This window comes from Nicotiana tabacum, chromosome 17 (assembly GCF_000715075.1).
Source record: "Nicotiana tabacum cultivar K326 chromosome 17, ASM71507v2, whole genome shotgun sequence".
NCBI classification, from domain to species: domain Eukaryota; kingdom Viridiplantae; phylum Streptophyta; class Magnoliopsida; order Solanales; family Solanaceae; genus Nicotiana; species Nicotiana tabacum.
Genome location: NC_134096.1, coordinates 120,320,622 through 120,392,710, shown reverse-complemented (window position 1 = coordinate 120,392,710; position 72,089 = coordinate 120,320,622). Strand labels below are relative to the sequence as shown.

General features: G+C 37.5%; 3 protein-coding genes, 1 long non-coding RNA gene and 1 pseudogene across 5 annotated transcripts; all 5 read left to right on the top strand.

The window, feature by feature from the left end:
- Positions 1 to 3,033: 3,033 nt before the first annotated feature.
- Positions 3,034 to 4,904, top strand: LOC107774653 (phospholipase A1-IIgamma-like). Its single transcript, XM_016594262.2, has 2 exons — positions 3,034 to 3,728; positions 4,072 to 4,904. Exons 1-2 carry the CDS (start codon positions 3,141 to 3,143, stop codon positions 4,666 to 4,668), a joined length of 1,185 nt encoding a protein of 394 aa, XP_016449748.2. The 5' UTR covers positions 3,034 to 3,140; the 3' UTR covers positions 4,669 to 4,904.
- Positions 4,905 to 33,418: 28,514 nt separating this feature from the next.
- LOC107774657 (phospholipase A1-II 1-like) lies at positions 33,419 to 35,236 on the top strand (annotated as a pseudogene).
- Positions 35,237 to 39,078: 3,842 nt separating this feature from the next.
- On the top strand, positions 39,079 to 41,015 carry LOC107774651 (senescence-specific cysteine protease SAG39). The gene is made up of 2 exons (XM_016594261.2): positions 39,079 to 39,702; positions 40,181 to 41,015. Exons 1-2 carry the CDS (start codon positions 39,264 to 39,266, stop codon positions 40,783 to 40,785), a joined length of 1,044 nt encoding a protein of 347 aa, XP_016449747.1. The 5' UTR covers positions 39,079 to 39,263; the 3' UTR covers positions 40,786 to 41,015.
- A 2,461-nt stretch (positions 41,016 to 43,476) lies between these two features.
- On the top strand, positions 43,477 to 47,904 carry LOC142171627 (uncharacterized). Of its 2 annotated transcripts, none has more exons than XR_012701449.1 (3): positions 43,477 to 43,621; positions 46,629 to 46,716; positions 47,518 to 47,904. It is a non-coding gene; the product is annotated as an uncharacterized LOC142171627 (long non-coding RNA). The 2 variants fall into 2 exon arrangements; XR_012701450.1 differs by lacking the exon at positions 47,518 to 47,904 and adding an exon at positions 46,812 to 47,023.
- Positions 47,905 to 51,362: 3,458 nt separating this feature from the next.
- Positions 51,363 to 56,586, top strand: LOC107774656 (zingipain-2-like). The gene is made up of 2 exons (XM_075235845.1): positions 51,363 to 51,437; positions 55,731 to 56,586. The coding sequence occupies exons 1-2, from the start codon at positions 51,363 to 51,365 to the stop codon at positions 56,430 to 56,432; spliced, it is 777 nt and encodes a 258-aa protein (XP_075091946.1). The 3' UTR covers positions 56,433 to 56,586.
- Positions 56,587 to 72,089: the final 15,503 nt, after the last annotated feature.

Sequence of the window (72,089 nt, the reverse complement as noted above, 5' to 3'; positions counted from 1 at the left end):
TTTAGCAAAAAATAAATTTTTCAGTTAAAGTCTATATTTAGGAGAAAACGGGTTACTCATAACCAAGTTTTACTTCACTTCCACAATAACCTTTTAGAAAAATAACAAAGGTAATAGAGAAAATTATCAAAGAGAAATAAGGAATGAATCAACAATCAATCCCTAAAATCAAGGCTAGAAACTTTGATAAAGCAGAGAATAATGAAATGTATTTCAGTAGTAATCGTAATCGTTTTCTACAAATGAAATTCTTTATCCTGCTAGAAGAGCGTATAATCATAAATGTTTTCACACTTAGTTTGGATTCATTATGGCATTAATTATATTGATTGCCCATTATCATGGATAACCGTAACTGACATATTTATAGGTGTAGATTCCTTATAACTTCTCTGATTTACCTTCTTTATTTACTTCTGGTTCGTGTATCTTCCCCTCTTTTTAACCTTTATTCATTTCGCTCACGCCTTTTCTTTGATAACTGTCAGGTCCGGTTCTTTTCTTTGTACTGTCTTGTGGGTGTTTCTCCTGTACCCTCCTTGTATTCTTAGTTCCACTTGAGTGTGTCACTTATCGCTATATCGTTCTTTCACGTGTCATGTTTCACCAGCTTTCTAATATTCTACGTGTAATGCCTTTTTTTCACCAATATATCAACTAAATGCAGTAGTAACAATTTGAGTGAGGCATTAGCGGCTAGATTTGGATTCCAATGGTGTACTCATAAAGGGTATACCAATTTGGCTTTGGAACTAGACTCGCAGATAGTTACTAAAATGAGTCAAGAGGAGCATACCAACAACTACAAGCTTAAAGGAGTGATTGAAGACATTGCACAAAACATGAACCTGAACCTTGCCAACACAACCATAACTCACTGTTTCCGGGAAGCAAATCAAGTTGTGGACTTCTTGGCAAAGCTGGCAGCTACTTCCGGGAAAGACTCATTCTACTACACTTTTCAGGATCTTCCTAAACATGCTAAGGGTCCTTTTCAACTAGATAAGTGTCAACTTCCAAGCATTAAGACTAGATATGATAAGGCCGATTCCTTTGTAAGTTAAGACGTAGCAGATATGGAGTAGGATCTGATATAATCTACCAACTCTCTTTTTTTCATTCTTGTGTTGTATTTTGAGGTAAGGTCTAACCCCCCTCTGTTATCTTTTGCTTAATACAACTCCTGCCCTATTTATTAATCCCTCAGTTTCAAATTAGATGAGATGTTTTCCTTTTTAGTATGTTTCAAAATAAATGACACATTTCTAAATTTAGAGATAATTCAACTTTAAACTATTTATTTTACCCATTTTACCCTTAATGAAAAGCTTTTATAACCAAACAAATGTCATGGTCCTACAAAACTTTTACCACTTACGTTTTTAAGACCACAAGTTTTAAATATCTTTTTTTTCTTAAATTTTGTGCCGAGTCAAACTAGCTCATCTAAATTAAAACGGATGGGAGTACATGCATTTTCTGAAAAATTTCATGCTTTTAAGTACTTGTACAAAATAAGCAGCGGTGAATGGCCCTTACATTATTGCATGCTCACTTCTTGGATATAGTTTGTGTTAGAGTGTGCGAGAATTGAGTTATGGTTTGGTCCACTATTTCCTTGTATTTCCATCTCGGGCACCTTGTATTAGTAGTAACTATTATGTAATTACAGGTAAATCTCTTGTTCTAATAAGTGAGTAAAAGTTTTATATGATCACATGCTAAGTATTAAAGTGGCATTAGAAATAAGTTTTAAAGTTATATACAAAGTGTTAAAGGGTTTTTTAGTTCTCACAACTTGCTTAACATACTGGGGAAGATCAAGCGTAACCTATTCTGTAGTTAGACAAATAGAATGCATGGATATCAGAAAATCAACTGTCATGTTTTCTAATATAGATGTTACATAAATTGTATCTACGTACTTAGCTACAAATAAAACTTCTGATATGCTTGCTTACATATTTTTTTTTTTTGCATCATTGTATTATCAACCAAAAGTATTTTAGAACAAATTTTAGTTCTAAACAATGTTAAATTATTAAAAAGTGAACTTCAATTTTTTTTATTCGCTTTTTGTTTATATATAGTAAAACTTCCAGATTTACCTTATTACTTAAACTAAAAGTGCACCAATATTGTGATGCAACATAGAGTGAGACCGCGCAACTAACCAAAAGAAAATAATTAGTTTGAACAGTAATTTATCTACAGAAACAATAATTTATCTACCTCCAACAAGTTACTGAAATATGATAGCTAATTATATTAGTATTATATTATTCTTATTATTATTTATAACAGAAAATGACGCGTCCCTTTAAGTAGAGATTTCTAAAATATTACTTGATTACGAGTAAAATATTAGCAAACCCAGCAATAAAATTTGAGACAATATGACGTGTCTACATATAAGCCATATTGCCATCCACGTTGCTTTTTTCTATTTATAAACTTTCCCAATGATACTGCCTCTTGGCATGTCCCTATTTTCTAGGGTACTTTTTGTATTTCCTTTTATCTGGCCTGCTTTAAAAGGTGTGGGCTTAGTGTGTAAGTTGGCACTAGAAATGGGTCTAATAATACACTTATTAATAATTCAGATATTTCTTACCATATCAAAAGCTACTTAACGATCTGCTACATGATTGGAATATGGGATTGTGTTTCCCCATAAAAGTCAAACTATATATGAAATCATCAAGTGCTCATTTTAATAATAAATCAGATTTACCACAGTCAAAAACAATTTGTATAGCAAGTGTGCATTATTTTCAGCTGTAAGTGTGCATGAGTGACTCAAAAAAAGTTAATAATCTTTTACAGCCAGTTGAGGGCATTTGAGAAAGTCCGGTCAGTCGATCAGATGTCTAAATCGACAATGTAATAAAACTTTAGATTAAGAAAACGGAAACAATTGGAATCCGCACGTTGATATATATGCTCATTTTGACGACGTTGAGATGGTGACCTTGTTAACACTAAAAAATCAAAAGCGTGTTTCATGACAATTGACAAACACTAAAAAAGTGAAGTATAAATTGGCATTTCGAGATGGCCAAAATGAAGAGCATATCATAAGAAATTAAGAAGCAACAAAGAGAAAAAATACAGAAAAGGAAAATAGGGGAGATCGAGACATGGCTAGCATGGCTGAGAAATGGGAGCAACTTAGTGGAAAAAATAATTGGGAAGGGCTACTAAATCCCTTGGATCTTGATCTTCGTAAATATCTCATTCAGTATGGGGAATTGGCTCAAGCAACTTATGATACTTTCATTACAGAGGAGAAGTCAAAAAATGCAGGAGCTAGTAGATACTCAATGGAGAATCTTTTTACTAGGGTCGGACTTGATCCATTGAAATATCGCGTAACCAAATTTTTCTATGCTACCTCATCGATTCCACTTCCTGATGGTTTATTTGTAAGATCATTGTCATTGGAAGCATGGAGTAAGGAATCAAATTTTATGGGGTATGTAGCTGTGGCTACTGATGAGGGTAAAGTTGAACTGGGAAGGAGGGATATTGTGATTGCTTGGCGAGGAACTATGGAGAAGTTGGAGTGGGTTAATAACTTTCAATTTGCAGCTGTCCCAGCACCCAAAGTCTTTGGTGATGGAGGTTTGCTTCCTTTGCTCCAACCTTTGGTACATCACGGCTTCTACAATATTTATACAACAAATAATCCACGATCACAGTTTAATCATACTAGTGCCAGGGATCAGGTTCATGTTTACTTAATTGCTTGATAATACTTCCATGTGTTTTTACATGAATATGATAAAGTATTTTTCTTTTTTCAATATCAGACTTTTAATGATTATATTTGTGTTTTAACTACAAGCCTCATTTGACCGTAAATAGTACTAATTCGAAGTAAATGATGAACTTTTCTTTTTATTTATTTTATCTGAAGAGCTTTTATGTTATAGTGATTCACACTTGAAATTTTCTTTGTTTTAATTTTTATCAAAGGGATGGACCTTGAAAACAAAAAGAGAAAAGTATTACGTGCCTTGGTGAAGCTAGCTAAAGAGTCTAACAGCTCATCATTTTTCTTCCTTTTAGGTAATTGAAGAAGTGAAAAGATTGGTTGAGGAATATAAGAATGAAGAGGTTAGTATTACTGTAACTGGCCATAGCCTAGGTGCGTCACTTGCAACCCTAAACGCGGTTGACATAGCTTTCAATGGTATCAACAAAACAAGTGAAGGCAGGGAATTTCCAGTGACAGCTTTTGCATTCGCAAGTCCTAAAGTTGGGGATCTCAAATTTAAGGCAGCATTTGACAAACTGAAAAGTGTCCGTACTTTGAGAATCCATAATCTATGGGATGTTGTTCCGAAGGTACCACCAATTGGCTATATAGACGTGGGCGAGGAACTAATGATTGACACCACAAAATCCCCATATGTAAAGCCTCCTGGAGAAGTTGTTAGCTGGCATTTGTTGGAGCCATACTTGCATGGAATTGCAGGGACTCAAGGTTTAAGAGGTTTTAAACTAGAAGTGGATCGTGATATCTCACTTGTCAACAAGCAGTGGGACATACTAAAAGATGAATATGGAATTCCCGGGCGTTGGTTGGTTGAGAAGAACAAAGGAATGGTTCAACAAAAAGATGGATCTTGGCTTCTCATGGATCGCGAGGAGTATGACTTCTAGAGAGCTTTGGAGTTTAAAACTGGGATTGTTCCCATCAAAATAATGTTTGAATTAATGATAATAATATTAGTAATGCTTGAACAAATGGATTTCATGAGTACGTACCTCATGAAAACACAGGACATCATATACTGAATACTATGTATTATGGTTTCTCTTAATTACCACAGAGGATAAACTTGTATGTCGATCTATTTCTATTTATTGTTTAATAAGAGTTTTAATTTGTGTATCCACTTAACTTGTATGCTAGCTTCAAATTGCATTTTTTTTTAAAATTAAGCCATCACAAAGGCTAGTGCCTTTGGTGTTGGGGGGTTAGGCTTCGAATTACATTTAAAAGACAGATAATGCTCTTAACTTGTATTCCCATATCAGGCAGCTCGTGAAACTTTTTCGCTTAGAAATAGTCACTAAAGAAAGGATTACAGTATTCGTGGTTAAATGAAACAATTCTTATAAACTTTGGTAATTCTATTATTCAATAGATTGTCATCTCCTTCATTTTTGCTCTGTATCGTCGGTTTTAGTGATCGACATTCTAGAAATATATAAACTGAAAAAAACTTGAAAGGGAGGGGATATTAGCGTATTTCCTAACAACCTCAAAAATTGGGATTCGTAATATTAAAAATAAGATAGATTAACTGGTACAACAAGTAAAAATGTCGTGCGATTTCTTATACTTACTATGTAAATAACTTAAACTTTTTTTAATCCCTTTTCTCCCCCACTTGATAAGTCCACTTCAGCCAAAGACCACGGTATCATTAAAAATGAGGCATGCAAGATCCGAAGATCATGCAGATCGGATACAACTATAAATGAATCTTCAAGTTTGTGTTATTGGCCTAAAGAATAGTACATCTGCCAGATGTCCATGTATTTCAAAGAGTTGATTTATTCAATGGCTACTACTCCATCTTTTTTTCAATTTATTTGTCCTACTAACTCTTTAATTCCACCATCTTATATTTCAGGTTTAAGACCATAAGATTCAACAAATATTTTGGTAAAAATTGCACGGGGTGCCTTATTTGGTTGCCCTCATTTAACCTATATCTATATTTTTAAAATTCTTTAACCTATATCCTAATTTTGACAACTTCAGACGCCTCCTCTTCTTCCTCCTGACCTATGCGCTCCTTTCTTCCTCCTCTTCTTTTCTTCTTCTTCTTTTCTCTCTCAAACACATGAGACTTTGTATAAGTATTATTGTTTAGATCTGTAAAGTTTTTATTAAAAATCTTATCAACTACCATATTCTATGTTGAAGGACGAGTAAATAAAACTCCACAAGCTGGTTAAAGTAGATGTGATTTGTGTCTTTCCCTGACCCATCCTTCTTAAACATACAACAACAACTCACTACTACATGTCCTCTCTTCCAAGTTACCTGCCACAAGAATGGCACATGCATGTGAAATTTATTATACACAATAGTTGCTCTCGCGATCCCTTGGAATTAGCTTACCCCTTGCTTTATGATATCATCTGCAGGAAAAACAACAGAAAATGACTGCAGAACTGAAAAATAAAAGATAGAAAAAATAACTTCAGAACATTATCAAAAAAATCAGTTAAAGCTTCAACACAATTTGGCTTAAGTTATATTTTAAAGCCATCTAACTTCAAAGAAAGGCAGAACACAACTTCAGCTCTAAGATTACTGAAGTTTAGCAAATATAAAACAAAAATTTCAGCTCCTAGAATGCTGAAGTTCAGCAAATATAAAATAAAATTTCAGCTCCTAGAATACTGAAGTTTAGCAATTACAAAACAAAACTTCAGCTCCTAGAATGCTGAAGTTCAGCAATTACAAAATAAAACTTCATCTCCTAGAATGTTGAAGTTCAGCAATTACAAAACAAAACTTCAACTCTTAGAATGCTGAAGTTCAGCAATTAAAAAAATAAAACTTCAACTCCTAGAATGCTAAAATCCAGCAATTACAAAACAAAAACTCCAGCCAAAAACATGCTGTAGTTTTATTGAACTGAAGTTTGTCATTGCACTATGAACAGAAATTTGCGTGATTGCCTTTGCAAGTCAGGCCAAACTTCATACAAAAATATCTGAAGTTTTGCTTTGATAAGGTTACACTTCAGGCAAAACATTCTGAAGTTCAAACTTAAGACATAAATTTTTGCTACTTCAGGCCCGTATGTCTGAAGTTACCCGAAAAGTGGGTACGCTTGCAATTTTTTTTGCAAAGCGGGTATAAGTTAAAATGTGACCAAAATCTGGGTATAGATGCAAATCCCCCAATATTTTGATACATTAGACATATTTTTCATTTAAGATTATCAGATTCAAAAATCTTTGTATTTTTTATATTCTATGTCCGGTCAAACTAAAACACATAGTATATTTTCTGAATTTCTAAATGTTGTTGGTTATTATAAACGTTATTCTATTCAAGGATGGACAACCAATGGTTAGACAATTTTGGTGATCGGTGGGTGGACGGTGTAAAAAAGAAATAGACAAGCGAGAAACGAGGTGGGCGGAGGAAATTATATTTTATTGGTGTGTCCGCGCCGTGACACCAAAATAGGTTATCCCTTCTGGTTTAAATTAAATAATATCTTAATTTAATGTTATGCAGATACCACGAAAATAATTTGAGATATCAACTATATAGTGCTTGTTGGAAAATTATCTGAAGTCCGGAATGCTGTGCTGCTAAATCATTGGAAAGAGTAGTTGTCAGACAATTAAAAGTGGTGGCCATTATAATTTGTTATGATTGCTAGGTTCGAAATGATGGTTCAACTTTAACTAAGTGCACGATGTTCTGACCTCGCACTATAATCATTTTGAAATAGTCATTTATAAAACATAATTTATTGACGTTGTATAAATGAATAGAGTTTATTTAATTATATAAATGTAGAAAATCAAACCTTATAATTGAAACATCTCTATACGGTCGAAATCCGGCTCGACTTTTGCATGACAGATCGGGCTCGGAACGCAAGAGGTTGAAGATCGACCCCGAGTCTCATCGAATCAGAACACGAGGCCAGAATGTCCGTCCTCGAGAACATTGAGTCCATAATCCCGGAATCGACCCTGACCCAGAATAAGCTCGAGGAAACATAGCCAGTATAACCAACAAAAGGCCGAAATAACGGAAGGCCGAAATATCCGTAACGGTCGGATATCACGGCGGGAATCTCGGCATGTATCAATAAGGAACCGGCAAATCAGCAAACTAGGAGACTTTTACCTTTTATAGAATTGTTCCTAAAGTAGGACTCCCCTACAATATAAAGGGGGTCTGATTACTTGTGAAACACACTGTAACTCGCATTCAAAAGCAATATATTGTTATTTTTAGTTCTCATTATTCTCTTGTCATTCTGTTCTGATATCAATAAAAGCACTTTTGGTTCGAGGGCGTCTAACCTTCTAAGGCTAAGACAGTTCAACCTGTGTGGTTTGCATTTACTTTCCCATTGTTTATTTCAATTCCAATCTGATTTATCATTTTGTATAAAGTTAGATCACGTATCCTTAAAACCACGTACAAATCTAATTGTTATCCGATTTTGAGGGTAAAAAGTTTCGCGCCCACCGTGGGGCTAAGGATAATAGTGGTTATTTGATACAAATCTCCATAACACACACTACTTTATGCTTGCTCTTTGAAGTGTCTCTGATTGCAGGTTAAAACACAAAATGTCGAACTCTCAATCAGCACCCCTACATGTTGATAACGAGTCCGGTTACTACGGTGAAAATAACAACGTAGCACCCGGTAATGAGGTACCGCCCGCTGATCCCGTCGAAATTCCGGCAGCAGACCCAATTGACGCTAATTTACATGTGGCTATCGACGCAAACTTGCCAACTGACCCCGAGAATAGCGTCTGTGGTGGAGTCCGATCGGCAACTCAAAATATACAAAACATTGAAGAGGGCGGGATCAGTTTGCGGGTGATCTTCGAAATGTTGCAGGCTCAACAAGCGGTGATAGCTCAGTTACAGAACCAAAGCCGTGCACTGAGCAGAGTTGAACCCGATCTACCCCGGAAAGTCACCCGCAGGGATGAACCGATCGCCGAAAGGTCGAATGAACATGAATCGGGGGCTAACCCCGTGATCATAAAGATGCTCGAAGAATTGACAAAACGGATAGAATCGGGGAAGAAGAAAATCGAAACTAATGACAAAAAGATGGAAACCTACAATTCCAAGGTATACTAGATCCCATGAGCACCACCGATATTGAAAGGCCTAGATTCCAAGAAGTTCGTGCAAAGACCTTTTCCTCCGAGCGCGGCTCCGAAGCCGATCCCTAAGAAATTCAGTATGCCCGAGATACCCAAGTATAACGGAATGACCGACCCAAATAAGCATATAACCTCTGTTCTGCTGAAAATATTTGGAGAGACCCTGTCAAAGGGAGCTATGATATAGTATCACAACTTACCTCCTAATTCTATTGACTCATTTGCTATGCTTGTAGATTCTTTCGTGAAAGCAAATGCTGGTGCCATCAAGGTCGAGACCAGGAAGTCGGAACTTTTCAAAGTAAAACAGAAAGATAACGAGATGCTCAGAGAGTTCGTATCCCGATTTTAGATGGAAAGGATGGACCTACCACCGGTTGCTGATGATTGGATTGTTCAAGCTTTCACTCAGGGACTCAATATCCGAAGCTCAGTGGCTTCACAACAGTTAAAACAAAACCTGGCAGAATATCCGGCCGTTACTTGGGCCGATGTGCATAACCGGTATCAATCGAAGATCAGAGTGGAAGATGATCAATTCGAGGCCCTTCGAGGTCTGTTTATCCCTTTAGAAACATCGACAGAGTCAAGAGAGACATCGATCGTGAACCGAGACCAAACATGGATCGGTACCAGCCGTATAATGGAGACCGAAGAAGCAGCTGGTCCGGGCAGAACTCTATGAGAAACAAAAGGAGAAGCGACAGAGTTCATAGCAATCGGGGACTCATGAGCAAAAACAGCTTTGATGGGCCATCGGGCCTAAAGAAGCATCGAGGTTATCGGAATACAACTTTAATATCGATGGTGCCGCCATTATATCAGCTATCGGACGCATTAAGGACACCAAATGGCCTCCACCATTACAATCTGATCCGTCCCAGAGGGATCCTAACTAGATGTATAAATATCATGGCATTCATGGCCACAGAACAGAGGATTGCCGCAATTGAGAGAGGAAGTAGCCCGATTATTCAACAACGAGCATCTTCGAGAATTCCTGAGCGACCGAGCAAAAAATCATTTCAGGAATAGAGATTCTAACAAGCAGGACGAGCAAGAAGAACCTTAACACATCATTAACATAATTATCGGTGGGTCGATGTTCCTTAGGGCCGGTGTTGAAACGCACCAAAGTATCCATCACAAGGGAGAAATGAACTCGAGATTACATACCGGAAGGAACTTTGTCTTTCAACGACGAAGTCGCGAAAGGAATCGTGTAGCCCCACAATGATGCACTGGTAATATCTGTACTCATAAATAAATTCTGAGTTAAACGTGTGTTAATTGACCCAGGTAGCTCCGCCAATATCATCTGATCCAGGGTCGTGGAGCAACTCGGTCTACAAGACCAAATCATGCCTGCAGTCCGAGTTCTAAACGGGTTCAACATGGCGTGTGAAACCATTAAGGGCGAGATAACATTACAAGTAAACACCACCGGGACCATCCAGGAAACTAAATTGTATGTGATCGAATGAGACATGAGGTACAATGCTTTATTCAGAAGGCCATGGATCCACAACATGAGGGCAGTGCCCTCGACACTGCACCAGGAACTGAAATTCCCAACACCTGGCAGAGTCAAAATAGTCTATGGTGAACAAATGACTGCCAAGGAAATGTTTGCAGTCGAGGAGGTGATTCCGGCATCTACAATACCAACATTGAAGGATCCGAACCAGATGGTCAAAAACGGGGCCAAATAGCAATCACTGAAACCAGCCTTGACAGATTCGGACAAACGAGGGGAAGACGATGATGATGATGATTATGGGGTTCCCAGATCTTTTATAGCCCCCGATGATTCCGACGCCACTAAATCAACGGTCGAGGAGCTAGAACAAGTCATATTAAGAGAACACTTGCCCGATCAAAAGGTATATCTGGGCACGGGGTTACGCTACGAGATCAGAAAAAAAACTCATTCAATTTCTTATAACTAATGAAGATTGTTTCGTTTGGTCCCATCTTGATATGACAGGGATCCCACCGGAGATAACCACTCACAAGCTAAGCCTGGACCCGAAATTCCATCTGGTCAAACAGAAGAGGAGGCCCCAGTCCTAGGTCAAACATGCTTTCATCAAGGACGAGGTATCTAAGCTCCTTAAAATAGGGTCCACTCGGGAAGTTAAATACCCATATCGCATAATCGATGCCACGACCAGCCACGAAATTCTCAGTTTTCTTGATGCCTATTCCGGGTACAACCAAATACGGATGGAATCGGGTGATCAGGAAAAAACCTCCTTCATCACAAAGTACGACACATATTGCTATAACGTGATGCCATTTAGATTAAAAAATGCCGGTGCCACTTATCAACGCCTAGTAAACCGGATGTTCGAGGAACAAATAGGAAAATCAATGGAAGTTTACATTGACGACATGTTGGTTAAGTCCCTGCTAGCAGAGGACCATTTAAAACATTTGCAGGAAACCTTCAGCATATTGAAACAATACAATATGAAGTTGAACCCGGAAAAATATGCGTTTGGAGTTGGGTCAGGTAAATTCCTCGGATTCATGGCATCCAACCGGGGAATCTAGATCAACCCCAACAAAATCAAATCCATCGAAGATATCATGGTTGTGGACAACGTGAAGGTCGTGCAAAGACTAACCGGACGCATAGCCGCCCTGGGATGATTCATTTCGAGGTCGTCCGATAAGAGCCACCGATTCTTCGCACTATTGAAGAAGAATAATAACTTCTCATGGACTCCGGAATGTAAACGAGCTTTGGAGGAACTCAAACGGTACTTATCGAGCCAACTACTGCTTCACACATCGAAGGCAGACGAACAACTATACTTGTGCTTGGCAGTTTCGGAGATAGAGGTAAGTGGAGTCCTGGTCCGGGAAGAGGAAGGTACATAATTTCCAATTTACTATGTTAGCAGGGCCCTAGGTGAGACCGAAACTAGGTACCCTCACCTAGAAAAACTGGCGCTCGCTTTGCTAAGCACCTCTAAGAAGCTAAAACTGTACTTCCAGTGTCTCCCCATATGTGTCGTAACTACTTACCCGTTGAGTAAAGTTATGCATAAGCTCGAGCTCTCGGGCCGGTTGGCCAAATGGGCCGTGGATATAAGTGGGTATGATATTGAATATAGAACCCGAACTGCCATTAAGTCTCAAATCTTGGCAGATTTTGTGGCCGACTTTACGCCGACCCTGATACCCGAGGTCGAAAGAGAGTTATTAATTAACTCAGGGACCTATTCGAAAATCTGGACCCTCTTTATGGACGGCGCCTCAAATGCAAAAGGGTCCAGACTTGGCATCGTATTGAAGCCACCAACATGCAACGTAGGTAGACAATTTATTAAGAATGTGAAATTGACTAACAACGAGGCCGAATATGAGGCCATGATTGCAGGCCTTGAATTAGCCAAAAGCTTGGGGGCAGAAGTGATCGAAGCCAAGTGCGACTCCCTCCTTGTGGTAAACCAAGTTAATGGAACATTCGAGGTCAGAGAAGAACGAATGCAAAGATACTTGGACAAGATGTAGGTAACATTACATCGATTCAAAGAATGGACTTTGCAACACGTACCTCGGGATCAAAACAGTGAGGCCGATGCCCTCGCTAACTTAGGGTCATCGGTCGAAGATGATGAGTTCAATACGGGGTCAGTCGTACAACTTATGAGATTGGTGGTGGAAGAAGGCCATGCCGAGATCAACTCGACGAGCCTAACTTGGGATTGGAGAAATAAATATGTAGAATATATTAGGACCGAGAAACTACACTCAGATCCAAAAGAATCAAGGATCGTGCGTACAAAGGCAGCCCAATTTAGCCTGTCCGAGTACGGAACCCTGTTCAGAAGAGCATTCGATGGCCCACTCGCAATATGTCTAGGGCCAGAAGATACAGAGTACGTTCTGAGGGAAATCCACGAAGGTACTTGTGAAAATCATTCGGGCGCCGAATCATTGGTTCAAAAAATAATCAGAGCCAGTTATTACTGGATCGATATGGAAAAAGACGAGAAGGAGTTTGTACGAAAATGTGATGAATGTCAAAGACACGCTATGATGATTCATTAGCCCGGGGAGCTACTGCATTCGGTTTTGTCACCATGGCCATTCATGAAGTGGGGAATGGATATTGTTGGCCCCCTTCCATGGGCTCCCGGTAAGGCTCAATTTATATTATTTATGACTGACTATTTTTGTAAGTGGGTGGAATCCCAGGCATACGAAAAGGTCAGGGAGAAAGAAGTCATTGACTTCATTTGGGATCATGTCATATGCCGATTCGGAATGCCGGCCGAGATCATATGCGACAGCGAGAAATAATTCATCAGCAGCAAGGTAAGCAAATTTCTCGAGGATTATAAGATCAAAAGGATCCTATCAATACCCTACCACCCTAGTGGGAACGGACATGCAGAATCGACAAACAAAACCATACTCCAAAAGCTCAAAAAGAGGTTAACTGACGCCAAAGGAAGATGGAAGGAAATCCTGCTCGAAGTCTTATGGGCATACTGAACGATCTCGAAGTCCAGTACTGGGGCCACCCCATTCTCACTGGTCTATGGCAACGAAGCTCTAATACCGGTCGAAGTCAAAGAACCAAGTCTCATGTGCATATATGCAACCAAGGAATCAAACAACGAGGCTATGAACGCGAGCCTAAATCTACTGGATGAAAGGCGCGAAGCAGCCCTTGTCCGGTTGTCCGCCCAAAAGCATTTTTTTTGAAAGGTATTACAATCGACGGGCCAACCCTCGACACTTCAATGTCGGGGACTTGATACTAAGGAAGGTTACACTAAGCACCCGAAACCCGAACGAAGGGAAGTTGGGTCCGAACTGGGAAGGCCCTTATCAGATTATTGTGATCACCGGTAAAGGATCGTACAAACTTGGAATGATGAACAGTGAGCAACTACCGAACAACTGGAACATAGTTCACTTGAAGCGATACTATTGCTAAGGTACGACCCCATTCATTTCTTTTTATATATCTATTCTGAACTAACACTTGCAGGAAATCATCGAAGAACAATACAATTTTTAGGTCTAAAAGCAATCGTTGCACTCTTTTTCCCTTGAACCGGTTTTGTCCAAAATGGGTTTTCCGATAAGGTTTTTAACGAGGTAACAAGTAAATCGTGCTAACTTAGAATTGAAGGCCGTCTATGAACAAGTGACAAAGATCAAAACAACATTCGAGGCCTCTCTTCGATCAGCCCCGAACACTAGGAGGCATTACCCTCAGATAATAACTTTAGCAAGGAAGGAAACTTTATGATTCAATGGTCTCGGCTCGATTGATAGGATTTACTGTAAGGGTCAAACGGTCACATGAACCGTGCCCGCATAGACTACTCGAGCCCTGGCACAAAACTTTTACACATGTGTAACTATCACGCACAAGACTAAAAGTTTCTACCTTGCGGATAAATATCTTGCCCTTTAAGAATTTCTCTTTTTCTTTTAAGGAATTTCTTACATTCGATCCCCTAAAGGTATCGAGCCCAAGGGCCGCCTTTATCCGGGTTCAAACGATCACTCCCAATTGGAGGCCACCGTCGAAAACAAACTCGGACGACTCGGATTATCGGAGCCCGGGGGCACAAAGCCTATTTGGCGTTGCCCGAATTAAAAGGCTACGACCATTCCGGGATATTGAAACCCGAGTGCACGAAGCTTATTTGGCATTGCCCAAACTCAAAAAAGCTACGGCTAACCCCGTTCAGGGATCGTTATCTAAGGCAAGTCCGAATAACTCGAGGTGACAAGCCCATTGGGTAACACCCGAACTAAAAAGGCTACGACCATACTAAAATGACTCAAAGACGTCCGAGACCCGTTAAAAAAAATAAGGCCTTCAAAATTTCATAACCGGTTCTAAAGGCTACCCTCAACAAACTATAATCTAAACTACTTTGGGAAAAGGTTTTCAGTAATACCGAACCCCCACGATGCCTTAAAACGAAATAATGTTGAAGGCAAGATTTGTTCGAACCTCCGAACGTAACCTAACTATTTCATGCTAAGGCATTTCGATCTTTGCAAATATAAGTAATAAAGAAAATGGAAAATCCAAAAGTTGTTGAAGGGAAAAAGCCTTATATACATATCAAAAATTCTTTTTACAAGGGCCAAACAACCCCGATGCAAATTTTTACAAAGGCCGAACGGCCTCAACAAAAAGTACTAATTACAAAAAGCAAAATGCAAAAAATCTAAAAAGAGCCTAAGAGGCCTAGTCTTCGTCGAGGGCCGCATCATCACTTTTGAGGTCTCCGCCACCCTTAGACTCGCCCGAATCTTCAGACTCCTCATCATCTTTAGGATATGCCAATTTTTTGGCCTTGGCTTCGAGGTCTTTGGCACTGTCAATGTCAGTCGATAAGTCGAAACCCTGAGCATGAATTTCCTCGAGGGTCTCTGATGTCGCGCAAATTCACACCATTGATTGGGATTGTGAAGCGGTCGATGCAATTATAATTACCCAACTTTGAGTCGGGGTCGATTCCTCAGAGAGCTTATATTGGATTAGGTATACACTTAGACTAGGTGTATGACGTGCTTAAAATGCACTTCCATATACTTGGTTGTTTCTTTATACTTCTAAAATTTATGCTATTGTTTGTAAATGTAAAACTATAGAACGATATTTTTTGTGTTGTTGTTTTTCAAGTTTATAAAAAGATCTATCAAGTTTATAAAAAGATCTAGGGATGTGACTTCCACCTAGATGGCTAGCTAATGGGTTGTGGGTTTAGGGACATATTTCGTTGGTCGTGGTATAATATAGCAATCAACACGCGATTACCCACTCGATACCTCTCGGTAGTTAGAGTGGTTTTGCCCAATTTGGCTTTCTTAAGTCCAAATGGGTAATTCACAAAACCGTTGATATATGCTCAATTCGGGTTTTACTATCTCTAGATTCAACTATTTAATTGGGGCTATCAATTTCTTGAGTTCACCCCAATTTCTTGTTAGCCAAGTTTTCCTAGACTTGGTCTCTCTTTCTCAAGTAGAGACCAAGTCAATTAGCCATGAATCAATATTTTCAACCATTAATTCCTAAATTCAAGCAAGAACTAGGCTAAATATCATACACCCAACCTTAAATAAGCCCTAAATCAAACACCCATTAGATACCCACACTAGGGTTGGGTCACAACCCTAGCTAGAGATTTAGCTACTCATAGGTAACAATGAAGAAAATAAGGAAGAAAATAAGATTAAACTCATAATAGATGATAAATGGATGAAAATCCAATGTTAAAATGATAAACTAATACAAAGTTTCCCAAAGCAGTAAAGGAAAAACGGCTATCTACTTTGTGGAGTTCAAAACTTGACCTAAATTTGACAAAAAGATCTATTTATACCCAGCTTAAATTATCGGACAAAATTGCCCCTGCGAAGGTTGTGCGGCCACAGAAATCTATGTGCGGTCTGCACTTTGAAGCTGGCTTGACAGGATGGACTTCTGCGGCCGCACAATTCTGGGGTGCGGCCGCACTTCTTCAGCTTTTTGCGGACCGCACATTTCTGAATGCGGCCGCACTCTTGGACTTGAGCTAGACGTGGGAGATTTCTGTGGACCGCACATTTATGAGTGCGGCCACACTTTTGGATACTGCGATCGCGCAATAATAGTGCGGTCCGCACTTCTTCAGGGACCCAAAACACCATCTCTCTGAACCTCCTCTTCTGCGGCCGCACAATAATTATGCGGTCCGCACTTTGGAAAGGGAATTTGTTAGTGGTTCTTCATAGTCTGCAGTCGCACACAGTATTGTGCGGTCCGCACTTTGCTCTTTTCTGCTTTGTTTTGGTCCTTGTCCAATTTTACTCCTTCTTGAGTTGATTTTCATCTCTTTGGCTCATTTCTCAATATTCATGCAAGAAAGCATATTTCATTAGTTCTTGGGAATACCTTTAAGCATTGTTTAGCTAAAACGAAAGTAAAAGAGTGCAAATAAGTGGTCAAAATTCCTACTTATTAACTCCCCCAATCTTAAGATTTTGCTTGCCCCAAGCAATTAAGGTAATTCCCACCTCCACAAGGAAAGAGCTATTTCAGCTGGCCTAAGTTTAATCAAACACACATCAATTGGGACCAACGATTACCCACACACTCATGAATCATCAACAAGCCTATGTTTTGAATGCTAAAGCACAAATAGCTCTAATGTGATGCTTGAGCATCAAGCGTTGATTTTATTCATCAAGTAAGTTCGCACTTTCATGTAGGTCACTGTGGATCCCAAACTTCTCATCCTATACTCTCTGTAAACTCATCTCACTCAAGAATGAATCACTCAATGCAATGATTCGAGAAAGGTTCGCTCATCACTCTCAAAAGAATGTCACAAGCCTGACTCTAAGTACCATATGCTTGCCCCTCATGTAGATCACCACTAATGTAAGCTTACTCGGCCTGAAATCACGTAGGGCTTTTTCGGCATGTAATGAAGGCTTTTGGACTAAGGAGGGAAATATTGGAATGGATTTGGTTCATCTTTCCTTTAGCACTCCATTTTCTCTTATTGGCTCATACTTTGCCGACTCTTTGAGTTATTTTCTTTTTCCTTAGGGGAACTAGAGAGACTTGACATCACTCTTTCTTGGTCATGCTATTCATAATCTCCTTCTTTGTTTTCTGCATGCTTTGCACTTTTGCTTTCTTTTGAATCTTTTCAACCCTTTCAGATTATTCACTTTCTTTTTGTGTTTTTTTTTTGTTCTTTCTTTCTTTTTCTCTGCCTTTCCTCTTCTTCATTTCTTTTCTCTTTTTGTGCCTTGATACCATCTTCAAACTCCTCGTCTCTCCCCAAACTTATGTTTTCGCCATTTGTTTCTCATGAGTGCTAAAGAAAGCTAGGGTGCCAAGAGAGAGTCACTATAAAACGGGTAAAGGCTTATAACATAGTTATCGAATGAAAAGGGCTTTAGGATCAAAAGGGTTGACTAGGAATAATATCATTGGTGGGCCATGAAAGGTTTCAAAATGGGTCAAGGAGAGCCTACAATCACTTCTCAAACCAAGCTAACTTAGAATTTCACCTAGAAACACATTCGGGGCAAGTTCTAGACCATTCGCACGGGTACTTGGACTTGTAACAAAATACCTCACCTCTCACACAACCGGTTTATTAAAGAGAATAGAGTCGAGGGCCCACAACAACCGTATTAAAGATTGAAAATCACTAATAATTCAACTAAATCACCCGATAATTGCCTAAGTCAACACAAGAGTCACAATGTCACTAACTAGAGCCATTTCTTTCCAAAAACTTATTTTTAACCATAAGCGTGTAGTTAAGTGTGTTGGTACCAAGTGAAGCATACTTGACCCTTATTTATTCATTAATACTACTATTTCTACCTAAACATCAAAAACAGACTCGATCCCTTAAGAAGGTTGTCACGCCATCCATCGTTGGGAAGAGCCACCCGGTTCACACAAAACCCACCTTTGGAAAGAACCGTGGCATTAAGCAAACCAAAGGCTTATTGTTCACTTAAACTTAAAAGAAGCTAACAAATCAAAATTAAGCTATTAAAGTAAATAAGAAGCTATACTATTAAGAAAACAAAATGAAGAAGCTATGAAATAAACTACTGAAAGTAAGGCAAATGAATATACAAACCTAGGGGAATAGAATATACACATCAAAAGAGAGGGAGGAATATATACATAATGAAAGAGAAGATAAAGATAAAATAAAAAGAGTATTAAAGTTATTACAGGCCAATGTCATCAAATGGCATCAAATCAAAACCAAAATAGACCACCCCCTGAATAAAAATAAGCATTGTCCTCAATGCTTAGCAAAACCAGAATAAGGGAGTGTAGAGAGTAAACAAAACTCCCTATGTGGTCTCAGGGTGACTGGAAGCATCACCACCCCGGGCTCCTCCAACTGGATCTCATCATCATCAGGTTGGGGAACAACGGGGATGGTGAACATCTGAAGCACCTCCTCGGCAGTATGGGCAGCAAGGTCTGGCTCGTCAGACTGGCCAGCTGGTGCCTGTGCTGATGGTGTTTCTGGTACTGATGGATCTGTCTCCATCAGTAGGTCAAATGGTAAATCACCAGCAGCTGCAATCTTTGCCACCTCCTTTCTCAATCTCTCCACTGATTTCTTCGAGGCCTGGGATTTCCTCATCTTCTTCGCCTGTTTGCCCAACTCCTCAATAGCTCCCCCATGTGCCACCAGTGTATCCATAATGGTCTTCTGGTTGTCCAAGATCTTCTTCAATGTTTCCTCCACTGACGGAGGAACCTATGGTGCTGCTGGGATGGAAGACTGTGCTGCAACAACACTGGATATATCAGACAGCTTTGAAGTTGTTATCTGCATCCAGTTGTTAAGACTAGCCAATGTTTGGGAGACTCGCAGTGCAGTGAGTGGATATGTGGATGAGGCAGGCACTGGTACTGATGCTGATGGTCTAGAAGATGAAGGTGGTGGCATGTCAGCTATCTCGATGGAAGGACCGACTGCTGTGGAGGGCATAGAAGCTGTAGATAGCTCAGCAGTAGAATCTGTAACCACCACCGATGGCTCGTCAGACTAGCCAACAGTGGCAGTTGCCTTACCCTTGAACTTTGGGTTTCCCGGACCTTGCAAGGAGTACCATGAAAAGGGCTTCTTGGCCCACACTTTTGTATCAAAACTCCTCGGCTCCACCTTTGCATCTGTGAAATATTCTGTGAGGGTGTTGGGATATGGGTAGGAGCTTTCACCTTTTCGGACAACCACTGACATATTGGCCGACATGGTGGCACCCACATTGATTGGGTACCTGGCCATAATAGATGCCACCAAAACTGCTTGGGGGATAGGAAGATTGTTCTCATTCTGGCTTGGGCCTATACGGCTGCACACAAAAGTTTGCCACCCTTTTGCTTCAAAATTGAGGATGGCCCGTGCAATGGGAACCCCCGCTGTGATCCATAGTGGTAGTGGTCCTGGTGCTGCCAACATCTCTGCTAGCCAAGGGCGAGCTGCATTGCCCATAGCAAGCTTCTCCAAGTACTGGATTGCCTCTACCTCCTCGAGCCCCAAGTAAGTGTTTAGAGTGATTTGGTCAAATCTGACTTTCAAGTTCCTCACCTTGGTCACTTTGATACCCTTCTTGATGTATGCCACATTGGCATAGAACTCCCGTACCAAATTCTCCTTGGCATCCATAATACTCTGGGTGAACCACATTTCCCACCCCTTGCGCTCTCTGAACTGTCTAAGCACATTTGGATTGTATCTATCCAAATCCTTCAATAAGAACTGTCGCTAAAGTGTGAGCAATCTCTGGGGCCACTACTCTCTGAACCTTGTGAAGGCCGTCAAACTCACAAATCTATCCTTTCACGCTTCCTTCTTCTTTGACCTCTCTAGGCCGCCCACTCGAGTGTCACCTCCTCTACCCTCATCTAGGACATCGTCACCATCATCTACTACAACTGGTGCAGGAGGAGTAGGTCTAAAGGAGGGCTCTGAACCTTGGCTACCGGCATCGGAACCCTCAGAAGAACTTGCTGTAGTAGAGGGTTCGTTGCACAATTGATATCTCCCAGTGGTTTGTGGTGGTTGGGACTGGGCCTCAGGCTGTACCTATACTGAATGACCCTCGGAGGCTTCCCTAGACGGGGCATATGAACTAGATTCTGAGGGCTCTGTGGCCCTACCTCTCCCAGTAGTCGGCTCTTTGGCGATGGCTTTTGATTGCACTACCAGTGGGTGAGTGCCCTTTCCTCGACCTCGGGAGGGTTCACCTATCCCTTTAGATGCATTGCATATACCTCGTGACCGAACCATTGTCTGCAATACAAGGCAAATAAGTCAGTTAGAGTTCGAAATAGTGTAAATAGTTGCATTACAGTTATAGGAAAACAGTCTACAGAAGAGACAATACGGACCGCACAATTTTGAGTGCGGCCGCAGACTGTCATGTGCGGACTGCACAATTTCAAAGTGCTGTCGAACATCCTGAAGTGCATACTGCACAATTTTGAGTGCGGCCGCACATTCCCAAGTTCAGAACACTGGTACTCTGAAGTTCCAAAGTGCGGTCGCACACATTTTTCCACGGACCGCACAATTTTGTGTGTGGTCCGCACTTTTCATGCAATACATTTGCCCTAATTTAAGATCTGCAGACCGCACAATTTGAATTTAAGCGGCACTGCCTTTAGGTTTTGCAATTTTTGCACAATTTAAATATAGTATATGCAAATAAACATGATTAATAATCTACGTAGTCCCCAACGAACATACATGATATAACCCACATGATTTTAAGCACACATGAATAACATTTGACATTTTAGGCCTACAAATAATTATACTGATCAAGAACAAAAATTAAGAAAAATGGAAAACAATCTAACATGGATTGAACATACCAGTGATGAAGGATGCATGTGAGAATCTAAACTTGATGAAATGAGTATGGAGTGTGAGCTATTTTGTGGTGCATTGTGTTTGCTTAGGTCTTAAGAACTCAGAGTGTGTAAAGTTGTGAATAGTGCTCAGAGGACCTATTTATAGGTTGACCAAGTCGGTCAAAAGTTGAGCTGAGTACGGCCGCACAATTTTGAGTGTGGTCCGCACTTTTTACCTGGACCTTTGCTGAGATTCTGCGGTCCGCACATTTTTGTGTGCGGCTGCAGAATGGCCTATTCTCTACAACTCAAAACTTTAGAGAGTTCACATTTTTGGGTCTCCAGTTGTGTGGCCGCACAAAGAATTGTGCGGCCGTAGACTCCTTTCTGCGGTTGCATTCATTATTGTGCGGTCTGCATAATAAATGTGTGGTCCGCACTTTGTTCAACACTTGGCCAAATCACACTCATTCCTGTAATTCACTTCAAAACCAGTTAGGTCAAAACAAAACCTATCTAACAAAGAAGAAAATGAAAAATGAAAAGAAACATGGGTTGCCTCCCAAGAAGCGCCTGATTTAATGTCGCGGCACGATGCAGATTACCATCAATCACTTGAAATGAATTAACGCCATGGCATGGCCATCATCAACTTTGCCAAGATAATGCTTCACCAGGTGACCATTGACTCTAAACACTTCATCATTTTTATTTTTCAAGTCCAATGCACCGAAGGGTGTCACATGCACAACCTCAAATGGACCACTCCACTTAGACTTCAACTTTCCCGGAAACATTCGTAACCGAGAATTGAACAATAACACAAGATCACCTTCTTTGAACTCCTTGTTCTGGATGTACTTGTCATGGAGGTACTTCATCTTGTCCTTATATAAGGATGAACTTGAATATGCATGGTACCAGAATTCATCAAGCTCATTCAATTTGCCACTCTCAAGTTGGCGGCGACATCCCATTCAAGATTAAGCTTCTTCAATGCCCACATAGCTTTGTGCTCAATTTCCACCGGAAGGTGACAAGCTTTCCCAAACACTAACTGGTACGGAGACATACCAATCGGTATTTTGTAAGCCGTCCTATAAGCCCAAAGAGCATCATCAAGTTTCTTTGACCAATCCGTCCGGTTGACATTCAATGTATTTGACAAAATATTCTCGATCTCCAGGTTGGAGACTTCCACTTGCCCGCTTACTTGAGGATGATAGGGGGTCGACACTTTTTGAGTGACACCATACTTTGTGAGTAAGGTATCAAAAACTTTGTTGCAAAAGTGCGATCCCCCATCACTAATAATGGCCCTTGGAGTATCAAATCTCGTGAAGATGTTCTTTTTCAAAAATGCCACCACACTTCGAGCTTCATTGTTGAGTAAAGCCACGGCTTCAACCCATTTTGACACATAATCCACTGCTACCAAAATGTAAGTGTTCCCACAAGAGCTCATGAACGGACCCATGAAATCAATGCCCCACACATCAAAAATGTCAATCTCCAAGATGGTGCTGAGGGGTATCTCGTTTTTCTTTGAAATTCTACCGACCCTTTGATATTCATCACAATGCTTGACGAGATCGCTAGCGTCCTTGTAAAGAGTAGGCTAATAGAATCCACAACTCAACACTTTTGTCGTCGTTCTAGCTCCCCCATGGTGACCACCATATGGTGAAGAGTGGCAAGCCTCAAGAATTTCCACTTGTTCCTCCTCTGGTACATATCATCGAATCACACCATCGGTACACATCCGGAAGAGATAAGGCTCATCCCAATAATAGTCAAGGCAATCCCGTTTGAGCTTTTTCCTTTGGTTTGAAGAGAACTCATTCGATACAATACCACTCACAAGATAATTGGCTAAGTCGGCGAATCATGGCATCCCGGTCATTGAAATGTCTAGAAGTTGCTCGTCGGGGAAGGAATCATTTATCTCAAGGCCGTCATGTGGCCTCCGCTCCTCCTCCAAATGAGACAAGTGGTCCGCCACTTGGTTTTTACTACCCTTACGGTCTTGAATCTCTAGATCAATCTCTTGCAATATAAGCACCCACCGCATTAACCTTTCCTTTGAATCTTTCTTGCTCATCAAATATCGAAGCGCCGCATGATCAGTGTGGAAAACCACCTTTGTACCAAGTACGGGAGGAACTTTTCCATAGCAAAGACAATAGCAAGGAGCTCTTTTTCGGTCACTGTGTAGTTGACTTAGGCATTATTCATGGTCTTACTAGCATATTAGACCGGATGAAAGATTTTGTTGATACGTTGCCCCAAAACTGCTCCGACCGCCGCATCAGTTGCATCATACATGAGCTCAAAAGCAAGCTCCAATCCGGTGCAGTGATAATAGGAGTAGTAGTCAATTTGAACTTGAGCAATTCGAATGCCTTCATACAATCCTCGTTGAAATGGAACTTGTCATCCTTCTCCAAAAGTTTACACGAGGGATTTACCACCTTAGAAAAGTCCTTGATGAATCGGCGATAGAACCCCGCATAACGCAATAAACTCCTCACTCCCTTCATGAATGTAGGGGGTGGGAGTTTAGAGATCACTTCTATTTTGGCCTTGTTGACAGACGATGCCTTCCTCGACCATGAAGTGACACTTCTCCCAATTCAAAACCAAGTTTGTTTCCTCACATCTTGCCAAGACCTTATCCAAGTTGTTCAAGCAATCATCAAAAGAGTTCCCCGACCACGAAAAAGTCATCCATGAAGACCTCAAGTAAGTCCTCCACTATGTCGGTGAAGATGACCATCATACACCGTTGAAAAGTTATCGGTGCATTTCATAACCCAAATGGCATCCGTGAGAATGTGAAAGTACCATAGGGACAAGTGAAAGTAGTCTTCTCTTGGTCCTCCAGAGCAATAAGAATTTGATTGTAGCCGGAATATCCATCAAGGAAATAATAGAAAGCTCGGCCGACCAACCTATTAAGCATTTGATCAAGAAATGAAAGTGGAAAATGATCTTTCCTTGTGACTTTGTTGATCTTCCGATAGTCCATGCACACTCTCCACCCGGTCACCGTTCTTGTAGGAATCAACTCGTTCTTGTCATTGGTGACCACAGTCATGCCCCCTTTCTTTGGGACACATTGCACCGGAGAGGTCCACGAGCTATCGAAAATGGGGTAAACAACCCCGGCATCCAACCACTTTATAATCTCCTTCTTCACCACCTCTTGAATTGCTTCATTTAGTTTTCTTTGATGTTCAATGGAGGGTTTGGCATCCTCCTCCAAAATAATCTTATGCATGCAAAAGACGGGCTTATACCCCGAATATCCTCCAATGTCCATCCTATAGCTTTCTTCCTCTTTTGGAGCACCTCCAAAGTAGAATCTACCTGCACGTTAGTCAAGCAAGAGGAAAGAATAACCGGTAAAGTAGAACATGGGCCAAAAAACTCATACCTGAGATGTGGAGGCAATGGATTTAACTCCAAAGTAGGAGGCTCCTCGATTGAGAGCTTTGTTGGAGGAGTCTTCCGGTTCTCAAGATCTAAGGACAATTTTCGGGGTTCATAAGTGTGCGACCCCATTCCTTGCAATGCATTTACACATTACACATATCCTTCCTTTTCATCATCATCATCATGATTAAGCAATACGGCTTCCAAAGTATCATCAACATTCATCACGGCACTAGCATCATTGACAATTACTTCGGTTACTAAGTCCACAAACGAACAAACTTCATTGCTATTCGGTTGCCTCATAGATTTGCATACATGGAAAACTACCTTTTCATCGCCCACCCAGAAGGTGAGCTCACCGGCTTCCACATCAACAAGAGCCTTCCCCGTAGCAAGGAAAGGTCTACCCAAGATAATAGGCACCTCATAGTCCACTTTGCAATCAAGAATCACAAAGTCTGTCGGAAGGATGAACTTATCAACACGAACCAACACATCATCAATAATACCCAATGGTCTCTTCATAGTATGATCCGCCATTTGTAGCCTCATAGATGTGGGTCTTGGTTGCCCAATTCCCAAAGTTTTGAACATTGAGTAGGGCATCAAGTTAATACTCACCCCTAGATCACATAGAGCTTTGGCAAAGTCGGTGCTCCCAATAGTGCAAGAGATTGTGAAAGTGCCGGGATCTTCCAATTTTGGAGCCATTGAGTGCACAATAGCACTCACTTGATGTGTCATCTTGATAGTCTCACAATTCATTGATCTTTTCTTTGTCACCAAATCCTTCATGAACTTTGCATAGCCGGGCATTTGTTTCAATGCCTCAACCAATGACACATTAATGGATAAGCTCTTCATCATGTCAATAAACTTCTTGAATTGGTTCTCGCTATTTTTCTTGGCGATCCTTTTAGGGTATGGAGGAGGAGGCCTTGGCATTGGTGCCTTGGCCTTTGGCACTACCGGTTCCAGTATGTCAATCACGTGTTCCCTAGACGGGTTCACTTCTTCTTGAGTCTCCTCCACATTTTCATCAATATCAATTCTCACTTCTTCATTATCTTGAACCACATTGCTTGGAATTTCATCTTCTTGAATCACTACATCATCATCCACAATTCTTCTTTGGTTTGAGGTTGTTTCCTTCCCACCTTTTCCACTCCGTGTGGTTACAGTCATGGCATGTCCCGTGTTGTTCCCACCCTTCGGGTTCACCACCGTGTCACTAGGTAGTGCCCCATTAGGACGAGTGTTTAAAGCTTGTGAGATTTGCCCTAATTTAACCTCCAAATTTTGGATTGAAGTGTTGTGAGAGGCTAGTTGAGCATCAAAGTCGGCATTTTTCTCCATCATCTGTTTGAACATATTTTCAACCTGTCTCATCTTATTATTGGAAGAGCTAGAACCATGGGACGGATAAGGAGGCGGGTTGCTTGGTTATTGATACATTGGGGGCCTTTGAAAGCTCGACCCCCGATTCCCTTGGTTATTAGTCCAAATCCTTGGTTGTTGCCTCCAAAGTATCCTTGATTGTTGCCACCCCAATTGCCTTGGTTGCCTTTATTATTCCAATTGCCCTTATTATTGTTATTGTTCCAATTACCTTGATTGTTGTGACCACCACTCCAATTGCCTTGGTGGTTTTGATTGTTCTAGTTTCCTTAGTTTCCTTGAGAACGCCATTGTTTTTAACTCGGGCCTTGAGAATTGTTTCTTTGCCCTTGGTAGTTATTCACATATTGCACTTCTTCCTCTTGCTCATTGTATGATTCGTCTTGGTCAAACCCACTATCATCTTGCACAAATTGTTCCACACGATTTTGCACCTGTTGACCCTTTTGCCTTCGCTTGTTCACCATCATATTGACACCTTCCATTGCATTTACTTACTTAGGACCTTGAACCTGTTGAAGTTGAGCTTTTGCCAATTGATTTATTGTAGTGGTCAGCTCAGCAATTGCTTGCCCATTATCATGCAATTCTTTGTGTAGGTGAATCATATTTAGATCACCTTGAGGAATATTTGCTCTAATTTGCCATGCCGATGAAGTATCCGCCATTTCATCCAAGATTTCACAAGCTTCGTCATATGGAGTTGTCATGAAATTCCCACCGGCAAGTTGGTTGACCACGCATTGATTGTAGTGTTGATCCCCAGGTAAAAGGTTTGTTGAATCATAGCCTCAGTCATATTATTATTTGGGCACTCTTTTACCATGGTACGGTACCTCTCCCAAATCTCATGCAAAGTCTCATTGGGTTCTTGCTTGAATACTAGAATCTCATCCTGAAGAGTAGCCATATACCCGGGAGAAAAAACTTTGCAATGAATTTTTCCGCCAATTCATCCCCATGTATAGTTGGAATGGTTTGGCAATCTTTCTAACCAATCCAAGGCCTTTCCCCGTAGAGAGAAGGAAAATAGCCTCGACCTTAGAGCATCCTCGGAGACATTGGTCTGTTTACTCCTCCAGTAAGTGTCCACAACTTCTTTCAAGTGTTTGTACACATTTTGATTCGGAGCCACGGTGAAGAATCCCCATTGCTCAAGCAATGTGAGCATAACATTTGTGATTTGAAAGTTGCCTGCCCTAATGCAGGGCGGGATTATAGCACTTGCATACCCTTCATTCGGCAACACCCTGTGTGGAGCCGTTCTTGGTGGATTTGGGGGTGGAATGGGAATGTTGTCTTGAGGCGGCCGACCACGTCTATTTGCTTGAGGTTCAAGAGGAACCTCTTCAAATTGGTCATCTTCTACGTCCATATCCCCCAAAGGCATGTTTCTGAGAGGATCATTGTTAAGAGCCATTTTTGTACCTACAATCGATTCATAACAAGGTTAGTAACCCGGAAGGAAAAGAAGACAAATCACACACAAAACCAAATATATAGCTAAATCCATTTTTAGGTCCCTAGCAACGGCGCCAAAAATTGATGTCGCCCAAATTCATACCACAGATTGGGATTGTGAAGCGGTCGATGCAATTATAATTTCCCAACTTTGAGTCAGGGTCGATTCCTCAGAGAGCTTATATTGGATTAGTTATACACTTAGACTAGGTGTATGATGTGCCTAAAATGCACTTCCACATACTTGGTTGTTTCTTTCTACTTCTAAAATTTATGCTATTGTTAGTAAATGTAAAGCTATAGAACGATATTTTTGGTGTTTTTGTTTTTCAAGTTTATAAAAGATCTAGGGATGTGACTTCCACCTAGGTGGTTACCTAACGGGTTATGGGTTTAGGGACATGTTTAGTTGGTCATGGTATAATATAGCAATCAACACGCGATTACCCACTCGATACCTCTTGGTAGTTAGAGTGGTTTTGCCGAATTTGGCTTTCTCAAGTCCAAATGAGTAATTCACAAAACCGTTGATATATGCTCAATTTGGGTTTTACTATCTCTAGATTTAACTCTTTAATTGGGGCTATCAATTTCTTGAGTTCACCCCAATTTCTTGTTAGCCAAGTTTTCCTAGATTTAGTCTCTCTTTCTAAAGTAGAGACCAAGTCAATTAGGCATGAATCAATGTTTGCAACCATTAATTCCTAAATTCAAGCAAGAACTAGGCTAAATATCATACACCCAACCTTAAACAAGCTCTAAATCAAACACCCATTAGGTACCCACACTAGGGTTGTGTCACAACCCTAGCTAGAGATTTAGCTACTCATAGGCAACAATAAAGAAACTAAGGAAGAAAATAAGATTAAACTCATAATAGATGATAAAGGGATAAAAATCCAATGTTAAAATGATAAACTTATACAAAGTTTTCCAAAGCAGTAAAGGAAAAACGGCTATCTACTTTCTGGAGTTCAAAACTTGACCTAAATTTGACAAAAAAAAAATCTATTTATACCCAGCTGAAATTATCAAACAAAATTGCCCTTGCAGAGGTTGTGCGGCCGCATAATTCTGTGTGCGGTCCGCACTTTGAAGCTGTCTTGACAGGATGGACTTCTGCGGCCGCACAATTCTGGGGTGCGGCCGCACTTCTTCAGATTTTTACGGACTGCATATTTCGGAGTGCTGCCGCACTCTTGGACTTGAGCTAGACATGGGAGATTTCTGCGGACCGCACATTTATGAGTGCGACCGCACTTTTTCATTCTGCGACCGCATAATAATAGTATGGTCCGCACTTCTTCAGGGACCCAAACCACCATCTCTCTAAACCTCGTCTTCTGCGGCCGCACAATAATTGTGCGGTCCGCACTTTGCGAAGGGAATTTATCAGTGGTTCTTCATAGTCTGCGGCCGCACACAGTATTGTGCGGTCCGCACTTTGCTCTTTTCTGCTTTGTTTTGGTCCTTGTCCAATGTTACTCCTTCTTGAGTTGATTTTCATCTCTTTGGCTTATTTTCCAATATTCCTGCAAGAAGGCACATTTTATTAGTTTTCGGGAATACCTTTAAGCATTTTTGAGCTAAAACGAAAGTAAAAGAGTGCAAATAAGTGGTCAAAATCCCTACTTATCAGTATTCAGAAACAAACTTGAGTGCTCAATGATATCCTTTGCTCGAACCTGACCCGCCTCGGCATCGGCCTTTTAAACGGCCACCATCTCGTCGGCATCGACTTTAACTACCTTGGCCTCCGACTTGGCCGTCTCAAGCTCCTTGGCCAGATTTTCTTGATCGAAGACGACCGAACTCAGGTGAGAATGGAGCTCCTTGATTATTTGGCTTGCACAAAGGCCTTTCCTTTATAGCTCGATGCTGGACCTCAGACGAAGCCAATTGTGTCCGGGCAGTCTCCTTTTTCGAGGCCAAGCGGTCCATGTTGCATTTCCATTCTTCGGCCTCGGCCTTTATTGCATCCACTTCTGCCCGGAGCTGTCCGATATGATCAAGCTTCTGTTAGACCTGCGGGTTCGAACCATTAGCCACCATGTCTGACTCATTGTCACTAACTTCAAATTCTCTTCTTACCTGCTCGACCAGGTCGACATGCTCCTTCTGAGCCGCCTCTAACTCAGCCTGGAGTTTCTCGCTGAGAAGTTTGTAAGCATCCCTCTTCTAAGTAAGCCCTCGAGTCTCGGCCTCATGTTGGTTTAACTCTTCTCGATATCGGAGAAAAGTGTCATGGTGAATCACCGAGGCCTACAAACACAAAGAAAAAAGTTACGATTATTTACGACTTAATCTAAGTACATAGTATAAGTCGTCAAGAGGCATCCGAAGTTACCCGATTTAGCGCCTGTTGTGCTTCGTTAAACAGGCAGGGCGTGTCCACCTCATTCATCTTGGCTTGATCCTCTTTGGTCGCCAGGCACCGAAGATAACTGGAAACTCCTACGGGGGCAGAGAGGACCCGGGCATCCTCCGGAATAGACATGATAATCGACCGCTTCTGGTCAGGATTAACACTCGGAGCTGGGAACCAGTTGACTAGTTTCGGACTTGAAGAAGGCCCGTTGGTTCCTGAAGACGGACTCTTCCTTGGCAACGGTAAGTCACCCGAACCGATGACGTCCTCCGAGGTGGTAGAGTCTAAACCATTAAAAAAGTTGTGAACGAAGGTGACTCGGAGAGGTCTATCACTCCAAGTACGTCCTTCAGGGCATTGTCCTCTGCCCTAGAAGCGCCGAATGTGGTTTCTTTTTTGGCCTCCCTAACTTGGGGCAAAACGGCCTCGCCCCTCCCTGGTTCGGAGGCCTCGACCACTACCTCTTCATCGGTCCCCCTGATTTGAGGCAGTTCGATGTCGCCTCGCACGCGGGCCACCAGTTTAGATGCTTCTTCTTCTTCTTCTTCTTCTTCTTCTTCTTCTTCTTCTTCTTTTTCGGACTCTTCCCTCAGCCGATGGAGTGAGTCCGATGGAAGCTCTCGGGTGCAGGTGCTTTCTTTGGATTTACGCAAGATAAGGAGGAAGGAAAGGAGAGTAAAAATGAAACTTTGGGAAAAACAAAACTTTACTTACGTTTTGTGTTTCATTTCTCGGGGAACATCATGTACTCGGCTGGGATCAGGTCCGAGGTCCTCACTCAGACAAATCGGCCTAGCCAACCTCGATCCTAATCTTCATCGATGCTCGAGAATGGGGCTTTGCTAGCCCGACACCCAAGTTTAATCAGTCCCCCCGGAAGAATCGGGGACTTTATAGGCGCATAAGATAGTCAACGGTGAATGAGCATCTGCCAATCTTGCTCACGAAGAACCGGAGAAGAATGACGATCCTCCAGAATGAGAGGTGGATCTGACCGAGGCACACAACGTACCTTTTGCAGAACTGGATGATTACCGGGTCCAACAGGCCGAGCGTAAAGGGATAAGTGTAAGCACTTAAGTATCCCTCGACGTGGGTAGTAATATCTTCATTGGGCCCGGGAACTACCACGTCTTTTCCGACCCAGTTGCAATCCTTTATCTGCAGGGAGAATTTCTTCTATGATCGAGCAGGTGTACCTCGAGACCTTCTTGCACCGACTAGGTACGGGTGAAGGTTTCTCAACCTTAAAATCGGCGGTCACCGAGCACCCGCCAGGAATGAACGTGCTAAGAGGAGGTTCCGCCGATGGTTCCTCACCCGCCAATAGTTCCTCACCGGCCGGCCGCGATGTAGAAGTAGTTTCTTTTTGGGGAACTATTTTTGAAGTTTTCGCCATTTTCTTTTAAAATGAAGGGAAAGAGATGAAAAAAAGGAAGTTAAAGAGATACACTTGATGGTCTGGAATAAAGACAAGCGGAAGTTCTTACAAAGATCTTAAGAAATCAGGATACAAATGCTAGAAAATGTAGAGATTTCTAAGGAACAAGAGTAGAGAAGATTTGAATGTAAAGTTTGAATGAATGAGAAGGAGGTATTTATAATTTCCAAGCAATGGTTCAAAGCCAGGAGTGGCCGACCAGCAACTGACGAGCATTTAATGCCATGAAGACGTGATTGACGAGACGTTTCGTTTATTTTGTCATTTCTGACGCGGAGTACCGAGGTGAGAATCAGAAGCTCATATCGTTTCCCGTCGTTTACTCTTCAAAAAATGAGGGGACTATCTGTATACGGTCAAAATCGGGCTCAACTTTTGCATGACAGATCGGGCTCGAAACGCGAGGGGTTGAAGATCGACCCCGAGTCTCATCGAACCAGAACACGAGGTCAGAATGTCCGTTCTCGAGAACATTGAGTCCATGATCCCGGAATCAACCCCGACTCCGAATAAGCTCGAGGAAACATAGCCGGTATAACCAACAAAAGACCGAAATAACGGAATGACAAAATATTCGTAACCAGTCAGATATCACGGCGGGTATCTCGGCATGTATCAATAAGGAACCGACAAATCAGCAAACCAAGAGATTTTTACCTTTTATAGAATTGTACCTAAAGTAGAACTCCCCTACTATATAAAGGAGTCTGATTACTTGTGAAACACACTGTAACTCGCATTCAAAAGCAATATATTGTTATTTTTAGTTCTCATTATTCTCTTGTCATTCTGTTCTGATATCAATAAAAACACTTTTGGCTTGAGGGCGGCTAACCTTCTAAGGCTAAGACTGTTCAACCTGTGTGGTTTGTATTTATTTTCCATTATTTATTTCAATTTCAATCTAATTTATCATTTTGTATCAAACTAGATCACGTATCTTTAAAACCACGTACAAATCTAATTTTATCCGATTTTGAGGGTAAACAAACATAATAACTAGGACAGAAGATGAGGAGAAAATCTAAAATTAATAAAAAAAAAATTAGAAAAGTTTAGAGCGGATTCACAGATTAAGTGTAAGCTCTAAATTACTGTCGGTCTTGAATAGCAAGTCTGTTAACAAAGACAGATTGGTGCGGAACTAACAACTGTAATTTGCTACTCCTATATATCAAAAGACAGAAAAAACAAGAGACAGCGATGGTAAGCCAAAAAAAGCAGAAGAATTAACTTAAATATCCGGCCAGCCAAGTGTTTAAATTTAAAATAGCAGACAGATGTATATTATATGTATAATTTTTAAATAGCTGAAATATATATATATATAATCGTATATAATTATCATATAATTTATGTACTGATTTTAAAAATTAATATTGAATTTCACCAACTATTTATATAAAGATAAAAAAAAAGTACCCAGAACCTTCTGAAACATGATGGGAAATTGATAAATATGGGGATGGTATTCCCAAGGAAATGATGTACTCCTAGCTTCCTGAACCAATAAATTTGAGTTTTCGCTGGGAACTCTACTTTGGAAAAACCAATAATAATAATATGTTAAATATATAACCCAAAAAAAAAAAGTGGAACACGGCGAGCCCATTAAGACATGCTAATAATGCCATTGACTCTGCAATTAATTCCCATGTGCTTAAATTACTTATTAAGATTTTCAAGTGCCTTTTGCTCTAACAACAATCTTGGAGAACCATGTGAGCGGCAGGCTTGAACATTGATAATTATCAAGTTAATTAAAGTATTTATGTCAAATTATTAGACACGGCTTAACCCAATTCAATAATTTAGGAAATATAAGCATTTCATAACCGGAACACCATAAGATTCCTTGAGTTTTCATGAGTTTATTTTTTCTTGGTCAGAAATATGATAAATTTATAACATGGACGGATCTACACTCATTTTTAATTAATCTTACACAGATCATGATGGTCTTCTTTAGACTAAACTATTGAAAGCACGTTCCAAGAGAAACATTATAAAAAGATGATCTCTTCACTATAAATCAGGAATTCTAATGCGTAATATAGAAACATATCAAGAGAGGAAAGTAGTAAGAGAAAAGAAAAGTAAAAAAAGTAAAGAGAGAGTGTGAGATCAAGAAGCATGACTAGCATAGCTGAAAACTGGGAGCAGCTTAGTGGCAAGGGAAATTGGAAAGGGTTATTAAACCCTCTGGATCTTAATCTTCGAAAATATATCATTCAATATGGAGAATTAGCTCAAGCTACTTACGACACCTTTATTTCAGAAAGAGCATCAAAATATGCGGGAAGTAGCAGGTACTCGAAGGAAAATCTCTTTAAAAGGGTCGGGTTGGATCCAGAAATGTATCACATAACTAAATTTTTTTATGCGACATCATCCTTTCCACTTCCCGAGGCGTTTATGATAAGATCATGGTCAAGGGAAGCATGGAGTAAGGAATCAAATTTTATGGTATTTGTAGCTGTGGCCACAGATAAGGGTAAGGCTGTATTAGGGAGGAGGGACATTGTTATTGCTTGGAGAGGAACAATTAGAACATTGGAATGGGTTAATGATCTTTAGTTTTTACTAATCCCAGCACCCAAAGTTTTTGCTGCTGGGAATTCTATATTGCCTTTGCTTAAACCTTTGGTGCATCAAGGATGGAACAGTGTATATACATCAGACGATCCACGATCACCATTTAATAAGGCCAGTGCTAGAGACCAGGTATGTACATGCATTCTCTTCACTTGTTGGTCGTTCATAGTTTCAGCTAATTAAGTGTTATATTTGACTATTATAATGATGCTACATGATGTAATACCATTGCGCTTTGGCATATTGTGTAAAATAGTAATGAATGACACTAATAATTGATAGTTGCTTTTCCAATTATAAGATTAATAAAAGCTTTTAACAAATACTAGCATATTTAATCGAAGGGAATTTAAGATCAATAGGAGCAACATATATCTTTATTTCCACTTCTCTTGACCAAATATTAAAGTCGGAATAATATCCCTGATCTCTCTTGAAATTTCCTTCTTCTGATCTGTTTTTTTTTTCCAGCATCAAATAATCTATATTATGCTAAATCTTGATTGTAGGTCCTGGAAGAAGTGAAAAGATTGGTCGAGAAGTATAAGAATGAAAAAGTTAGCATAACAGTAACTGGCCACAGCCTAGGTGCAGCACTTGCAACCTTAAATGCAGTTGACATAGTTTACAACGGAATCAACAAAACAAGCAATGGCAAGGAATTCCCAGTGACAGCTTTTGTATTCGCAAGCCCCAACGTTGGGGATTTCAATTTCAGGGCAGCATTTTCCAAACTGAAAAATCTTCATATTTTGAGAATTGATAATCTATTAGATATAGTTCCAAAATATCCACCCATTGGCTATATAGACGTTGGCCAGGTACTAGTAATTGATACTGCCAAATCCGATTACGTGAAGTCTCCAGGAAACATACTCACTTGGCATAATTTGGAGGCGTATATGCATGGAGTTGCAGGCACTCAAGGTGTAGGAATATTACCAGGAGAACTTTTGGGAGAGTTTAAACTAGAAGTGAATCGCGATATCGCTCTTGTTAACAAATCCATGGATGCATTGAAGGAAGAATATGGTGTGCCTGCTAACTGGTGGGTTGAAAAGAATAATGGAATGGTTCAACGGGCAGATAGATCTTGGGTTCTCATGGATCATGAGGACTATGAACTTTGAAAGAGTTTTATGTTCAAATATTATGTTTAATTTGTTTTCGTGTACCATTAAGCTGATTTCTCTTTTATTCTATGTCGTTGGAGGGATATATATTACTACTAATTTGTATTCTCATCAGCATGCATCTATTTTATCCTTTGTCTTCTCTGAATGAATTTGGTTCATTGTTCCCACCGTTATGTTACTACTGATAAGTTACTCTTATCAACCAACAAGTTTCTTCCCCATGGCCAAGAACAAAGAACTCCCTAGTTCCTACGTTAGAACTATTTTCTACCTTTAAGAATAACACTGAGATGTTTTAGGCATAAACAAAGAGCCACAAGACTAAGTTCTGCCTTTGGGACTAGCCTTATGCACGTTTTTATAGTACAGACTGCCCAATTACACTTGGCAGTATCTAAACAAAGCAGTTGACATGCCCCAACAGTTGGGCAAATCTAAACCAATCAAAAAGACATGATATAAAACGTGCCAATCATGGTCACAAAGCAGTTTTCAGCAAAATAACCGCCCAACTGCCTTATGTGCACTGCACACTTGTGCCTGTTTTGCTCAGCTGCGCCCAAGACTCGTACTGTGCCAAGTCTTGGGCCTGCCTTGTCATTCATCCGTCGTGCCAAGCTGCCAACAAGCCTTGCCAACCACTTGGATGCCTTTGTGCACATGTCACTGCCTTACCTTTGCCACGTCATGCCATGGCCTTGGCCTTGGCCTTGTCTTGCCTTGTCCATCTCTTGCCTTGTCATATCTTGGCCCTTGCCTTGACATAGTTTTGCCTTGCCATTGTCATGCCAACTCACACATTCATGTGAAATGCGCCTTGCCTCCGTCAAGATGCATTTGTCAACCCCGCATAGTCCGTCATGCCGAGCTGCCCGTCATGATGTTGTCCCAATATATTAGGTTGTGTGCTAAGACCATCATGAAAATTCTAGTCACAACCCACACATCTGCCGAGGGACCTTGTCAAGGGGCTAACAATAGGGTCCACAATATTACAACTGTTAGCACATACAACTAGACCATGTTTATATTACGGTTCTAATTTGAATTTTCTTGTTTATCGTCTTATCTTAAGGGCGGCATATATATATGATTCATAATCTCCAAGTGGTGACCCCTAAAATAGAGCAAGGAAAAAGAGTTTTCTTTAGAAAGAAAAAGGAGTATTGAAGAATTTCTCTCCACACATACATGTAATTGAATAGTATTATTCTGGATAATGTTTCTTTGGAACTAGTAGTTCCCAATCGCTTCTTGTGTATTTATTTGTAAATTACTATCTATGTACGTGCGATGCACGTAAATATTTAGTTAACTATTTTATATAAGAAATAAATAAATTATGTATATATATATATATATATATATATATATATATATATATATATATATATATATTTTTTTTTTTTTTATAAAAATATCTTAGTAAAAATATGTTGGAGTCTCTTAAAGTGCAAAATCCAGTTCTAGAAGCTAGTGTAAGGTCTAGTAGTAAGAGTATACCACGAGATATGTGGATTAGGCGCATGTAACATATTAGTATTTTGTCGTAGAAAAAAGTTTGGTAATTAAATTAAACAAGGAAGGGAATAATTCGACCAGTTATGGTCTTATACCAATTATGTCCTCTCCAGCATCTGCATCAACATCCCCATCATTCGTCTATGTGTAATCTGCTAAAGAGACAAAAGTACAGCAATCCAATAAAAAGTATAATCAAGAACAAGATCATTTATAGTTAAAATATGTCGAAACCCGATGTAAAGGCAACACTGTAAGTTGCATCTTGAGACTACTATTTAATATACTAAAATCTTGTTAACTCAGAAGAAGTTTTATGTCAATGTAATTAATAGTCACTCCTCCTCCACGGAATCACCATCAAGCGAATTACATGTGCTCGATCGAGAAAATCCATTCACGTATCTGTAGAGCATAAATATTTGAAGTCAACAAAAGTTATCCAAAATATTCAGATTGATTATTTCAGCAAAAATCTTAAAGTCAAACTAAATTTCGAGTAAATACTTCAAGCAATTAAGTAGTTTAACAAAAGAATAAGAACATCAAATACATTATGAATAATGTCCATTACTCATCAACAAACACACTACTTAAAACAGGAATAAATATAACATAAAATAACGTATACCTTAGAGAAAACAATGGGAGTACACAACTGAAGGAGTTGAATTTCGGGAATTACAGCATAAAGCTATACATTATAAAAAGCAAAGGTGAATACAATTTGTATTCAACAAGAACTACAGACAGTTTTCACTTTTGGACAGGGATTCAGAGTCTTAATTACGTGTATGTTCGGTGAGAATAAAATGTAGTATCAATGAAACTCTAAGTAGAGATGGTAATAGGGCGTCAATAGTATTTTGTATCATATGAAATTATGTTTAGAATTCTACACAAATAGCTTTAAAAAGTTGAAATCGATACCTATTTGATTGATCGAAGGATTCACATTCCAATACAAATTATATGACTCCTAGTACTAAAAGTTATTAGGCTACTATCCTCTAAACTGTATTCCCCTCTAAACCATGCATAGTGGCGGTGAGTAGTAGTCCAAATCGATTAGTTCCGAAAAAAATTATACGAATTTTTTTAAGTCGACGAATGTGTAATTAAAATCGAAAAAGAATTTTATCCTTGAGTTATTTACATAATTATCCTTAAATTATACAAATATTTAAAGGCTATCAATATTTCGGGGATATTTTAGTCATTCAATATTTAGCATAAATTATTCATATTTTTATAATAATATAGAATAGATATATATAAATTAATAAATATTGGATCCAAATTAAGGTTATTAATTGTTTTAGATTTAATTAAAATTCAATTTCATTTGGATTAGTTCATTTAGTTGGGTTTCAAAAGGCTGACAAGCCCAAGGACAAAGGTCCAGCGGCTGTATTTCTCATGTTGAGAGTTGATCTATTGCTCCCATCGTCCAAAAATCAAGTTGTTCTCCTCCCACAATTAATTTCACATCTCATATTCAAGATTAGTACGAACCCTTCATCTTTTCAACAATTTAAGAATCTGCTAATAACTAAAATTCCACGAGTAAATGGAAACGCATGATATTAAAAGTCTCTTTGAAATGAGTAGATAGTACGTATGAGAAGTCCCATAGAAAGGATAATAGATCATTATCATTTGAATAGCATAATTATCTCTTAATTCTGAACGCAATTCTAGTCACAATTCAAAGAAACCTAAAATGTTTCAGGCTAAATTATTCTGAGAATATTCAGTTTACACCAATATCACATGAAATAATAAATATAAGTAGCTTGTGTGATTATGGTTCTACCAGTATGTGATTATTAATAACCGTTAAACGTTTTAAAGTTAATTGTGTGTTTCTTGAGTTAATGATTTTGTATCTTCATGCAATAATTAAAGTTTAGGAGATCAAATGACGAGAAGATATTATTTTCCCATCAGCTCATAATATCGGGCATATCAATAATCAACGAAGATGACTTCCACATTATGCCAAAGCAAGTCTTGATCTAGTTTTCATTATATGACAGAAACGTCCCATAAGAAATTCCAAGAAGCAAAGATTCCAACGCAAATTAGTAGACCCAAATGTTTGGAATATAAGGTCATTCAATTCATTGGCTCTCGTCAATTACTTCTTATAACCATAGCATCAGTCCTTTTGGGGACGTACCATGAAATTGGAATGAAACAGACTGGCATGGCACTTGCATAAGCTAATCCGCTCAATTCGACAAATAGTCTGAGCTATGTTCTATTATCAATAATAAGAATTTTAAATTAATAGCGTAAGTAATACAAATACTTCCCTACCGCGTGCTCCATTTGAATGGGAAAAAAGGAAAGAAACAAAACGCTATTTTGTATTGTTTAAGATTTGTGACTTGAAGTCGTCCTAGTCTCCTAGAAAGTTAAAATGGGTTAATTTCTGGGAAAGGAAATGCAAGATAATTAGTCTAATATCAATATCGAAGTGGGAACAAAAATTGGAAAATTTTACGTAAAAATTCTCTATAGTGCGCCTATATAAACTCTGTTAAGATGTGTGCTTAATCATTCACTCAACCTCTCTTCGGGCTTTAAGATATACAGTTCCTATTTCAGTAGCATGGCTTTCAATTTTTGCCTTAAAATTGGTCTTGTCCTTTTTTCCATTCTTAATCTATGTTCTTTCAAAGTTACATCCCGTGACCTACAAGAAGCATCCATGCAGGAAAGGCATGAGAAATGGATAGTTCGTCATGGTCGTGAATACAAAGATGAGATAGAAAAAGAACGCCATTTCAGAATATTTAAGGAAAACGTTGAGTTCATCGAATCATTCAATCAGAATGGAACTCAACGTTATAAGTTAGCCATCAATAAATATGCTGATCTCACCACTGAGGACTTTCTGGCATCATATACGGGGCTTGACACTTCATTCCAGCAAAAATCAAATGCTACAACGTCCTTTAAATATGATAGCCAGCTGGCTGATATTCCTCTTAGCATGGACTGGAGAAAGAGCGGCAGTGTAACAGGAGTCAAGGATCAAGGTCAATGTGGTAAGTCAGTTCTGTTCCTATTCTAACACTTAACTTGTCTCTGACCCAATACTTCCTATCAAAACTTTCCCATCTAATAGCGGCTTAAGCAGTATTTTACACGAGCTATAACAACCTACTCTTACCTTATAGTGATTTTTGGGTTTCGAACTATATATATTGGTTCAATTTATGTTCTCTTTCGTGTATCAAATTGATAGTTACTTATATTATTTTCTAGTAGTATTATAATTAGAGACACCTCTTTCTAAAGTGTGTCTCCACCACTAGTGGCAAAGCCATATTTACTATTAAAAGGGGTTGACTGAATTTCCTTTGTCAAATAATTATACTGAATTTCTTTTGTCAAATAATTATATTGTGTATATAAATAAAATAAAAGATATTTTTTTATATATGTATATAAAAATTATTGAATTCCGTGAACACAATAGAGCATGTTTTTTTAACACGAGTGGTTTACATATCTTGATTACAGGATGTTGTTGGGCATTTTCAGCGGTGGCAGCTATAGAAGGAGCATATCAGATTGCAAACAATGAACTAATCTCACTTTCGGAGCAAGAACTTCTGGATTGTACTACCCAGAATAATGGTTGTAATGGTGGACTAATGACACGAGCCTACGACTTCTTACTTCAAAATGGTGGCGGCATCACCACCGAGACTAATTATCCTTATCAACAAATTCAAAGCGTTTGCAGCACAGAACAATTATCCTCACCAGCAGTGAAAATCAGTGGTTATAAAGTAGTAGAACCAAGCGAGTCCGCGTTACTGCAAGCAGTAGCTAATCAACCAATATCTGTTGGTATTGCTGCTAATAGGGAGTTTCATTTGTATGGAAGTGGAGTATATGTGTATAAAAGTGGAATATATGATGGGAGTTGTTACCCTCAGCTGAATCATGCAGTCACAGTGATAGGTTATGGAACAAGTGAAGATGGTACAAATTATTGGCTAATCAAGAACTCATGGGGGACTACTTGGGGTGAGGAAGGATACATGAAAATTGTTAGAGATGTTGGTGTTGAAGGTGGCCATTGTGGCATTGCCCAGATTGCTTCTTTCCCAACTGTTTGAATTGTTTTAGATAAAGGCAGGCATTCTATTATGTCCAAAAAATTGGTATATGAATTATGATTGCCGCTCTGTTTAGCAGAGTTGAGTAGAGCAACGCTGAGAGAAAGGGAAGTAATTAAAACAAGAAAAAATGTACAGTAAGTACCCAAAAAGTAAAGAATTGAGGATGAGTGAAATTTTTCGGTCTTCTATATTTAAGTTGGATGGTTCAAACCCCATCAACTACAAAATATATTAGTCAAATTCTCGCTCTATATATTTACTTCTTTTCCTTTTGGGTAAGCTAACATGCCGGTCAAAACGACGGGTAGGTAGATTAAGGATAAGGATACTAATCTCCTGAAAGGATATGAGATTATATTTATTTCCTGTTTGGTGGATATTATTTACTGGTGGGATAAATTTAATACCAAAATGATTGAATTAGCTATCCCATGTAAAAGATATGATAGCTAATCTATGATGAAAATAGTACGGGGTAGTCAGTTTTTGGACTGGTAATTGAAAAATAACCAGCGTTTGCAAAGTCATTGAAAATAGCCACTATTTTGCTGCAACACTAAAAATTCCAGCATAATATACTAGAGATTGTTGCACCTATGTATGAACTTCCAGCATATTATGCTGGAACTCCAACACACGGAAAGTTCCAGTATAATATACTGGAGATTGGAGCACCTATGTATGAACTTCCAGCATATTATGCTGGACCAGTATATTATACTGGAAGTCCAGTATATTATGCTGGAATTCCAGTATATTATGCTAGAACTCTAGTATATTATACTGGAAGTCCAGTATATTACACTGGAACTCTAGTATATTATGCTGGAATATTTTTCAAATTTTGAACAGTGTTTTCGTTCAAATTTATCTTTGCATGAAAAGTGACTAAATTTTGATTATTTTTTAAACTGTGGCTATTTTTCAATTACCACTTATAGATCTAGCTATTTTTTAATTTCACCATAATATATGGGATATCCGGCTTATGGGATATCCTTGTCTATCCCTCCTGGTAACCAAACGCACGGGAGGCTCAAGCACATGTGGCCTAAATTTAATATGAAGCCTAAATATTTTTTTAAAAAGTTATAATATATATTTTTATTTGAATTCTAATCTTCTAACTTTTTGAGATACAAAGTTGTTAATAATTTTTTTATAATCGATTTTCTCTAATTATTCATTTTCAAATGATAAAATAGCCAACTCAGTTAATTTTTTTGTTGAGACATTATTGATCTTAGATAAGATTTTATAGAATAGCTTAAAAGTATTGTTGAACACTTGAACTAATGAAATCTTAAAAAAAGAATGTGAGTAGGAATATCAAAGAAAAAGACAGAAAATATATATGTAGGAATTTCTGAAATATGAAGCTAGCGTTTTGACATAGATTTGATTGAAATTTGAAAAAAGAATTTTTGAAGTTGTATTGAAAAATATTTTTGGAAGTTGAAGTTATGTTTGGACATGCATTTTATTTGAAGAAATGTTGATATTTTGTGAGTGGAAAAATAATTTCACTCAAAAACTGCAAACTTGAAAAATTTTGAATTTTTTTCCCCAAAACATGATCATATTTCATAAACAAACAATGTTTTCAATTTTTTTTTGAAAAAATAAAGCCAAAATCTATGGCCAAATGGGAGCGAATAGATTGGGGAAAAGAATGATTGATTTGAACAAACTTTCACGCGTTATCTAATGAAGGAGTAAAAATGAATTGTCAAATCAATTCCAATGGAAACGTTGAAAAAACTATTCATCTACCCATTTTAAGTAAGTTAAATTGTTACTTTATTTATATATCTATAATATTTTTTTTCCTTTTATATGAAAAACTTTAGTACTTTTGTTTTAAAAGTACCAAATATTATTTTTACATATCTATAAGCCTATTATTTTTTGAAAATGGAGTCCTCCAAATTTGGGGACCTAAATCACAAGCCTTACTACTGATGACAAGGTTAGAGCATGCCATGACCAAACGACCCCTTAGAGTTTTCCTATAAAGTATAAACTTTGAAATACAATTTCTTCGTTTCTTTTTGCTGAATTTTGTATATGTTCATCATTACTTTCCTGATTATTGCACTTTATACTACATTTTTCATCCACAGATGAGGAGGAAGCAGAAAATTATGGCCATATGGACCAGTCAAACTATCTGCTTCAGATTTACAGAGAAAAAACAAACTGCTGACGTGGTAAAGGGGTCTATTTTTTTATTTTTTATTTCCACAGAGAACTTATCAATAATTTAGGGTAGAAAGATTTTTTCACCTAAAAAGACATTTTTTCTCGAGATTTCATGTACCATAATTTGGAAGAGAAAGTCCGCCTCCTAATTGCTTGGCCAATGCAACTTGCCATTGACTTGACTGTTGACTTGGGTCTACGCTACACTTCAATTCTATTTGGAAGTTGAAAAGTATAATTTTATTCATGAAGAGGTTTTCACCCCCCCCCCCCCCCCCTTCCCTTTCGTCCTTTATCCCCCAGGCCCCACCTAAAGTACTATGTCCACATATTTGTGGAGCGACTATCTGGAGTACTTTTTACTAATTGGTTATTGTTTTCTTAAGAGTATTTATCTATCTATAATAATATAATATATATATATATATATATATATATATATATATATATATATATATATATATATATATTATATTATTATATAGAAAAGGAAAGTGTGATTAACCAAGGGCAAAAATTGACATTTTGCTTATTCATAATAATGCTTTCCTACTTGCGGCTTCTTTCATTTCAAGGATAGAGAAACATCACCGCTCTTCCCAACTCTTTCGACTACTTTGAAGTACTTTTTGTGAGTTCTCTTCATATTTCATGTTAGTTTTATTCTCAATTTTTCCTCCAATTTCGTTTTTTCCCTAATTCTTTTTAGTTCTCTTCAAACTTCTGAATTTCACGATTGAAAATTATAGCTAATGTCGCTCTTAATCTGTTTAATTCTCGTTCCAGTTTCACGGCTGATGTGAAGGTTTTTCAATTGTCATCCTCCCATAACTGCAATCTTTTCTTTTATAGCTGCAGATTTATTCTTCAAAAAGAAAACAGATTTGTGTCCTTCCCTCGGTTAGCTACGCCCTTGTAGCCGATGAGTTTGCCATTGTTTTATCCTCTTTGTTCATTTCATTGTTACGGTTATAATTTTTTAAATTATTTTTAGTGGCTATTTGTTATTATTATTTAGATGGGTCACTTATGTGAAGCACGATTGTTTTGTAGCAGCTCAAAGTGTTAGAAAAGATTTGTTCTTGACAAAAAATCTCCGTATGTGTTAAAAATATTTTTTTTTAAATATTTTTAATGAGCATTTGCTTTTGTAATTTTATGTCGCTCCACTTACGTCAAACAAAAATATTTTGGTAGTTTAGAAATTGAGGAAATTCAATTCTTGGATAGTGAAAATTCCTTCTTTATTTTATTTTAATTTTAAATTATGAAAGTTTATGTGGATTGATTACGTGAAAGAAGAATATTCTTGCAGCTCGGGATTCAATTCTTTAAGAATAAAATGTTTATCTGGCTTCTGCTCTTAGTTGTCGCGTGCACATTAGTTCTATGTTCGACTGTGTATAATTTTACAATGTCTTTAGTTGTGTGTGGCTACATGCAGTAGAATCAAGGAGTTTCTTTTTTATAGTAAAGGATGTTGTCAAATTCTAACTTCATATCTAGATGAAAGAGAAAAGGAATTGTTGTTTCTGGTTTGACATTCATAGCAGAACATCGAATAAACGAATGAAATCGTGAATGATTTATGCTTGGTTACACATATTGAATGATTATTATCTTGGATAATATATGCTTGGTTACCTAAAGAAGTCTCAAATTCTAAAAGTTAGTGTTAAGACAGAGATAGATATCTTGAGCCTTTGCCTTGGAGGAATTTTCGAATTTATAACTTTTGAGTTTCATATATTTTATTAACCGTTTCTTTAAAAACACTTGATTACTGAATTGTAACTTTAATATCTATATGTGCAGGTATAGTACAACTTATCTTTCTTCCTGCCTCCCCCTTTATCCTCCCTAGAAATACTAACGCACATATGTAGTTCTTCGGATGGAGTATTATATATGTACCGTGTGCCAATTTTATGTCATAAGAATAAGATCGTATATACTTCTAAAAGAATGTATCTTCGATATCCCTATAAATTAATTGATATAATCTATATTAGATACAATGGTATATGATCTACTTGTTTATTAATTTTTTCTTTCTTTTTGTTTAACAATCAGTCCATATATATCTGGAGAAATAAGGAATACATCAATGCCAGCTTAGAAGTGGTGTTGAGATGGATGCATGAGCATATTCAGATGATATTTTAAAAACTTACGATCGATCGAATCAGTATCTTTGACCAGCTTTCCTCAAAGAGGCTCATAAGACTCATTGTTTCATGACTTGCATTTATGTAATCTATAACGATCCGACCGGTCATTTCGAGTATTACAGCCTTATTCCCTTATTTACTGCTTAATCTGTGCTTTACAGTTGTTATATGACTTGCCAGGATAATTGGTTTGGGTCCGGTGAGGTCTTGGAATGAATGGGAACACTTAGTTCCAAAGTTTAAAACTTAAGTTGAAACGGTTGGCTGGATGTCGACTTATGTGTAAACGACCCCGGAATAGAATTTTTATGATTCCAATAGCTCCGTATGGTGATTTTGGACTTAGGAGCGTGTCCAAAAAATTTTATGGAAGTCCGTAGTTAAATTAGGCTTGAAATGCCTAAAATAAAAATTTAAGTTTGGAAGTTTGACCGGAAAGTTGACTTTTTGATATCGGGATTGAAATCCGATTCTGAAAATTGGAATAGGCTCGTTATGTCATTTATGACTTGTGTGCAAAATTTGAGGTCAATCAGACTTGATTTGATAGGTTTCGGCATCGAATGTAGAAGTTGGAATTTCTTAGTTTCATTAAGCTTGAATTGGCGTATGATTAGTGGTTTTAATATTGTTTGATGTGATTTGAGGATTCGACTAAGTTCGTATGGTGCTTTAGGACTTGTTGGTGTATTTGGTTGAGGTCCCGGGGGCCTCGGGTGAGTTTTGGATGGCTAACGGACTAAATTTTGGACTTGGAAGAAATCTAGAAATTTCTGCCTTCTGATACAATCGCACCTGCGGAATTTGGCTCGCAGGTGCGAGCTCGCAGAAGCGAGCCTAGCATCGTAGAAGCGGGAAGTCCGCAGAAGCGGACACAATCTCGCAGAAGCGAGTCCGCTGAAGCTACACCAAGGTCGCAGATGCGGAGGCAGGGGAGGCTAGGCAAAACCGCAGAAGCGGACATCTTGTCCGCAGAAGCGGTTGGTTTCCCTCATCTGCGGGACCGCATAAGCGGCTAAGTGAGTCGCAGGTGCGGAACCCCTGGACAGTATACATTCGAAGGGGTTCCGAGTTATGCCATTTTTGGCCTTCAAAGACGGTTTTTGGGGCGATTTTCAGAGAGAATTCACGGGAAACTTGAGGTATGTCAATTGTGATCATTTGTACTCCATAATATTGAATTATCATCGAATAATCTGACTAGATTACGTGTTTTAGAGGTGTAAATCGGAAATTTGGACCTAGGGATTTGGACATAAGATTTGATGATTTAGAGGTCGAGTTGATGTCAGAATTTGATAAAATTTGTATGGTTAGACTCGTGGTTGAGTGGGCGTTCATATTTTTATAACTTTTATCGGGTTCCGATACGTGGGCCCCACAGATGATTTTTGAGTTTTATTTCGGATTATGTTGGAAAATTAGTATTTTCATATGAAATTAATTCCAATAATTTGTATTGACTAGGTCGAATTAATTATGATTAGATACGAGGATTTTAGAGATCAATTTGCGAGGCAAAGGCATAGCGGAGTAAGGAATTACACGGTTTGAGGTAAGTAACTCTTCCAAACTTGGTTCTGAAGGTATAAATCCCTGAATTTCGTGTTATGTGAATTGTATGAAGCTGACGCACATGCTATATGACAGGCGTGTGGGCGTGCAATATAGAAATTGTGACTTAAATAAATTCTGTGGAGTTGTAAAATTAAAGAATCATGTTATTATCCAAATATTCTCAACTTGTTAGGAAATTGAGATGAGACTTGTATTGAAGATCATGATTAGGCCACATACCGATATTTTTGGGACCCACAGGATTGTGTTGATGTTGAATTTAATTGTTTAAAATGTACATTTCATACTCTGTCATGTTCATCAATTATGAGGATATTTATGGGATCGGGGCTGCCCGCTTGCAGTAGGCCATATTGGCTTTATATACATTACTATTATATGGAACGGGGTTGCCCGCCTGCAGCAGACCTTATAGGCTTTATCATTATATGGATCGGGGATGACCGCCTGCAGCAGACCATATCGGCTGGATAAATTAACCAGGCCTGGATTGGCCTGATACGGTACTGAGTGACTGACTGTCAGTTGATATATATATATATATATATATATATATATATATATATATATATATACGGGATGGAACTTCCCTGGGCTGGATTGGCCATATACAGTACGGAGTTTAAATGTTGAGCTTGAAAGTATGCCTATAATTCTGTACTGTAATTTCTATACTGGACGGTACCTGCTAAGCTTGTCACTACTTTCAGCCCAAAGGTTAGTCTTGTTACTTATTGAGTTGGTTGTACTCATACTACACTCTGCACCTCGTGTGCAGATCTAGGTGCTTCCGTACACGACGACTGTTAGACCTCTGTGTGTTACCAGTTGGAGACTATCAAGGTAGCTGCTTGGTGTCCACTGACCTTGTCTCTCTTCCTTTTGGTTATTATACTGTTCTATATTTTCAGACAGTGTTTTTATCTGTCATACTTTGTATTCATTTAGATGCTCATGTACTTAGTGACACCGGGTTTTGGGAGTGTTTTGTATATGTAATTGTGAGGCATTCTATTGAATTCAAGTATTATGTTTTCAAACTTAAAAGATATTGTGCTTTACTGAGGTTGTCGGCTTGCCTAATATTGAGATAGGCGCCATCACGATAGGTGAGAATTTGGGTCGTGACAAGTTGGTGTCAGACCCTAGGTTACATAAGTCTCACGAGTCATGAGCAGGTTTAGTAGAGTCTTGCGGATCGGTACAGAGACGTCTGTACTTATCTTCGAGAGGCTGCCGAACCCTTAAAAAAATTTCACTTTCTTGTACTCTATCGTGCAAATTTGTTGATTCCGGGAACTAAATTTATGTTATTCTATTCTCTCACAAATGGTGAGGAGAAGTACTATCGGATCGAACAGTCAGCCACTACTGCCACCGGTTAGGGCCACGAGAGGTTGGGGCCCTGGTAGAGCCCGGGGCCGAGGTAGAGGTCGAGGTGTAGCTCGTACAACAGTTGGAGTAGCACCACCAGTTGCTGCAGCTCAGGAGTAGATTCCAGACATAGCTGAGCTGACAGAACCAGCGCAGGCATCAACTGTGCCCATTGTGATTCCAGGCCTTCAGGAGGCTTTGGCCCAGATATTGACAATTTGCACTGGCTTTGCTCTGGTGGTTTCGGCTCAGGACGCACCGGCCACTTCTCAGACCGGAGAGGTACTCATACCCCTGTTTCCCATACTCCAGAGAAGGTAGTGCAGGGACTTCAGATACCGGAGGCACCACCAGTCCAGCCAGTTACAGCTACTCAGGCCCTGGTAGTCCCCGTTATGGATGATGATAAGCAGAAGAGACTATAGATATTTGGGAGGCTTCAACCTCCGTCATTTAGCAGTGCTGAGTGAGAGGATGCTCAGGGTTTTCTAGATAAGTGCCAGCGGATGCTTCGGACATCGAGTATTCTGGAGACTAGTGGGGTCTCGTTCACTACTTTTCAGTTTTTTGGGGTGGCCTTCAGATGGTGGGAGACTTATGAGAGGAGCAGACCAGTTAGTGCAGCACCACTTTCATGGAATGAGTTCTCCGTATTATTTCTGAAGAAGTTTGTGCCACAGACCCACAGAGAGGAACTGCGCAGGCAGTTCGAGTATTTACGGAAGGACGATATGTCCGTGACTCAGTATGGGATGTGTTTTCAGAGTTGGCCCGTCATGCAGTTTGGTTAGTTCCGATAGAGAGAGAATCAGTAGGTTCATTAATGGCCTCAACCAGCAGTTCCATTTTGTTATGACTCTGGGAATGTAGCAAGTGCTAGATTCGATGAGGTGGTTGACAATGCTCGACGACTAGAGATGGTTCGTACTCAAGAGCTAGAGGAGAGAGAGGTCTATAGGTCTCGTGGTCCGGGTAATTCCAGCGGTGTTCCTATTGGGGGACAGCCCTATCACAATAGGGGTCATCATTATAGGCTCGTTCAGTTCATCGTTGCACATCAGCTAGTCATGGTCCATACAGTGGTCGATAGAGTCAGTCTTCTCTTGGTGCACTTCCAGCTCAGAGTTCATCTCGTGCACCATTAGTTCAGGGTTCATCTGTACCAGGTTCTTCTGGTTTTCGAGGTCCGCCTCAGAACTCACCACTATTTTTTTTAGAGGGATTGCTATGAGCGTGGAGAGCTGGATCATGTGAGGAAATATTTTCCCCGCCTTACACGGGGTTCAGCTCAGTAGAGGAGTCAGGCTACGGCTTCTGTACTAGTTGCTCCACCACCCGCCCAACCAGCTCGGGGCGGGGCTTAATCAGCTAGGAGTCACCCTAGAGGGGGAGGCCGATCAGGTGGCGGTCATGCCCGATTCTATGATTTCCCTTCTAGGCCAGATATCATTGCTTCAGATGTATTGATCACAGGTATCGTCTCAGTGTGCCACAGGGAAGCTTCTATATTATTTGACCCTGGTTCCACATATTAGTATGTTTCGTCATATTTTGTTTATTATCTGGATATGCCTTGTGAGTCCTTAGTTCCCCCTGTTCATGTATCTACGTCGGTGGGCGATACTATTATTGTGGATCGTGTGTATCGGTTGTGTGTTTTAACTATTGAAGGACTGGAGACTAGAGTTGATCTTTTATTGCTTAGTATGGTTGATTTTGATGTGGGTATGGATTGGTTGTCTCCATGTCATGCTATTCTGAACTGCCACGCAAAAATGGTGACATTGGCGATACCGGGATTGCCGAAGGTCGAGTGGAGAGGTTCTCCAGATTATGTTCCCAGCAGGGTAATTTCTTACTTGATGGCTTAGCATATGGTTGGGAAGGGGTGTTTGTCATATTTGGCCTTTGTGAGAGATGTTGAGGCAGATACTCCTACAATTGATTCAATATTGGTAGTGCAGGATTTTCCGGATGTATTCCCTGTAGACCTGCCGGGTATGCCACCCGACAGGGATATCACTCAGCCCATTTCTATCCCTCTGTATCGTATGACACCATCTGAATTGAAAGAATTGAAAGAGCAACTTCATGAACTCCTTTATAAGGGTTTTATTAGGCCTAGTATGTCACCTTGGGGTGCACCGGTTCTATTTGTGAAAATTAAAGATGGCACTATGCGGATGTACATCGATTATAGGCAGTTGAACAAAGTTACAATCAAGAATAAATATCCTTTGTCGTGTATTGATGATTTATTTGACAAGTTTCAGGGAGCGAGGGTATTCTCCAAAATTGATTTGTGATCCGGGTATCACCAGTTGAAAATTCGAGATTCAGATATTCTAAAGATAGCATTCAGGACTCGTTGTGGCCACTATGAATTTCTCGTGATGTCTTTTGGGCTGACCAATGCCCCAACAACATTTATGCATTTCATTAATAGTGTATTCTAGCCATATCTTGACTCATTTGTCGTAGTATTTATTGATGATATTCTGGTGTACTCACGTAGCCAGAATACTTGATTATTGTATTACAAAGGCTGAGAGAGGAGAGACTTAATGCCAAAGGAGTTCTGGCTTAGTTCGGTGGCTTTCTTGGGACACATAATGTCCAGTGAAGGAAATAAGGTGGATCCGAAGAAAATAGAGGCAGTTTAGAGTTGGCACAGGCCATCTTTAGCTACTGAGATTCAGAGTTTTCTTGGCTTGGCTGGGTATTATCGTCGCTTTGTGGAGGGTTTATCGTCTATTGCATCGCCCTTGACTAAATTGACCCAGAAAGGTGCTCCATTCAAGTGGTCGGATAAGTATGAAGAGAGCTTTCAGAAGCTCAAGACTTCCTTGACCACAACTCTAGTTCTAGTTTTGCCTTCAGCTTCAGGCTTTTATACAGTGTATTGTGATGCTTCTTGGATTGGTATTGGGTGTGTCTTAATGCAGGAGCATAGAGTGATTGCTTATGCTTTGCGCCAGTTGAAGCCATATGAAAAGAACTAGCGTGTCCGTGATTTAGAATTAGCAACCATTGTTCATGCATTGAAGATTTGGAGGCACTATCTCTATGGTGTGTCTTGTGATGTATTTATAGATCATCGGAGTCTTCAACACTTTATTCAAATAGAAGGATCTAAATTAGAGGCAACGGATATGGTTGGAGATGCTAAAGGACTATGATATCACTATTCTATATCATCCCGGGAAGGCCAATATGGTGGCCGATGCCTTGAGTAGAAAGGCGATGAGTATGGGTAGCCTTGCATTCATTCCTATTGGTGAAAGGCCTTTTGCAGTTGATATTCAGACCCTGGCCAATCATTTTGTGAGATTAGATATTTCGGAGCCCAGACGAGTTCTAGATCGTATGGTCTCTCGGTCTTCTTTAGATGATTGCATCAGAGAACGCCAGTATGATGATCCCCATTTGCTTGTCCTTAAGGACAAAGTTTAGCACGGTGATGCCAGAGATGTTACCATTGCGGATGATAGGGTATTGAGTATGCAAGGTCGGATTTGGTGTGCCTAATGTAGATGGGTTGCGTGAATTGATTCTTGAAAAAGCCCACAATTCGCGGTATTCCATTCATCCGGGTGTTGCTAAGATGTACCAGGACTTGAGGCAACACTATTGGTGGAGAAAAATGAACAAATATATAGTTGAGTTTGTAGCTCGGTGTATAAATTGTCAACAAGTGAAATACGAGCATCAGAGACCGGGTGGATTGCTTCAGAAACTTGAAATTCCGGAATAGAAATGAGAGCGTATTACCATGAACTTCTGTAATGAACCGGCCGACTGTTTTGAGTATTAGAACCCCGTTTCCCCATTTACTTCTCATTTTATGTTTTACAATTATTTTATGACTTACCGGGTTAATTGGTTCGGGTCCGGTGAGGTTTTGGAATGAATTGGAACACTTAGTTTCAAGGTTTAAAGCTTAAGTTAAAATAGTGATCGGATGTCGACTTATGTGTAAACGACCCCAGAATGGAGTTTTGATGATTCCAATAGCTCCGTATGCTGATTTTGGACTTAGGAGCGTGTCCGGAAAATTATTTGAAAGTCCGTAGTGGAATTTGGCTTGAAATCGCGAAAAAAGAATTTTCGGGAAGTTTGACCGGGGACTTGACTTTTTGATAACGGGGTCGGAATCCAGTTCTAAAAATTTTTATAGCTCTGTTATGTCATTTATATCTTGCGTACAAAATTTGATGTCATTCCGGATTGATTTGATATGTTTCGGTACAAGATATAGAATTTGAAAGTTCAAAGTTCATAGATTTTGATTTGAGGTAAGATTCATCATTTTGATATTGTTTGATGTGATTTGAGACCTCGAGTAGGTCCGTGTTATGTTATAGGACCTGTTGGTATATCTGGTTGAGGTCCCAGGGGCCTCGGGTGAGTTTCAGATGGTTAAACGGATCAAATTTGGACTTAGGACAAAGCTGGAAATTTGCTACCTACTGATGCAATCGCATCTGCGGAGTTTGGCTCGCAGGCGCGAGCCCGCAGAAGTGAGCTTGGCAAGCGTAGAAGCGGCAAGGGGCTGGTGAGGCAGAGTGCAAAGGTGCGAGAATTTTACCGCACCTGCGAGGCCGCAGGTGCGAGAAGGAACGCGCAGAAGCTGAGGGAGCATTTTGGGCGATCGCAAATGTGGATGAGTTCCGAGTTTTGCCATATTTGGACCTTCAAGCAAGGGTTTTGGGGCGATTTTCAGAGAGAAATCAATGGAAAATTGAGGTAAGTCACTTGTGATCATTTCTACTTCATAATATTGAATTTTCATTGAATAATCCGACTAGATTACGTATTTTTGAGGTGTAAATCGGGAATTTGAACCTAGGGATTTGAAAATAAGATTTGAGGGTTTGAAGGTCGAGTTGAGGTCGGATTTTGGTAAAATTAGTATAGTTAGACTCGTGGTCTAATGGGCTTTCAGATTTTGTAACTTTTGTTGGGTTTCGAGACGTGGGCCCCAAAGACGATTTTTGGGTGAAATTTCAAATTTTGATGGAAGATTTATATTTCTTACGGAATTAATTCCTATAATTTTTAGTATAAGTACGCCATAGTCGGTACCCAGTAAATATCAAGACTAACCTCAGTGGAGTAGTGACGAGGTACAGTCAAGGCACTCACTAGTCTAATAACATGTGCAATATAGTATACAAAACTAATTAGAAATATAACAATGATGGCAACAATAATAAACCAGTGATATACACAGCAGGGAAACAAGAACACCATAAATATTGCTTAACAAATAATGAATACAAGTACAATCAATTAATCAAGTCATTCAAATATAAATCTTTCGCCTATATATTTTTCAAATAATAATCTTCAGGATATAATACTTTCCAATAAATATATTTCGAATATACTCCCTTCAAATAAATATCTTTCAAATATAATTTCTTCAAATAAATATCTTTCAAATATAATTCTTTCAAATAAAACTCTTTCAAATAAATATCTTTCGAATAAAAATCACTCTGTGACACCTCATATCAAAATCATAAAATACGGATCTCAGCCCACTTTCATATTTCCACAGCACCTCGTGCTAATTTCTCTATCACAACCGCACTGATAACTCGCGTGCCAATATCATCATCATTTACTCACAGCACCTTGTGCCCACATTTATATCACAACTGCACGAACAATTCACGTGCCAATATCATCATTATTTACTCACGGCACCTCGTGCCCACATTTTATTTCATAATCCGTCGGGCAATAGCCACAGACTCCCAATTTCAACATAGATCATACTATTATCAATTTACCAACAACAAGACAAATTGCACAAGATATAAAAATAAACACAAGGAAAATCACAACATAGAAAATTACCAACGGAATAACCCACATCATCACATAAAAATTATCAACATAATAACTCCACATCATCACGTGTCATCCCTGACAATAGCCATCCTTATCTCTCCTATAACCACTTTTATCACTCCTATAATAGCCCCCTTATCCCTCCGCCCTCACAATATCAATAGCCACCCTTATCGTTCTGTATAATAGCCACCCTTATCACTCTGCCCAGATAATATCCCAACACACATAACCACAGTAAAATACCACCCTTATACCCACATAATATCAACAGTGAAATACCACCTTATATCCTCGTAATAATAACTCAAATTACACAATAATTTACACGGAATATTATCATGACAACACAACACAATCAATTCCTATCACAATTTTTTTAATGACCACAACCAATTCCAATGATATAGTAAAATCAATAAATTTCTCAAAAATAGCCCAAGGCTCCACACAACGTATATAAACCTCAAAATAATCAACAGAGATGGAAAAGTAACTAATCATAGGACAACACTTTCTTTAATCCAGATTTTAATAAATATAAATTAATGCCTCATTTTAAACTTATTTAATAATTATTTGCAGATAAGGATTTTCATAATGAATTTAATTCCAAGAAAATATCAAATCAACAAGCACACAGAATTCACATAAAAATTCAAGTGACAATAACAACAAATTATCATATAGGATACAATTTTGACAAACAAGGGACGAGGCATGACACATAAAGGATTTAATAAGTGCCAATATTTATAATTTAATACATAAGGACGTCTACAATTTTAACTGATATAATTTGCACATATAAACCAAGTACGTACTCGTCACCTCGCGTACATGGTTTTCATCTACAGAATTTCCACATAAGACTCAATGCCTAAGGGGTAATTCCCCCACTAAAGGTTAGGCAAGATACTTACCCTTTTAAAGTTATGCCGATATTCCAAAATAGCCGTCTTGCTTGAATAAATCCTCTGGACAGCTCATATCTATTCAAATTAATTGTATAGCTTCATTAAAATTCATCGAAAATAATTTCGGATAATATAACGTCGACTTAAAAATTTTATATTAAAAGTCAACCAAAAGTCAATGCGGGGCCCGCCTCTCGGAACCCAATGGGATTTTCACAAAATACGAATACCCATTTCGATACGAGTTTAACCGTACTAATTTTATCAAATTCCGATAACGAATCGACCTCCAAATCCTCAATTTAAAGTCAATAAAATTTCTACCATTTTTAATCCAAAACACTAATTTAATGATAAAAACAACAATAGATTCGGGTAATTTAACAACTCTTGCCCCGATGTTTCCCTTGAAAATCCCCCGAACATCGTCTCTCCCCGAGCTCCAACAACCTTGTCCAACTTCTTTCGGACAGCCTCTAGTATAACAGTCATAACCTTTTGTACAGATATCCAAAATATCCTTTACTTCATTATAACGTTATTGTTTTCTCATTGAAGCGTTATTGGCTACGTACATTCTTATATAGCCGTGGCCAGCACGAACTATATATATTGGTTCAATTTAAGTTCTCTGTCGTGTATCAAATTGATAGTTACTTTATATTATTTTCTAGTAGTATTATAATTTGAGACACCTCTTTCTAAAGTGTGACTCCACCACTAGTGGCAAAGCCATATTTACTATTAAAAGGGGTTGACTGTATTTCCTTTGTCAAATAATTATAGTGTCTGAATTTTCTTTTGTCAAATAATTATATTGTGTATATAGATAAAATAAAAGATATTTTTTTTATATGTGTATATAAAAATTATTGAATTCCGTGAACACAATAGAGCATGTTTTTTTAACACGAGTGGCTTACATATCTTGATTACAGGATGTTGTTGGGCATTTTCAGCGGTGGCAGCTATAGAAGGAGCATATCAGATTGCAAACAATGAACTAATGTCACTTTCGGAGCAAGAACTTCTGGATTGTACTACCCAGAATAATGGTTGTAATGGTGGACTAATGACACGAGCCTACGACTTCTTACTTCAAAATGGTGGCGGCATCACCACCGAGACTAATTATCCTTATCAACAAATTCAAAGCGTTTGCAGCACAGAACAATTATCCTCACCAGCAGTGAAAATCAGTGGTTATAAAGTAGTAGAACCAAGCGAGTCCGCGTTACTGCAAGCAGTAGCTAATCAACCAATATCTGTTGGTATTGCTGCTAATAGGGAGTTTCATTTGTATGGAAGTGGAGTATATGTGTATAAAAGTGGAATATATGATGGGAGTTGTTACCCTCAGCTGAATCATGCAGTCACAGTGATAGGTTATGGAACAAGTGAAGATGGTACAAATTATTGGCTAATCAAGAACTCATGGGGGACTACTTGGGGTGAGGAAGGATACATGAAAATTGTTAGAGATGTTGGTGTTGAAGATGGCCATTGTGGCATTGCCCAGATTGCTTCTTTCCCAACTGTTTGAATTGTTTTAGACAAAGGCAGGCATTCTATTATGTCCAAAAAATTGGTATATGAATTATGATTGCCGCTCTGTTTAGCAGAGTTGAATAGAGCAACGCTGAGAGAAAGGGAAGTAATTAAAACAAGAAAAAATGTACAGTAAGTACCCAAAAAGTAAAGAATTGAGGATGAATGAAATTTTTCGGTCTTCTATATTTAAGTTGGATGGTTCAAACCCCATCAACTAAAAAATATATTAGTCAAATTCTCGCTCTATATATTTACTTCTTTTCCTTTTGGGTAAGCTAACATGCCGGTCAAAACGACGGGTAGGTAGATTAAGGATAAAGGATACTAATCTCCTGGAAGGATATGAGATTATATTTATTTCCTGTTTGGTGGATATTATTTACTGGTGGGATAAATTTAATACCAAAATGATAGCTATCCTATATAAAAGATATGATAGCTAATCTATGGTGAAAATAGTACAGGCTAGCTAGTTTTTGGACTGGTAATTGAAAAATAACCAGCGTTTGCAAAGTCATTGTAAATAGCCACTATTTTGCTGCAACACGAAAAATTCCAGCATAATATACTGGAGATTGGTGCACCTATGTATGAACTTCCAGCATATTATGCTGGAACTCCAACACACGGAAAGTTCCAGCATAATATACTGAAGATTAGAGCACCTGTGTATGAACTTCCAGCATATTATGCTGGACCAGTATATTATGCTGGAACTCCAGTATATTATGCTGGAACTCCAGTATATTATGCTGGAACTCTAGTATATTATGCTGGAATATTTTCCGGATTTTGAACAGTGTTTTCGTTCAAATTTATCTTTGCATGAAAAGTGGCTAAATTTTGATTATTTTTTAAAATGTGGATATTTTTCAATTACCACTTATAGATCCGGCTATTTTTGAATTTCACCCTAATATATGGGATATCCGGCTTATAGGATATCCTTGTCTATCCCTTCTGGTAACCAAACGCACGGGAGGCTCAAGCACATGTGGCCTAAATTTAATGTGAGGCCTAAATTTTAAAAAAAAAATTATAATATATTTTTTTATTTGAATTCTAATCTTCTAAATTTTTGAGATACAAAGTTGTTAATAATTTTTTTATAATCGATTTCCTATAATTATTCCTTTTCAATTGATAAAATAGCCAACTCAGTTAATTTTTTTGTTGAGACATTATTGATCTTAGATAAGATTTTATAGAATAGATTAAAAGTATTGTTGAACACTTGAACTAATGAAATCTTGGAAATAGAAGGTGAGTAGGAATATCAAAGAAAAAGACAGAAAATATATATGTAGGAATTTCTGAAATATGAAGCTAGCGTTTTGACATAAATTTGATTGAAACTTGAAAAAAGTGTTTTTGAAGTTGTATTGAAAAATATTTTTGGAAGTTGAAGTTATGTTTGGACATGCATTTTATTTGAAGAAAAGTTGATGTTTTGTGAGTGGAAAAAAAGATTTCACTCAAAAACTGCGAACTTGAAATTTTTTGAATTTTTTCCCCCTAAAACATGATCATATTTCATAAACAAACAATGTTTTCAATTTTTTTTTTGAAAAAATAAAGCCAAAATCTATGGCCAAACGAGAGCGAATAGATTGGGAAAAAGAAAGATTGACTTGGACAAATTAAGGAAGGGGGAATGAAACTTTCACGTGTTATCTAATGAAAGAATAAAAATGAATTGTCAAATCAATTCCAATGAAAAAGTTGATAAAACTATTCATCTACTCATTTTTATTTTTAAGTAAGTTAAATTGTTACTTTATTTATATATCTAAAATAATTTTTTTTCCTTTTATATGAAAAACTTTAGTACTTTTGTATCAAAAGTACCCAATATTATTTTAAAATACCTATAAGCCTATTATTTTTTGAAAATGGAGCCCTACAAATTTGGAGGCCTAAAGCACAAGCTTTACTACTGATGATAAGGTTAGAGCAGGCCATGACCAAACGACCCCTTAGAGTTTTGGAAAAAAAAAATAACTAGCCAATATTTAAAGAAAATTTGCATATCCTTAGCCACAATCGTTAATTGTCATTCTATGGCACCTGAATATTAACATAGCATAGCAGATTCAATAAAAATCCCTAAAAATCAAGCTAGACAATAATCAACCCTAACATATCATTCCTATTTTTTCGCCCATAATTAAATCCCCAAAGATTCCTTCTCAAACAAAGGCAATAAATCATACACTTCAAAGTTAGGATTCATACACCTAAATTTAAGGATCTGTATAATCATTTTCTAAAGAAAATGAAACAATATGACCTATAATTTTTCTTTTATAATTCAAATTAGGATACTACAAATTCTGTTTTAACATGTTATAAATTTATTGGTGGACCGAGAATAACTATCCAAATAATCACTTCTTTTTTCTTGCTATAAATATTCTCCTTATATATTTTCTTTCATTTTGTATCATTTATAAAATATGAAACTAATAAATCTAGAATATATAATGTATAATAATATACATATGAAATCAACAAATTATAAAATAATATCAAATATTACTGTTATAAATTGAGTATAACAACTAAAATAATACTACAACATTCAATATTCCATGTATTTTTTTAAAACAATTACATCAAAATATATACACTGTTTATTTAATGTATATCATTATGAAATATACATTATATTTTATTATGTTTGCAAAGGCATGAAGAAGTCCAAAAAATATTTCATGTCAAATATACATAAAGTATATTTAGATTACACCCAAAATACATAAATGATACATTAAATATGTGCATGTGCTTACAAGTCATATATGCAGTAATGTATAAATTATAAATATAAATGTATGTATATACAAAGAAGAAGTAGCGTGAAGGCAGAAAAAAATTGGAATAGCAAAGGCAAAATAAAAATTGGAATAGCAAAATTATTAGGTAAGATTTGAAAAGAATTTATGTAGATTAAAAAATGATCTCCACCACCCAAACCTAACGTGAGATAGAGAAAAGTCAGTTATATTAAATTCCTTATTTAGTGGCATTCCTTAATTTGTGCATTCATTAATTGTGGCATAATTTTTTCAGTATGCTAAGATTGTAAAAAAAATTGCTATTTATGGAATAAACTAAAATTAATATCATTTTGTTAAATAATTTTTAAAAAATGCTCAGCCATGTAAAAATCTCAAAACTAAACTGTTCTAGAATTATTATGGGGAAAAAACATAATAGTGCAATATTTACAAAAATTTTACAAAGTCTTAGCAGGATTCATTAATTAAAATTTTTTGGCAAAGAAATATTAACATATCATAAAAGATTCTAATAGAACAAAGCAATTCAGCCGAGAATCACATGAATATAACCGTAAATGATTCACGTCCTATGTTTTCATTCTAAGATATTAACTTATATAACTGAAATAGAAATGCCCCCAAGTCCCTATTCATTATATTCAACACATTCCTTGTATTCTACAATAAGAACACACAGAAAAAAGTATTACCGCAGCTTGTTAAATATGGTATATTGATATTTCATGTATTTTTATGTATGCCATTTGGATATGGTATATATAGTTTGATACTGGTATAATAATTATATTCAGATGCTTCAGATGTATTTTTTTATGTAACTTATTTGCAGGTATTATATATGGTATAATTCTAGTATCATACTAGTATTTGATGATTCATGGAATAATTTAAGTATGATACATGGAATAATACTTGTATAATAATGGTATTGTATCATGAGTACTTTCATATGTGTTATCATATAAGTTATTTTCAGATATAATATATGGTATAATTATTGTATAATAACGAAATCTTGATATTTCAGATGTATTTTGTTATGTAGTTTATTTGCAAGTGTTATAATTGCAGTAATACCTGAATAATAATATGAGTGTTTATGTTTTTATCTAAGTTATTTTTAATATTGCTAAAAAGAATTGAGCAAATCCTATGTGAAAGGTGTGTGATGTTGTGAAGAAGATTGAGTGAAAGAAAGTTGTCGAGTCAGTGGCTAAGAAAAAACAATGGAAAGATTTGGAGAGAAAGAATATTTCTCTAAGATGAGGGAGAAAGTGTAAAGATTAATAAGGACTTAAATACTAGTAATTCCTTAATTTGTGGGTCTGTAAGTTTTTTTAATCTGTTGTCATTTAATGCATAATCTTTGAGATATCTAAAACTGTAAATTTTTTTTGCTATTTTTAAAATAAACCAAAAGTAGTATTATTTATGTGAATAAATCTAGATAAGTGATTTACTCGGTAAAAATCTCTAGAGTTTTCCTATAAAGTATAAACTTTGAAATACAATTTCCTCGTTTCTTTTTGCTGAATTTTGTATATGTTCATCATTACTTTCCTTATTATTGCACTTTATACTACATTTTTCATCCACAGATGAGGAGGAAGCACAAAATTATGGCCATATGGACCAGTCAAACTATCTGCTTCAGATTTCCAGAGAAAAAACAAACTGCTGACGTGGTAAAGGGGTCTATTTTTTTTATTTCCACAGAGAACTTATCAATAATTTAGGGTGGAAAGATTTTTTCACCTAAAAAGACATTTTTTCTCGAGATTTCATGTACCATAATTTGGAAGAGAAAGTCCGCCTCCTAATTGGTTGGCCAATGCAACCTGCCATTGACTTGACTGTTGGCTTGGGTCTACGCTACACTTCAATTCTATTTGGAAGTTGAAAAGTATAATTTTATTCATGAAGAGGTTTTCCCCCCCCCCCCCCCCCTTCCCTTTCGTCCTTTATCCCCCAGGCCCCACCTAAAGTCCTATGTCCACATATTTGTGGAGCGACTATCTGGAGTACTTTTTACTAATTGGTTATTGTTTTCCTAAGAGTATGATTTCTATCCATTATATATATATATATATATATATATATATATATATTGGGATCCTTTTTCATTATTTTATCCCAAAAATTATTATAAAAGGTCTTGTATAAGCACGAGACTTGTTCTTCGGTGAATCCAACTTCTGGAGTCCATTTATGAATCCAAGGAATAGAGAATTCCAGAAAGAAATAAATCTAGTCAATTTTTTCTGGATAACAGATATGATCTGTATGATATAAATTGTTTATAAAAGGGAAAATTTTTATCCATTCTTTGTATAACATGAGAAATGGATCAGGTAAATTTTTTACTGTCGGACCGTGGTATGACCACCAGTTTAGAAACCAATTAGGAATAGTCTCTGCAAATATCTTTGCACATACTTTAATAAACCAAGTATGTTTGTGTCGATCATTATTGTAGTATAACACTTTATCAAATGCCTGGATATAATCCCAATAGGTAAAACTCATTCGAGATTTGTTAAGGCTTATTTGTCTTTCTTTCATTGTGGATATACCCCAGTCTTCAACAGATATACTTTGTTTAATTATAATCTTCGAGAAGTTATAAACGTTCTCGTTTGTGCTATAACCAGAAAAGTGCTGAAACTCTGCACTGCCAGTACTGGTGAGTATTTTTTCATAATAAGAGCGGGTTTTGTATGACTCACTCGGATAATACAATCCATTTATCAAATACCTTTAGAATATCTTCCACGGCTCTTCTTTTCTCTGAATATTAGAATTTTCTAAAAGAAATATCATTTCTTTTTTAGACACTTTCTCATATGACTTGATATCATCATTGTCATCTTTTGTAATGAAAGCAAAAGTATCACTTTGCTTAGCAAGAGTATCCTTTTGTTTTTGAGCAGTCAAATATGCCTGCAAGTGTGCGTATAACGGACTATCTTCTGGAATATCTTCCAGATGGACGGATGGTCCGATCGATGATTCTTCTCTGAGAGATATCCTCTCATTGGTTAAACTCTTTCTTCCCATTTGTATAACTAGGGAGTTTGATGTGGATCCGTATGACGATCCTGAAGGTGACGATCTTCCTCTGGACTGTGGGGATGATCTTCCCCAACCTCTACCTCTTCCCCTACCCCAGAGGGGTTCCATCCTGTAAATATTCACGAGATAAGAAATCTGGCAGAGAATTATCAATTCCCTTTTTGTATTGTATTTCAAAATCAAAAGGGGCTAATTGAGCCTGCCATCTTGCAAATATCATTTTTGAGGCATCATGTTTAAAGTCTTTGTTAAACATATATTTAACAAATTGTGCGTCAGTTTTTATCAAAAACTTTTGATTGTATAAATCGTTTTGAAATTTTAAAACACATTTTACTATGGTTAACATTTCATGTGCCACAATAGCGTATTTTTTCTGGGCTTCAGACCATTTACCAGAGTAGAATCTAATCAGATATTCTTGCTTATTATTGAGATTTATTTTTTTCAAAATCCTTCCGTAACCAATATTAGACGCATCAGTCTCGATAATCTTTTGCCATGCAGGATTAGCAAGGTTCAAGCAAGGTAGAGATTTAATACGTTGCTTAATATTTTTAACCAAAGTAGTATAACTATCAGTCCAAGGGTTTTTATAAATTTTTTTTAGCCTATCATATAAGGGGGCTAAATCTCGCGATAAATCTTTATAAAAAGGTGATATATAATTTAAACTTCCCAAAAATCTTTGTAACTGAGTTCTATCAGTAATAACATCGGGAAATTTTGAAGCAAAATCGATCGATCTTTGAATAGGAGTAATCTTTCCATGACAAATATAATGTCCTAAAAATCGAATGTTAGTTTGGAATAAACTCATTTTTTGTTTTGAGATAACCAAACCATTTTGTATAACAATTCTTTTAAAAATATCTAAATGCTTAATATGCATTTCAAGTGTTTTGAAAAATACCAAAATGTCATCGATATAAAAAATGATAAAGTCTAGATAGGGGTTGAAAATATCATTCATAATTTTTTGGAATTCAGAAGGGGCATTCTTCAAACCAAAAGGTATAACATTCCATTCATATTACCCAAATGGAATATTAAAAGCAGTTCTATAAGTATGTTCTTTAAATATTTGAATCTGCCAATATCCAGATTTTAAATCAAATTTTGAAAATATATTGGCATTATATTGGGAATAGGATACCTAACCCACTTCAAATATTTATTCAAGGGTTTATAATTAATGACCAATCTAGGAATACCACATTCTTTTTCAGCTGCGTTATTAACATAAAAAGCTGTGCAAGACCAAGGAGATTTTGAGGGTTTTATCAAACCCTTATATAACAAATTATCAATCTCTTTTTTGCAGAATTCCACTAATTCCGCGTTCATCTGACAAGGTCGAGATTTAGTAGGAATATCATCCTCAGAGAAATTATCTTCATAAGGCAGAGTGACAATATGCTTTTTTCTATTCCAAAAAGCACTGGGATGTTCTGCACAAATATAAATAGCAATATTTTTGAAAATCAATTTGATCTTTTCCTGTACTTTAGTAGAATTTAAAGTATCAAATATATTCATACTAAACAATTCTAACTGCAAAGAATCAATATGTTTCTGCTTCATATCAATTAAAGCATTAATATCTCTAGTTACTGGATCTGTAACAAAAGTATAACTTATCTCTTTATCCTTATAAGTAGCAGTAAAATCTTTCGAGTCTATGCTAGTAAAAGGATAAATGGCATTAATAAACGGTGTTTCAAGTATAATAGGAGGGTATAACTGATTTTTAACCAAAAAAAAGAAGTGAGGAATACAGATTTTATTCTGACAAATACCCGTATTAGGTAATTTATACTTTATATTTAAAGCATGTCCGGATGCAGATTTAACCATATGAGTAGTTTTTTGAAAATATTTCGTACGTATTAAACCTTCTTGAATGCAACTAACATCTGCTCCACTATCAATCATGGCAATGTTTGTAATAGAAAAACTACTATCAATGAGAATAGTACATTTGATATACCATTTATGAGCAACAATAATTTGCATAATTCCTAAAAACATATCATGTTTAGGATCAAAACTAATAGGTTTTTCTTCAATATCATTTTCAGAAATACCTTTATTTTTATCATTAGATTTCTCAGCTGGAGAATTGATTTTCTCAATCTGAGTAATCCTATGATCACAAATCATTTGATTTTGTTTAAGAGATTTGATCTCTCGTTTCAAGTTTTTAACTTTAACTTTTAAATCATCGAAAGAAGAATCTCTTGCTGGAGTTGTATTTTTATTTAAAAGACGGTTATTAACTTCTAGCAAAGAATAAGGCGGGGAATATTCAAATTCTTTTTCAAAAGGTTTATTAAAATTAGAACTTGAACTAGCAACCAAATTAATAATTTTTTCACGAAGTTTTTCATCAGTAACTTCTTATAAAAGTTCTATCACATTATCAGATGTAATAGTTTTCATGTTCAAATCTTGGAACTGAGATTGCAATTTATAAAATTCATCATCATCACAAGTGCATGTATTACCATTGCAAGTTGTACAAGTATTATCAATATTTTTATCACTATCAGATAAATCAAGTAAATCTACTTCAGCTTCAGATTTTGACTCAGAATAATAATCAGATTCTGATCCACAAGTGTATAACAAACCATAAACCTTATCACGTAACTCATCGTCTAGTCCTAAGGTTTTCAGCTTTTGAAGCTTATAATTCGGGGCTATATGGCCAAATTTACCACATTTGTAACACTTAATGTCAGCAAGATCTCGCTTAGACTTATTTTTGGTAAATCTAGTAGCCTTACGCTGGGTTTTCTTAGCTTCTCGTTCTTCTTTGGATCTATATCTAGATCTCTTTCTCCTATAAGGACTGTCTTGATTAGGGTATCTATGATACTTATATTTTTTCTTCTTATGAGTAGAAGTCTCGGGTAAATCGGGTAAACCGAACTAGGTGCAAAAGTTTCCTAATTGGTTTCTTTCCTTAAGCTTATCTATCTTAAGCTGTCTGGACAATTTTAACTCATTGCACAAGTTTAACCCTTCCTGTGTGCAAATTCCTATCAACTTACCATAGGTATAATCATTGTACGGAATTTCACCATAGCTATCTCTTAGAACCTTTTTAACTCTTTCAGCAAATAAGGAGGGAAGGCCATCTATAAACCTAGCTTTCCAATGGTCAAACTTGTTTTCGGGTAATTCCATAACCCTGCTCATAAAGGTGTCTTTATACCATCTAAATGTACCTAAGGTCCTGCATTTAAGACCATTAAGTAGAGTACGAACTGTCTCATGCGGGTTGGTAAATCTACCATTGAAGTGTTCTAAAATAGTAAGAACAAGGGTATAAACAACATCTTCTCTATTTGCCACTAGAGCCATGCCTAAGTTATCACCTCCTTCGTCAGGGGTTTTAACATTAATAACCATTGCCCTTTCATCGACAGTCAAATAATTATCCCACCAGCCAAGAAGTTGGCCAGTAAAACCTGCAACAATCATTTTGCAAATAGTTCTATCTGTATTTTTCACATTTTTACAGATAGTTGCATACATAAGCATTCTATGTACAAAAATAGTTAATTGTCTATCAGTCAAACTATCAAGATTCTATTCATAAATTTCGGAACCACTGTATGATGTATTAGTCTGATTCCAGTAACGTTCCTCGATTAAAATATCTTGAGGAGTAGGACGATTGTAATAATAAGTTTGCATTCTAGGTTTATCAGCATATCTGCTATCCACAAACTTACTGTTCTTTTTGGGATAACCTCTGAGTTTATTAAACTCTGACCAAACATCATTTTTATAATCAAAAGTAGTATCCAATTTATCAGCAAAATCTTTTGATAAATCTATAGGTTTGATATTTAAACCAGATAACTTTTTATCAAGAAGTTCTTCTAAATTATTTAAAGATTTAAATTTAAAATTCTGAATCTCATGGGGTGTTTGAACATGAGTAAGAACAATTTGAGCTCCTAACTTGCTTCCTGAAGTAGAGGCAATATCAGTTGTTTTCTTGCTAGTACTCATATCCTTTATCAAAACTGTTAAATTTTCAAGTTTTTTATCAAGAAAACTGATTTGTTCTCCCAAAACTTTAACATATAAGCTCAATTTGAGAAATTAATTTATTAATTTATGCGACGCTGACTGCAGCAACATCTTCATCAATAAATTTTTGAAATGCAGTAAAAGAAATACCTGTATTATTAGGTAAAACAAAAGGTGCTTGAGGAGGGTAAATGGCTTTAGTAATATTGCCACTCCCGTCTTTATAAGATCTTTCCAAAACTTTTATAAAAAGTGATAAATATGTGGTTATAAACTAAGGAACAAAATACATAATTTGATTATGTAAAGCACAAATTTCATAAAATTCTTGAGAAATATTATTTAAATCTTCTTTACTATAAGTATAAAAAACCAAGTTTTAAATCGGTTCCATTTATCACTGAAAAATTCCTTTTGAATATAACCTCTAGCTTGTGACCCTGAACTAAAATCAATTTGGTGTGGAATAATTTAAACTTCATTTGGGTCAAAATCCATCTCGGACGCAGAAGGAATATCCTTATCAGAAATATTATCACTATCCTGAACAATATTTGTCTAGGGGTTAATCTTAACCCTTTCAACTGGCTTATCACCCACTTTAGTAGAAATTATGTGTAAAGATGCAGCACGATTTCTAACTGGTCCATAGACTGGTTCAACAGGAGAAATGTGTTGAATATCAGGCAACAGTCTACGACTAGTAAAAGAATGTCTATTAGAATTAGAACTAGTAGCAGGCAAAAGTCTATTATTAGAAAATGACTGCCTATTATAAGTGGAACTATTTTTATCAAACTGAATGCAAATCCTACCATCCGGATTTTGAGTAATATGGGAATATTCAGTATTACTAACAACATTTGTAATCTGACTTGGTGATATAACCGAGTCCAAAGTCCATGTAGTTGGAAAATTAATTTCTTCCCAGTTAATAGGTCTCCTCGTGGTGACCTTAGACTTTGTAAAATTGGTTTCCACGAATATAGTCTAATCAGATGTATCATATAATTTACATCTAGGGTTTAACGTAGATAGTAATTTAAAATAAATTCTATACGATAAACATATAAGTTCGGAACCAGGTGCATAATTATAACCATACGTTTTTACATTTAATGTCAATGCATCAAGTATATTAACATCAGATAGAGATAATTGGAGATTGGGTTGAGTATTAAAATATACTGGACCGTAGGCCACAGTAGATTCAATAGAACCCATTAGAGACTGTCTGAAATTCAGATTTCTAGCATCTCTAAGAGCAGCTAAAAACGTCTCTGGTAACCCTTTAAGGGTTAATGGCTTAAAAGCAATTTGAACCATACCAATATGCAGATAATTATACTGATTTTTATAAATATCTATATCATGTTTGTTTAACAAACGAATAGTCTGTTCAGACGAATTTAAAGCTAAAGATTGCTCTGTTGTTTTAACAAGTTGTTTAGAAGAAAGTTTATCAAACCATCCATAATCATAGATTGTTCTAATAGGGACTTTAGGAATCGTCCATTTGTTTAACAAATCAAGGTTTTGAGGTATTTCTACCTTAAGCTTATCTATCTTAAGCTGTCTGGACAATTTTAACTCATTGCACAGGTTTAACCCTTCCTGTGTGCAAATTCCTATCAACTTACCATAGGCATAATCATTGTACGGAATTTCACCATAGCTACCTCTTAGAACCTTTTTAACTCTTTCAGCAAATAAGGAAGGAAGGCCATCTATAAACCTAGCTTTCCAATGGTCAAACTTGTTTTCGGGTAATTCCATAACCCTGCTCATAAAGGTGTCTTTATACCATCTAAATGTACCTAAGGTCCTACATTTAAGACCATTAAGTAGAGTACGAACTGTCTCATGATGGTTGGTAAATCTACCATTGAAGTGTTCTAAAATAGTAAGAGCAAGGGTATAAACAGCATCTTCTCTATTTGCCACTAGAGCCATGCCTAAGTTATCAACTCCTTCGTCAGGGGCTTTAGCATTATATATATATATATATATATATATATATATATATAGAGAGAGAGAGAGAGAGAGAAAGAGAGAGAGAGAGAAAAGGAAAGTGTGATTAACCAAGGGCAAAATTGACATTTTGCTTATTCATAATAATGCTTTCCTACTTACGGCTTCTTTCAAATATGGAAGAATTTCAAGGATAGAGAAACATCACCGCTCTTCCCAACTCTTTGGACTACTTTGAAGTACTTTTTGTGAGTTCTTTTCATATTTCATGTCAGTTTTATTCTCAATTTTCCCTCCAATTTCGTTTTTTCCCTAATTCTTTTTAGTTCTCTTCAAACTTCTGAATTTCACGATTGAAAATTATGGCTAATGTCGCTCTTAATCTGTTTAATTCTCGTTCCACTTTCACAGCTGATGTGAAGGTTTTTCAATTGTCATGCTCCCATAACTGCAATCTTTTCTTTTATAGCTGCAGATTTATTCTTCAAAAAGAAAACAAATTTGTGCCCTTCCCTCGGTTAGCTACGCCCTTGTAGCCGATGAGTTTGCCATTGTTTTATCCTCTTTGTTCGTTTCATTGTTACAGTTATAATTTTTTAAATTATTTTTAGTGGCTATTTGTTATTATTATTTAGATGGGTCACTTACGTGAAGCACGATTGTTTTGTAGCAGCTCAAAGTGTTAGAAAAGATTTGTTCTTGACAAAAAATCTCCGTATGTGTTAAAAATATTTTTAAAAAAAATATTTTTAATGAGCATTTGCTTTTGTAATTCTATGTGGCTCCACTTACGTCAAACAAAAATATTTTGGTAGTTCAGAAATTGAGGAAATTCAGTTCTTGAATAGTGAAAATTCCTTCTTTATTTTATTTTAATTTTAAATTATGAAAGTTTATGTGGATTGATTACGTGAAAGAAGAATATTCTTGCAGCTCGGGATTCAATTCTTTAAGAATAAAATATTTATCTGGCTTCTGCTCTTAGTTGTCGCGTGCACATTAGTTCTATGTTCGACTGTATATAATTTTACAATGTCTTTAGTTGTGTATGGCTACATGCAGTAGAATCAAGGAGTTTCTTTTTTATAGTACTGGATGTTGTCAAATTCTAATTTCATATCCAGATGAAAAAGAAAAGGAATTGTTGTTTCTGGTTTGACATTCATAGCATAACATCGAATAAACGAATGAAATCGTGAATGATTTATGCTTGGTTACACACATTGAATGATTATTATCTTGGATAATATATGCTTGGTTACCTAAAGAAGTCTCAAATTCTAAAAGTTAGTGTTAAGATAGAGATAGATATCTTGAACCTTTGCCTTGGAGGAGTTTTCGAATTTATAACTTTTGAGTTTCATATATTTTATTAACCGTTTCTTTAAAAACACTTGATTACTGAATTGTAACTTTAATATCTATATGTGCAGGTATAGTACAACTTATCTTTCTTCCTGCCTCCCCCTTTATCCTCCCTAGAAATACTAACGCACATATGTAGTTCTTCGGATGGAGTATTATATATGTACCGTGTGCCAATTTTATGTCATAAGAATAAGATCGTATATACTTCTAAAAGAATGTATCTTCGATATCCCTATAAATTAATTGATATAATCTATATTAGATACAAGGGTATACGTTCTACTTGTTTATTAATTTTTTTTTCTTTTTGTTTAACAATCAGTCCATATATATCTAGAGAAATAAGGAATACATCAATGCCAGCTTGGAAGTGGTGTTGAGATGGATCCACGAGCATATTCAGATGATATTTTAAAAACTTACGATCGATCGAATCAGTATCTTTGACCAGCTTTCCTCAAAGAGGCTCATAAGACTCATTGTTTCAGGACTTGCATTCATGTAATCTGTAACGATCCGACCGGTCGTTTCGAGTATTACAGCCCTGTTCCCTCATTTACTGCTTAATCTGTGCTTTACAATTGTTATATGACTTGCCGAGATAATTGGTTTGGGTCCGGTGAGGTCTTGGAATGAATGAGAATACTTAGTTCCAAAGTTTAAAACTTAAGTTGAAACGGTTGACGGGATGTCGACTTATGTGTAAACGACCCCGAAATAGAATTTTTATGATTTCAATAGCTCCGTATGGTGATTTTGGACTTAAGAGCGTGTCCAAAATTTTTTATGGAAGTCCGTAGTTAAATTAGGCTTGAAATGCCTAAAATAAAAATTTAAGTTTGGAAGTTTGACCGGGAAGTTGACTTTTTGATATCGGGGTTGGAATCCGATTCTGAAAATTGGAATAGGCCCGTTATGTCATTTATGACTTGTGTGCAAAATTTGAGGTCAATCAGACTTGATTTGATAGGTTTCGGCATCGAATGTAGAAGTTGGAATTTCTTAGTTTCATTAAGCTTGAATTAGGGTATGATTCGTGGTTTTAATATTGTTTGATGTGATTTGAGGATTCGACTTAGTTCGTATGATGTTTTAGGACTTGTTGATATATTTGGTTGAGGTCCCGGGGGCCACGGCTGAGTTTTGGATGGCTAACGGACTAAATTTTGAACTTGGAAGAAATCTGGAAATTTCTGCCTTCTGATACAATTGCACCTGCGGAATTTGGCTCGCAGGTGCGAGCTCGCAGAAGCGAGCCTAGCATCGTAGAAGCGGGAAGTCCGCAGAAGCGGACACAATCTCGCAGAAGCGAGTCCGCTGAAGCGACACCAAGGTCGTAGATGCGGAGGCAGGAGAGGCTAGGCAAAACCGCAGAAGCGGACATCTTTTCCGCAGAAGCGGACATCTTGTCCGCAGAAGCGGTTGGTTTCCTTCATCTGCGGGACCGCATAAGCGGCTAAGTGAGTCGCAGGTGCGGAACCCCTGGACAGTATACATTCGAAGGGGTTCCGAGTTATGCCATTTTTGGCCTTCAATCACGGTTTTTGGGGCGATTTTCAGAGAGAATTCACGGGAAACTTGAGGAATGTCAATTGTGATCATTTGTACTCCATAATATTGAATTATCATCGAATAATCCGACTAGATTACGTGTTTTAGAGGTGTAAATCGGGAATTTGGACCTAGGGATTTGGACATAAGATTTGATGATTTGGAGGTCGAGTTAGACTCGTGGTTAAATGGGCGTTCATATTTTATAACTTTTGTCGGGTTCTGATCCGTGGGTCCCACAGATGATTTTTGAGTTTTATTTCGGATTATGTTGGAAAATTAGTATTTTCATATGGAATTAATTCCAATAATTTGTATTGACTGGGTCAAATTAATTATGATTAGATACGAGAATTTCGGAGATCAATTTGTGAGGCAAAGGCATAGCGGAGTAAGGAATTACACGGTTTGAGGTAAGTAACTCTTCCAAACTTGGTTCTGAAGGTATAAATCCCTGAATTTCGTGTTATGTGAATTTTATGAAGCTGACGCACATGCTAGGTGATAGGCGTATGGGCGTGCAACATAGAAATTGTAACTTAAATAAATTCTGTGGAGTTGTAAAATTAAAGAATCATGTTATTATCCGAATATTCTTCACGTGTTAGGAAATTGAGCTGAGACTTGTATTGAAGATCATGATTAGGCTACATGCCGATATTTTTGGGACCCACAGGGTTGTGTTGCTGTTGAATTTAATTGTTTAAAATGTACATTTCATACTTTGTCATGTTCATCAATTATGAGGATATTTATGGGATCGGGGATGCCCGCTTGCAGTAGGCTATATTTGCTTTATATACATTACTATTATATTGAACGGGGTTGCCCGCTGC

Bases quoted from the DNA above. Each gene is read 5' to 3' on its own strand.
- LOC107774653 (XM_016594262.2), top strand. From the start codon at position 3,141: ATGGCTAGCATGGCTGAGAAATGGGAGCAACTTAGTGGAAAAAATAAT. The intron at 3,729-4,071 runs GTTCATGTTTAC...TCTTCCTTTTAG, and splicing joins ATACTAGTGCCAGGGATCAG to GTAATTGAAGAAGTGAAAAG.
- LOC107774651 (XM_016594261.2), top strand. From the start codon at position 39,264: ATGGCTTTCAATTTTTGCCTTAAAATTGGTCTTGTCCTTTTTTCCATT. The intron at 39,703-40,180 runs GTAAGTCAGTTC...TCTTGATTACAG, and splicing joins CAAGGATCAAGGTCAATGTG to GATGTTGTTGGGCATTTTCA.
- LOC107774656 (XM_075235845.1), top strand. From the start codon at position 51,363: ATGGGTAGCCTTGCATTCATTCCTATTGGTGAAAGGCCTTTTGCAGTT. The intron at 51,438-55,730 runs GTGAGATTAGAT...ATAAAATAAAAG, and splicing joins AGACCCTGGCCAATCATTTT to ATATTTTTTTTATATGTGTA.